This window comes from Neomonachus schauinslandi, chromosome 6 (assembly GCF_002201575.2).
Source record: "Neomonachus schauinslandi chromosome 6, ASM220157v2, whole genome shotgun sequence".
In the NCBI taxonomy this organism is placed as follows: domain Eukaryota; kingdom Metazoa; phylum Chordata; class Mammalia; order Carnivora; family Phocidae; genus Neomonachus; species Neomonachus schauinslandi.
Genome location: NC_058408.1, coordinates 27,019,946 through 27,080,893, shown reverse-complemented (window position 1 = coordinate 27,080,893; position 60,948 = coordinate 27,019,946). Strand labels below are relative to the sequence as shown.

The 60,948-nt window shown below is 44.2% G+C and overlaps 3 protein-coding genes across 3 annotated transcripts; all 3 read right to left on the bottom strand.

Annotated features, from left to right (window-relative positions):
- Positions 1 to 2,366: 2,366 nt before the first annotated feature.
- Positions 2,367 to 18,357, bottom strand: ADIPOR1 (adiponectin receptor 1). Its single transcript, XM_044916337.1, has 8 exons — positions 18,196 to 18,357; positions 11,231 to 11,465; positions 9,616 to 9,732; positions 8,374 to 8,545; positions 7,065 to 7,251; positions 5,191 to 5,378; positions 3,578 to 3,771; positions 2,367 to 3,249 (listed from the first exon to the last, which is right to left on the bottom strand). Exons 2-8 carry the CDS (start codon positions 11,369 to 11,371, stop codon positions 3,121 to 3,123), a joined length of 1,128 nt encoding a protein of 375 aa, XP_044772272.1. The 5' UTR covers positions 11,372 to 11,465; positions 18,196 to 18,357; the 3' UTR covers positions 2,367 to 3,120.
- Positions 18,358 to 21,604: 3,247 nt separating this feature from the next.
- On the bottom strand, positions 21,605 to 26,893 carry LOC110577299 (NADH-cytochrome b5 reductase 1). The gene is made up of 9 exons (XM_021686578.1): positions 26,850 to 26,893; positions 26,390 to 26,539; positions 26,213 to 26,285; positions 25,643 to 25,749; positions 25,280 to 25,409; positions 24,507 to 24,590; positions 23,510 to 23,595; positions 22,736 to 22,835; positions 21,605 to 22,391 (listed from the first exon to the last, which is right to left on the bottom strand). The coding sequence occupies exons 1-9, from the start codon at positions 26,862 to 26,864 to the stop codon at positions 22,219 to 22,221; spliced, it is 918 nt and encodes a 305-aa protein (XP_021542253.1). The 5' UTR covers positions 26,865 to 26,893; the 3' UTR covers positions 21,605 to 22,218.
- Positions 26,894 to 42,349: 15,456 nt separating this feature from the next.
- On the bottom strand, positions 42,350 to 45,516 carry LOC110577290 (alpha-1,3-mannosyl-glycoprotein 4-beta-N-acetylglucosaminyltransferase-like protein MGAT4E). The gene is made up of 3 exons (XM_044916053.1): positions 45,409 to 45,516; positions 44,277 to 44,433; positions 42,350 to 43,491 (listed from the first exon to the last, which is right to left on the bottom strand). Exons 1-3 carry the CDS (start codon positions 45,514 to 45,516, stop codon positions 42,350 to 42,352), a joined length of 1,407 nt encoding a protein of 468 aa, XP_044771988.1.
- Between the last annotated feature and the right edge of the window lie 15,432 nt (positions 45,517 to 60,948).

Here is a 60,948-nt window from a genome sequence, read left to right as displayed (position 1 = left end):
TATGGTATAAGGAACACCCAGATACTCACTGCCTAGTTAAAAAGAATGTAAGCTTTACTTTTGAAACGTTCTATGGGTCCCTATTCTAATCCTCTTCTTCCTCCTTCGGAGGTAACCGTTTTTCTGAGTTAGTATTTCTTTTAAGATTTTATTTATTTATTTGACACAGAGAGAGAAAGCACAAGTAAGCAGAGAGGCAGGCAGAGAGAGGGAGAAGCAGGCTCTCCACTGAGCAGGGAGCCGGACGTGGGGCTCGATCCCAGGACCCTGGGATCATGACCTGAGCCGAAGGCAGCCGCTTAACCGACTGAGCCACCCAGGTGCCCCCTGAGTTAGTATTTCTTTTTTAAAGGTTTTACCATGTCTGTATCCCTAAACTATCATTAGTTTTGCAAATTAGTAGCTTTACATAAATGCAGTCATACCAGTTTTACTCTGAGTTGCTTCCCTCCTTCCCCCAATCTTTTTTTCCTTCCCTAATTTTGAGATTCAGCCATGTTGCTTGTCACTGTAATTAATTTTCACTGCTAAATAATGTTTCATTATATGAGTAAACCAAGACTTAATTTTCCATTCAACAGTTTTGGACATTTGGCTTGCAGTATGTTGCTACCATACACAGCTGCAGTCTTTTGGTATAAGCTAAGTTTCTCAAGGGTAGTGCTTTTCAAAGTGTGAGTTGTGACCCATTTAGACTTATGAACAATTTAGTGGGTCAGAAGGAGCATTTTTATTTTTTTTAATTTATTTTTTATTTTTTTAAAGATTTTATTTATTTATTTGACAGAGAAAGACACAGCGAGAGAGGGAACACAAACGGGGAGTGGGAGAGGGAGAAGCAGACTCCCTGCCGAGCAGGGAGCCCGATGCGGGACTCGATCCAGGGACTCCAGGATCATGACCTGAGCCGAAGGCAGTCGCTTAACCAACTGAGCCACCCAGGCGCCCGGAGCATTTTTATTTTTATTTATTTATTAAAGACTTTATTTACTTGAGAGAGCATGAGCAGGGGGAGGGGCAGAGGGACAAGCAGACTCCCTGCTGAGCACGGAGTCCGACTTGGGGCTCAATCCCAGCACCCCGAGATCATGACTGGAGCTGGAAGTCAGACGCTTAACCAACTGAGCCACCCAGGCGCCCCAGGAGCATTTTTAAAAAATGAAGTGATCCAGGGCACCTGGGTGGCTCAGTCGTTAAGTGTCTGCCTTAGGCTCAGGTCATGGTCCCAGGGTCCTGGGATCAACTCCCATGTCAGGCTCCCTGCTCAGTGGGGAGCCTGCTTCTCCCTCCGCCACTCCCCCTGCTTGTGTTCCCTCACTGTGTCTCTGTCAAATAAAATCTTAAAAAAAAAGGTGGGGGGCGCCTGGGTGGCTCATTTGGTTAAGCGACTGCCTTAGGCTCAGGTCATGATCCTGGAGTCCCGGGATCGAGTCCCGCATCGGGCTCCCTGCTCAGTGGGGAGTCTGCTTCTCCCTCTGACCCTCCCCCCCTCTTGTACTCTCTCTGATTCTCTCAAATAAATAAAATCTTAAAAAAAAAAAAAATCTCCAGGATAGACATCAGATACATTTCATATTGTAGAGCGTTGTTTCATAAAATGTTTGAATATTGTGTGTAATGCTCTATGCACGTCCACACGAAGTCGTCCTACCAATGTGCACTCTCACCGCGGCATCTGGTCCGTTCCACATCTATACCAACACCCAATACAACCTTTAATTTGTGCCAACCTGGTAGGACTGAAATGGTTTATCACTTTGGTTTTAATTTACATTTCCGTGATTACTACTTGAGGTTGAGAAACTTTTGCTGTGTGTTGGTCTAATTGGGTTCTTTTTTAAAAGAATTCTCCCAATTGTACAAACTTGAACTTTGAAGTGAACCCAACTTTGTAACTCAAGAAGATTGCTGTCTAACTGCCTACAGTTAGTGATTACTGCAGACCATGTGCTATCTAATGAACACAACACGTCAGGTTGAGCACAATTCGCAAAGGCCCAGAAAAGCATGGAATAATCTCTTGATGAGACAACCTTAAGCAAGGCAGCTTTAAAAGAACTAAACTCTAAAGTAATATGTAGTAGAGCTTTGATCACAGGGATATATTCCCAACACCTTCGAGAATCTTCTATTTAACACTACTATGGCAAACCAAACTCTCTAGTCCAATGTCTGTGTGATAAGTAGAGAAAAATAAAGCTGTATCGAGGAGCAGATGCTAGGAATTCAATTAGGCTCATTCACTGGCCTGCATATGCTAGCCTGTCAATGACTGTGATTCAAATTTGTATCTCAGCAGAATCTAAAACTATGTTACTGGTTTTAATCCTTTGGAGTTGTGTACAAATAGTTGAGACCACACGTTAAATCCTTCAATGCCAAGTGTCTTCTGTACTTTCTTTTATTATCATCATAGTCTTTGCATCAAGATACATAGCAATGATAGCAGGTTTCTTTTTAAAGCTTAGTATTAAATATTAAATATCTTTCCCCATTTTAATTTTACATTACTCTGCCAAGAAAAAAAAAAAAAATTAAAAGTCAAGTTACTTGAAGCCTGGACACACTTCCATGATTAGCCGGGCTATGTAAAAGTTGGTGGCTTTGTTCTTCCTGCTGTAAAAGCAGATCCAGGCCCAAGAAAGATGGGACCAGGTTCTAACTGTTTTTGAAAAGTGTGCTACAAAAATGGATGGCCTGTTATAAGCCAGGTTACAAAGTAAGGATGGGGGTAAGGGGAGGGATATTTTCTTCCAGAAACAGAATTTCTGAAGAGTCCCAGTCCATCATTTTTTCCCCAAAATGGTTGGAGGAGGGGTCAAATCTCAACATGAGCTTCGAAGTACTGTCTCTGTGAGGGGACGGTAGTTGCCTTGCCATCGAGGGGGGCTGCTGAGGAGGAGCATGGCTAGACGGGGCCATCCCTGCCCTCCTCAGCTAGGGAAATGGAAAGCTTATTGCCCAATGGATGTGAAAGTGGGCTGAAGCTTGGTTGGTACTGAATTCTCTAAGAGGTTTCTTCTAGAAACAGACAACTCAGACTCTTCCTCTCACGTCAACAAAGAAGTTATTTTTAAAAGCACTTGGGAAGTTCCTCCACCACCGCTCAGGTGGGAAGGCTCACAGAAGGGAGTCATCAGTACAGCCACCCTCTAGGCCGTAACGGAATTCTTGAAGGTTGGAGACCCCGTAGAAGTGGACGAAGGCTGCAGCCACCACCAGGACATGGAAAATCTGATGAGACTGGAACTGTAGGAATGACAGGAGACGGGCCTTTAGGACAGCGGCAAGGAGAGATTAGAAGTAAGTAGCAAGCATTTGCTTCTTCTAGTTTCGCCTTAAGATTTTTTTTACACCATAAAAATGATGTACTTGTTGTAGAAACTTTTTTATCAATCTTGTCAGAGATACACCAAGATGTTAATACCGGTTATCCCCCTGCCATTTCTCCTTATGTACATACAGGTACCCCGAAACACTACATGATCCCTATGTCTCTACAAGGCGTTGTACTTAGACCTTTAACTTTGGCTGGTCACTCACCATCAAAGGCCCCGCTGGGAGAGTCATTTCTTACCCATATGTCAAATTTCCCAGGAAAGAAGCGCTCAGGAATTCGAGCAGCATAAAGGCCAGCTCCGGTGATGTACATCACAGCCATGAGGAAGAACCAGCCCATCTGGCCCACTGTGGTGGCCTTGACAAAGCCCTCAGCGATAGTAAAGTGCATGGTGGGCACAACACCACTCAAGCCAAGTCCCAGGAACACTCCTGAACAAAGCAGACATAAGATCGTCAAGCAAGGAACCAGCTACCACACGGCAGGCACCGCTGTCTTACTCCAGAATTCAGATGTTTATTGTGACAATTAGCTATTTTCTGGTGAAGAGGACATGTTTAGGAAATGAACCACAAGACGGCTAACAGTCAGCAGACATTTCTTCAACATCCAGAATGGGAAGAAGGCTGTGTCAGTGCTGTTACCTTTTAAGGAGCACCAAGAACAAACATCTGACATTCTTTATTATTTGTTAAGAAATGTGAAGCCTTGGCCAAAAGGCTCTGCAAAACCCTCTCACAGCTGACTGGGATACAGAACCTCAACGGCAAGGCTTCAGGTGGGTGGCTTCCAAGTCAGAGAGGAGTTGGGCAGGTTTTCCATTAAGATCATAAAAGACTTAAGTATCAGGACTCTGACCTCCTGAGTAGACAGACATACCCAGATCAGAAGCTGTCAAGGCTGCAGGGACACACAAGGTAAGAGGAAGGGAAGAATGGGTATTTGTCTCAACATCACTACACTACACATAACTGGAGGGCAGGGCCTATCTTCTGCATTTCTTTTTTTTAAAGATTTTATTTATTTGACAGAGAGAGACACAGCAAGAGAGGGAACATAAGCAGGGGGAGTGAGTGGGAGAAGCAGACTCCCCGCTGAACAGGGAGCCCGATGCGGGGCTTGATCCCAGGATCCTGGGATCACGACCTGAGCCGAAGGCAGACGCTTAACGACTGAGCCACCCAGGCGCCCCTGATCTGCATTTTTGTAGATGCCCTTGTTAAAGCACAACGCTTGGCACACGGTTGGTGCTTGACGAATATTTAATTCTTTTAACTGAAGGTTTAAGACACAGCACATAGTAAGTCCAAAGGGCCTGAAAACTAGTGGTAACTAATGTGTTGCTGCAAAAATAAAGCTTAAAAGGAGAGTCCAGATGAGACAACACAAGGATGTTTATGCTTTTGTAGCTGCTACAGTAGTTGTGACCAGTGTTTATGCTCAAGGTGTTTGTTTTTTTATTCACCAAACCAAGCCTTCCATTCCCTTAGGAAAAATAACTCCAGGTGTTTTAATTTGAACCCCTTGGTTTGAGTGCCTAGGACCAGTCACTAAAATGATGGTGCTCTGTATATTTTTTAACTTTCTCAAACCAAATTTAAGAGCAGTCATTTCTATACTTGCAGCAAATTGACCAGCTTGGTAGTTATCTGTCCTGCTAGCACGCCACTGAAATACTATGAAACATTGGGGAGAAGTGAACTTTGAAAATTCATGGTGCTTTCCAAGTTCTAAACACGAATCAAGGTTTGGATGGGGTCCCCCAACTGCAAACCTTAGGGCCCAGGGTTGAGCCTATTAGGCTCAAGGCCCAAATATGTATGAAGTTTACACTATGTCTTCCTACCCACCTGCTCTTGTCTGCCGGTGCTTAGGAGTGGCAAACCGGTCCCACTGTGCCACAATGATGGCAGAAATGCCCAGGACGCAGACGATGGAGAGGTAGATGAGCCGTGGCTGTGGGGAGCAGTAGAAGGAGTAATAGAGCCAGGGGACAAAGCTCCCCATAATCAGTAGAGCAATCCCTGAATAATCCAGTCTAAAAAAGAGCCATAAAAATGAAATGAATCAGTGGGAGAAATGAAGAAATCCTATGGCTTGTTGAACTTGTTCTTTCAGTTCACCTGCTCCCAGCTTTGAACATCTCCACCCAGCCTCCCCTCATTTCCCATACAATTTATCCTACATCCTGGATCAAAAACCCCCTAAGTCAAGCACATCTATTTTGCAGTAGAAGAGTTTCTTTTTTTTTCCCTCTCTTTTATTTAATTTTTTTTATTATTATGTTATGTTAATCACCATACATTACATCATTAGTTTTTGATGTATTGTTCCATGATCCATTATTTGCGTATAACACCCAGTGCTCCATGCAGAACGTGCCCTCTTTAATACCCATCACCAGGCTAACCCATCCTCCCACCCCCCTCCCCTCTAGAACCCTCAGTTTGTTTCTCAGAGTCCATCGTCTCTCATGGTTCATCTTGCAGTGGAAAAGTTTCTTTCTTTTTTTTTTTTTTTTAAGATTTTTTATTTATTTATCTGAGAGAGAGAATGAGAGACAGAGAGCATGAGAGGGAGGAGGGTCAGAGGTAGAAGCAGACTCCCTGCCCAGCAGGGAGCCCGATGCGGGACTCGATCCCGGGACTCCAGGATCATGACCCGAGCCGAAGGCAGTTGCTTAACCAACTGAGCCACCCAGGCGCCCCACAGTGGAAAAGTTTCTTAAGAATCCCGGATCACGGGGCGCCTGGGTGGCTCAGTTGGTTAGGCGACTGCCTTTGGCTCAGGTCATTATCCCGGAGTCCCGGGATCGAGTCCCGCATCGGGCTCCCTGCTGGGCAGGGAGTCTGCTTCTCCCTCTGACCCTCCTCCCTCTCATGCTCTCTGTCTCTCATTCTCTCTCTCGCAAATAAATAAAATCTTAAAAAAAAAAAAAAAGAATCCCGGATCACAGGACTTCATCCCTTCCCTTAGTTGTGGGCAGCCAAATCTCCCCCTAGTGGAAACTTCAGCTTAGGAGTTCTGTCACTATCCAGCTAATTCCCAGCTTCCCATTCATGAAGGGCTCTGAATGTTCTTCAGTTCTGGTAACTTGAGTTCCCAAAACAAAACCCCTGAATTGGGAGTATTCTTAAGAGGTACTGTTCTGATTTAGTTGACTTTTTTAATGATAAAAATGTATTCCTGGTACTATGGGAAAAACAAAATAACCCGCGCCGCCACTACCACCCAAACCAACAACAACAATAAGCAAATAAACAGAACTCCAGGCACAGAGTTGGGGAATCTGAAAAGCATTAGATGATGGACATCTGGGGCCTCCAGCAGTGCATGGGCAGCGAAGATAAGCTTAACTAGACGGGTGGGTAGGAGCATTAGCAGAACGAAGCAGGCATACTTTACCACGCCCTGCTGTGGCTCCGGCCAACAGGAAGGTCAGATAGTACTGGGTACTTGCAGCCCACCAGTACCCCAAATTTCGCACAGGTTAGTACCATACAGGTAAAATCCATCTGTTGAGGAGGCTGCAGTGCATTTTCTCATGAAGGATTTAAGAGAAGAACTTCACCGCCCTATTATACCCACAAAATAGAAAGCCCTTCCTCTAGGACATCAGGGAAACTTTAGGAATTATTGGAGTTTCCAGTACCCAGTCAGCCCTCAAATCACAAGATGTGACAGTAGTGTGCGGTCTTTCCGTACTGATGTTCTTTCAACTCACTTGGAAAAAGTCCGAGAGACTTTCTCTGAATGACAATAGACGGTGTGAAAGAGCCAGGAGAAGCTGAGGCAGAGCACTGCACCCAAAAAGAACATCCCAAAAACCACCTTCTCCTGTAGAGGGGCCATGAAGTACATATTTGGTCTGAGCATGGTCAAGATTCCCAAAAAGAGAAACAGCACAAAACCTATAGGAGGGAAAAGAAAACAAAAAGCCTAAGGAAAAGGACAGTACATGCACTTTGATAGTTGATGGTGTTAAATCAGCACTAAAAAACGGGGTTCAGCTGTGGGAACTGCAGTCTAAAATTTCAGGAGAAAATGGCACCAGTCATAGAAACTCAGACTAAAAGAGCACTTTTTGAAATGCTGGCATTTTGTTTGGACAGTGGGAATTCATGAAATAGAAGCAACTGCCTCCACTGAGGACAGTTCTGCCAGGGTTCCAGTTTCTTCTCCTGGTTCTTTTTTTATTCTTATGTTAATCCCCATACATTACATCATTAGTTTTAGATGTAGTGTTCATGATTCATTGTTTGTGCATAACACCCAGTGCTCCATGCAGAATGTGCCCTCCTCAATACCCACCACCAGGCTAACCCATCCTCCCACCCCCCTCCCCTCTAGAACCCTCAGTTTGTTTTTCAGAGTCCATCGTCTCTCATGGTTCGTCTACCCCTCCGATTTCCCCCGCTTCATTCTTCCCCTCCTGCTACCTTCTTCTTCTTCTTTTTTTTTTTTCTTAACATATATTGCATTATTTGTTTCAGAGGTACAGATCTGAGATTCAACAGTATTGCACAATTCACAGCGCTTACCAGAGCACATACCCTCCCCAGTGTCTATCACCCAGTCACCCCATCCCTCCCACCCCACCCCCCACTCCAGCAACCCTCAGTTTGTTTCCTGCGATTAAGAATTCCTCATATCAGTGAGATCATATGATACATGTCTTTCTCTGTTTGACTTATTTCGCTCAACATAATACCCTCCAGTTCCATCCACATCGTTGCAAATGGCAAGATCTCATTCCTTTTGATGGCTGCATAATATTCCATTGTATATATATACCACATCTTCTTTATCCATTCATCTGTCGATGGACATCTTGGCTCTTTCCAGTTTGGCTATTGTTCTTCTCCTGGTTCTAGGCCTTCCTCCTCTAGTCTCAAAGATCAGTGATCAAGGGTCAATCAATCAGTCAGAACAACTTTGTTCTTTTCCTTCCCATGGACAAAGGCTATATAATCCCTCCCTTGGCATTTAAGAAGACAAAAACACTGGATTTCTTCCCCACCCAAATCACTCACCAAGCAGATGGGTCCAGATGTTGCCAGTTTCTGTATGGATGCGGAAAATGCTCTTGAAGCAAGCCCGGAAGGAGGGCATAGGTGGTCTATGGCCATGTAGCAAGTAGTCATTGTCCTTCAGCCAGTCAGGGAGTACGTCATATGGGATGACCCTCCAGCGTCCCTCCCAGACCTGGAATATATACACTGTAAGAAGGGCCCTAAAGAATGCTAGTTTCCCCAAGGACAAGGATTGAAGGACAGCCAGTCTAGGAGAATGTCAACCAGGCTTCGGTGGTAGGTAATAGGGAACCAGCCTGGACCTACAGATGTCCAAGGCACAGTATGAACGAGGCCATCACAGTACTGTATATCTTGACCAATTTTTGCTAATGCCTTTGTTCTTGCGTCATGTTAGTTTATCTGGATATGCTTTAGATAAATGTATCTCAATCTTGAAAAAAAAAATGGCAGGACCTTCTTTAAGCTACTTGAAATTTCACAATTAAGTAAAAATAGTGAATGAAAACAAAGAAACAGAAACTATATATAATGGTTTTGAAAACATACATTTTATCGTTCCTTTGCCCCTCTAATCCAGGAGATTCTGGTTGACCCCTGCTCAGTCCTTTCCCCCTGGTAGATTCCAAGTCCTTCCTAGGTTGGGACTATGTCTTTTTAGAGCAGGGGTTCTTAACCCAGGACACACGGACAATGGATAGAATCCAGGGAGGGATGGAAATCTGGATGGGAAAAAAATGATCTTTCATTTTTGCTCACCTCTACCTGAAATCTAACACTTCCCTCAATTATAAATGTGAGCACCAAAGCACAGTAGTGCTGGAATGTGCCACTGTCACCCATAGAAATCCAAGATATTTTCATACACTAGTTTTGCAGATATCAAAATATTGTTACGCTTCACCGCTTAGAAATGATAAATTTTAATAAAATACATTATCACTTGTCATTAACGCATATCCAGTGTGTTCATAAAAGGAGCCCACATTAAAATTTCGGAACTTTAAAAATTAAAAAATTCTAACGACTGCCAAAGGGATCCATAGCAAAAAAAGCTAAGAACTTCTGTTTTAGAATATATTGTGAGTACTGCCTAACACGGTAGGTAGTAAAAATGTAGCTAGCCTTCCCCTTGATTTACTTCATCTTGAGCAAAAACAAACCCACAGGCAGGAGCAAAAGTTCTTCAATCCAATGCGTGTTTGCTGCCCTTCATCCAGGACAGAAGCTACTGGGCTGTACCTTGTACACAAACTCCTCCATCTTTTCCATGGCATGGTGGGCCTGCAGGGGAAGTGTCAGTACCCGCACCTCCTCCTCCTCTTCCTGGGGCACTGGGCATGCTTGCTCTTCTTCAGCCTACAGGGACAAAAAATACACAAAAACCAATCCTAAGAGCCATCTCATACACTGTGCTAGTCCAGATCAGAAAGATCCAAAGAAACCTGAACTCAACACTTCCTGCCTGACCTCTCTCCTACCCATAGGACCTTGTGGCTTTTTCTCCAAAGGCATGATAGTTAATGAGTTCGTAACACTGTAGCTCAAGCTTGATTAATACTTTGCAAATGCTGGAGTGAGAGCTCAATTCAGCACACAGGAGGCAGACTGGTGGGGGCTGACGCGAAAGGGATACAGGACTGCCACACCAGTTCTAAATGTTCTCTAAGTTTGGATGGCCCCTCCTTACCTATCGGACAGTGGTTCTCAACTGTCCCCAATTTCCCAAATATCTCTCTGTTCTAGACCACTAAATCCTCAAAACAATGGAAGAGACAGAGTCTCAGAGATTCCCTTAACAATTTAAATCTGTTCATGGTTCCCTGTTCACTGACTCTGGGGATTATATCATGACTGAAACTTTGTATTCCTTGCAGCTCCCAAGAGTCTCAGGGCCTCCAAACTGGTTCTGTAGAAAGCAGCAGCTTTCTACAGGACAGGACAGAGTCCTGACCCCCAAGGAGCTTTGACACAAAGTGTGCACACGGGAGAGCACTTCCCTATCAAGGAGAGAGACTTTTCTCTCAGTCCCAAGGCTCTAAACCATGGAGATGGATAGCTGGGTGGTTCAGCTCCTCTTTCGCTCTCCTGTTGATGGTCCCTGGGAAACGAATGGTTCCTCTTAAATTGTGTGGTACAGATTCCTGCTTGCCTACCCCCATGTCCATTCTCTCTCTCTCTTCCTCAGTAACAAAGCCCTTGGTTTTATTCAGGGTGGGAATGTTACTGTAATTTTACTCAGGCCCAATGAAGAGATGACACTGCCTACATTCCACTGCAGCCGAATATAACTATGTAACTAAATTCTGGCCTATGGGATGTAAATGGAAGTGTTGCGAGATACTTCCAGGAAGGGTGGGCCCTTCTCCTCTTTCCCCTTCCTCATTTTCTGGTGGCTGGTAAGGGGGTGTGATGGAGGATCAAGACAGAGGCCTGACAGTCGTGGAGCCCTGTTATCAGCCTGGGATGGGTTACTTCTAGAATTCTTCTACATGAGACACACTGTCTTCTGTCTTGTCAAAACTATAGGGATTTTTGTTTGTTATAGGGAGCCAAACCTAATCCTAACTGATGCTTCCTTCATTCACAGGCATTTACTAATTACTTACTGGACTTCAGGCCTTGTGTTAAGTCCTGGGGTTATAAAGATGAGTGAACTTGCAAAAGCTTACAGTGGAAAAAGGATACAAATAAATAAAGATACATATAATACAGTATGATAAGGACTGGATGGAGATATTCCCAGGGTGTTATGGTCCCTCCTTTGGGGAGAGGTGAGATCTTAAAAAAATGGACACTGACACAGGCCTAATGAGAGGTTCTGATTAAGGCAGTGACTCCTGGGAAGACAACTTACTTTGGTTGGGTTGGCAGTTACCCGTTTGCCCTTCTCTTCTAGCAGGGGTCCCAGTTCAGCCAGCTCCACCGTGTCCGTTTCCCTGTTACTGGCAGGAGCCCCATTGCCCTGTGCCACCACAGATCCTTTGTGAGAAGACATCTGGCTGGTACCTCAATACCCTGCAGCTTCAGCTTGGGGAAAGGTTGGGGTCTCTCAGCCCCAGGGGGCAGAGATCTCCCTGTGATGGTAAACACTAAAAGCAAACACAAACATGAAGGGTATTGACAAGTGATTCCTCTTACAGTTTCATTTCCATGAGTCAACACTGAATAAGACACAGCTAATCAACTCACACCCTACCTCCAATTCTAAAGGCTAGGTAATTGCTAAATTAAAATCTATTCCTTGTTCTCCCTCTTTAATGTTAGTCTTGACTCAGAACTTCACTAATCTTACAGATAAGGTTGAAAATATAACATCTGGTTGCTTGTCTTCAAAGGATCTGTGGTAATCATACCAAATTGTCACCACAGAAAACCAGCTACTCACCCTCAACCCCCTCCCACAGGTGTGGAGCCCATTTAGTGAGAAGAGTCTAGCCTACCATTCTCAAAGCTATTCTGCCCCAGAAAGGCTTGGCTCTGAGAATGGGGAGCAAAAATAGGAGGCCAACCCCTGGCTGTAATTACAGTTGACCCTTTAACAAGACAGGTTTGCACTGCAAGGGTTCACCTATATGCAGATTTTCTGCAAGACATATATGTACAGTACTGTAAATATATTTTCTCTTCCTTATGATTTTCTTAGTAACGGTTTCTTTTTTCTAGCTTACTTTATTGCAAGAATATAGTATGTAATGCATGTAACATACAAAATAATGTGTTAATCAACTGTTTATGTTATTGGTAAGACTTCTGGTCAACAGTAGGCTATTAGTATTTAACTTCTGGTTAGTCCGAAGTTACACGTGGATTTTCAACTGTGCGGGAGTCAGTGCCCCTAACCTCCATGTTGTTCAAGGGTCAACTATATTTCAAGACCACCCAATCTTTAAATAAATTAAATGCCAACTGAACTCAGATGGGCTTTTTCTACAAATGATCTGACAAGTGTGCCTCATATGCAGAAGGAACTTGGTTGTGAGCTAGATGGTTAATTTCTCTGCAATGTCTACTAATTCTACTGTAGGATTATAGCCTGGGTTCGACACTTGGGTAACAAGCTTTCATCATAATCTCTCCTTAAAGCAAGCAATAACTTACCTGGGAGCAGGAAGTTGAAGACAAGGAGGCAGCCCCAGCCTTGCCCTTTGCCAAACACATACCAAACAACCAGCTCAGTAAGAGCTTGTCCCAACCACCATAGCTCATAATCTAAGCCCCACTCAAATTAGTTTTTCAGAAACTAGAGACAGGTACACAAATCCTTAAGGAAAACCTGAGAAACCTAGAACTCAGTTTTCTAGGAAAAACTTCTAATACTTGAGGTTTTCCTGAGTTGGACTTCAGGCAGTGGTCTTCCAATCAAGCCTCAGGGAGATGAAAATGATATTGAAAAGAGAGAAAAGTGTCCAAAGATGCTCACCATCTTGTATATTACTAGCCCCCCGCCCCAACAAAGGAGTTTATTACTCATAGCAACAGTAACGACCAGAATACTAGCATTTTTATGCACTGGCTCTGTGAACCCAATGACCACAGGGCAATGCAAAGAGTGGTCAAGCAGCACCTGCACAGGGAGTGGGCTGCATTACCAGAGAAGAAATTTAAGCTTAGGGAACCCAAACCTTTAATAATAGGCAGTAACCATGACTGCTCATGAGAGAGACACTCTATCTCCCACCGCTGTTCACTACACAAACATCTTTGATTTCTTTTCCAGTTCTCTTTTTATCCAAGACTAATTACAGTTCCTTCTCAGGGATTATAATTGGATATAAGTAGTCGGATGAGGGCAGTCCTTAAATTTCAAAAGTCATGCTATGTTCAACTCACCAGCACAGCTGAAAGCAATAGGCAAATCTAGTTCAAGAGAGCAAACAGTAACTCACTGCACAGCAGATCTTTATATGGTGTCAACACATAGATAGTTCTTCTTCCTTCAAATGTGCAAGATTCTGACAAGACAGGTGCCAGCCCACAGCCAAAGCCAACAATTGAGCCTAAGGAGAACAGGAAACTGGAGGCCCCTGAAAACCTCAGGAAATAGACAATCCCCTTAAGAAACACTGGGAAATCTTTTTCAATGGGTTGACCACAAAACATTATTTCCTTAGAGTTAAGTACTCCTGAATAAACAGCTTTACTAAGAAATACTCTATACTAAAGAAAAGAAAAATAAAAAGCTTTGGGCACTTTGGACAAGTCTGAATAGGGAGCATACACTTAGCTCAGAACACTGCTGCCGGGGCAAAAACAACAACAACAACAAAAAAAAACCCCCAAAACTCAGGTTCTGTGATATGTACCCTTGATTCTGGTCAGAACCCATATTTCAAAATGAATGAAGGGAGCAGCATTCTAGTCCGCAAGCATATGACTTATTAGCTTCTTGTCACTAGCCAAGGGTTTATGCACTTTTTCTTGTGCTTGTGGGGCTTTCTCCTTTTCCCCAGAGTAAGCCAATATATTCACGGAATATTTAACAAATATATTTAGCACTAGCACCCGAAGGCATTCTAAGGTACTGTGCAAAACACACAGCTGAACAAGTGTCTTCAAAGGAGCCTATCATCAGATGGCATGAGGTCACTTGTGATATGTACAAAGTCAGTGATGTAATTTCACGTTTCAGGAGGGCAGCGGAGGGAGAGAACAATAACCGAGAATGGCCACATACTAAATTCAGTTATTTCGAATGCTGTGTAACTATTTTACTAGACGCAGTGAGAATAATATAGATAAACTTTAAGTTGGACAGTTAGGGTCAGAGATCAAATGCAGTATCCAGCTTGGTATTCTTCCTAATTTCCTCATTTGAACTGCAAAGTTTTTATGCCCTCCAGTCTAGTGCTCTTCTAGGATGATCTCTGTCTCTTGGCCAACATGTCTTTCCCCTTTCAGTCCAAATCACTCTGTTAATTCTTCTGATGCCCTCCAGCTCCTCTTATCACTAGCTCCTACACCTCCCCTCAGCATTGTCTTCTAGGCCCAGAGTCACTAAACCTAACAGACATCCCAGTTAACTCACAAACCAGCCATCAGCTACAACTCATCATACAAGATATGGCATCATGCATCATGTCAAGTACATACAATGGAGGTCAATGGAGATCATGTCATCATAGTGAGCAAAGTCCATTGTCCAGTTTGGTCTTCTAAACTGTAGCAACACAGAGACAGGAAAGGGAGAGATAGGGATCGGAGGTCTGGCAAGAGAGAAGAGCAAATAATACTAGGACCTGGAAATATAACTTCTTATAGGGTGACCATTCACAAACAACTGGGAATTATTACAAGCAAGTGGTTTTGTCTTTATTATATAAAACCAGCATAAACCCCTATGGTATTAAGACCGATTCTGGGAGCACTCAGAAGAGCCAAATATACTTCAACTTTCCGCCTGCTTTCTATATCCTTAGTATTAAAGAGGAAACACATTTCCCCTCAAACTCACCACACCCAATATGACAAATCAGAACTGGGCCAAACTCCACTGAGTGCATTTTTGATGGGATTTCTTCAATTCAAGCTAATAAAAATCTTTACCACTAAGCTTTCCAACTGGATAAACCTATGATATTAGAGAATAACGCTGTGGAGGCAGGGAGGTGTTTGTGCTCCTATAAATAAGATAATCCTGTGCCACACTTGGGAAAGAACTGATTCTTAATCACCGGCCAGTTAGCCAGAGAGTTTACTTCCCTCACAGTTTCTGGAGACATTTATTTTGAGAACCAGTTCCCAAGTTTTCCAAGCACACTCCTTCCCTGGAGTCAAAGGTATAAAGCTTCTTCTGTGAATTTTTAATCTGGAGTTTCTGGACCCTTAGAGATTCTGTGGGTAGGCATGGGTAGGCTCTATGTCTGCCTGACTCTGATTCCAAAGCACGGTTAGGTTGGCAGTAAAGTCAAAGAACACAGACATCTTCTCCTCTACCTATGCTCTGTTCGGGCGTGCAGTTTCACAGCCCTGCTGGGGAAAAGTGAGTCAAGGCAAAGACCTACGTTTGAAAATTACCAAACTGCAGCAGTGAGGTCTAAGCTTTCTCACTTGATGCTGGGTGTCACCGACTTAGTGTCTAAAGCGGAGAATCACACTCTAACTTCCCTTGTAGCTCTTCTCCAGCTATCCCAACAGAAGACTTTTTGATCCCACAGACTGATAAGCTTTCCAAATGCCATGACCAAAATAAATAAATAAATAAATAAAAATAATAAATTAAAAAAAATACACAGGCTGATGAAGGAGGTTCATGCCAGTCCCTGTTTTTAATATTTGGCTTTCAGATATATGGTCAATACACTTATACAGGAGAGCAGTCATTTTACACTGCGTACATGGGAAGCCCCAATCTAGGTGCATACCTAAAAGCCAATCAGTTGGAACTGGTGTGCCTACAGGGCACTTTCCAGGATTGTTTCCACTGAAGATAGTTATAAACTTTATGAACATTAATCACGCCCCCAACATTTCGGAGAAGGAAAGGGGAATTAACTTTGAGCATAGTGAGAGGAACAAAGTTTGGTGGGCGATATTAGAGACGAATGGAGGTTAAGGACAAATGGTAATGACTTTGATAAGTACCAGTACCAGAAAAAACAACAGCAACACCATAATTAATAAAGCTTCTGGGTTTAAACGTGACTGTTTAGTTCACCAGTGCAATCACACGTAGATAGGACAGGATAATACAGCAAGAGTTTTTTTTTTTTTTTCTTTTTTAAGATTTTATTTATTTATTTGAGAGAGAGTGCACGGAGCGGGGGCGAGGGGGGACGGGCAGAGGGAGAAGCAGACTCCCTGCTGAGCCGGCAGCCTGACACCCCCCGGGGCTCTATCCCAGGACCTTGAGATCATGACCTGAGCCAAAGGCAGCCGCTTAACCAACCGAGCCACCCAGGCGCCCCTACAGCAAGAGTGCTAAAGAGTTCAGTTTGGCTTTATATTATAGGGGTCAACGGAAATTTCCTAGGGAAATAGAGAACAAACTTAACTGGCCTAGAGAGAAACACAATTTCTATTCTATTATCCATCTGACAATACCTATTGATTGTGCCTACACAGATAAAGCAAAGGAGAATTAGAGGAGGCAATAACTTTTTCTACTAACATCACTACAAGGCTGAATGCCATTAAGTGCTGGAGGAATTCAGAAGAAAAGCTCAATTTTAGTTGGAATGACTAGGAAAGGTTTTGTGGAAGACCTTAAGGAAGTATCTTGATACACAGAATGGAAGTAGTGGCCATTCCAGAAGTGTACCTGGTATGACCAAGGCATGCTTGAAAGAACACAGTTCTCAGGGCAGTGAATAATCCACTTTTCCATAAGATAAAATGAGGCCAGACTTTAAGAAACTGAAGATAGCCTAAAAGCCTACTTAAGGTGGTATCCTTCATCCATTAGCACTGGTGAGCCTAGTGATTCTTTCCTACTTGCAGGCAAAGTGGTCATTTATTTTTTTTAAATCCCTTGGGAATCATGTAATTTCTTGGCCATTGAGAACAGAAGGCTCTCACATTCTATTCTGCAATTAGGTATGGTTTTGTGGAGGTCTACCGGAAGATGGACCCTCACAGGTAACACACCACAGTTTTTCAGATTGATTCCCCAAGTACCAACAACCACTGTATGGGAACACAGAAGTTACTCCGTAATAAATTTAGTGGCTGCAAGCTGGAAACTGCTAGCCTGACATTGCAATCTATTTAGCACCGCCCAGTCTAAATTCCTGGTACTGTAGATACTATAAAATATCAGCAACAGCCGTTGCCCTGTAACAGGTGACCTAACCCCATCAAGAGAGAAAGGCAGTGAACAACCCCACTACGACTTTACTTCAGAAAAGAACTTGATATTATGATGTTAACTTAATTAATATCAGCAGCCTATATATTCCCTGCTGTGTTTTCTAGCCTGTCTTCTAAATACTTGGGGGAAACAGTATGGTTAACCTAGTAAAGTAGTATGTAGGCCTCTTATTGCTCCTGACACCTGAAATTGTGGAAACTGAAATTCGCCTCGTCAGTTTCCCCGTAGCCTGAGAAGCACTAGAAACTGAGGGAAAGCATATGTTTTATTTTCTTAAAAGCCAAAGACTTGAAGATCAAAAATCTCACACATAAGATGGCATACATCAATGTGAGATTTCTAAGGGAATAAAATTCCATATTCCTCCCAAACAATTTCGATTTTGCTCACGTTCCAGCTTTTAGGGTTACCTTAAATAAAGGTAAATTGTCCACTAATCTCCCTTTCTCCCCCCAGTCGAGGTGGGCACACTGTCGCGGTTTGATCTGCCAAAGACTCGTCGTCGAGGACCCCCTGGGGCTGCCCCGTCACCAAAGGCTGAGAGAGGCGCTTCTGCGACCCAGGCCCGCACCCCCCACTCCCCACTTGCCTCGCGCAGCGGCCTGGGGACCCGGCTTAGCTCTGGCCTGGCGCGTCCCGATACGATCCCCGGGCCGGGATCCCGACGTCTCAACTCCCCGGCGGGGCTGGGAAGACTCAGCACTCACCAAAGCGGTTGGCAGCCCGGGGGTAAAAACCGAGGGCGAGCAGCCCACCCGCCCTTAAATTGTTGTGGAGGCCGCCTCGGAGGCGGCGCGCAGTGGGAGGGGCCGGAAATGTTTACAACCCCGACCGCGGAGCAGCCCCGAGGCGCTGCCGGCTCCGGCTGGGGGTCTTGAGACCCTCGCTGTGTCTGGGCGGGTCAGCCCCACGGGCTGTCCCCGCCTCAGGCCTGGGCCGAGGCTCCCGGGGGTCCTAGCGCTGCGGCCGATCCCCGCCCACCCGCTCGCCGCGGGAGCCCGGGGGGAACTTACGGCCGGCGGGCGGGCTCTGCTGGGGGCCGCGGTCCCCCGCGCTACATCCCGCGGCGCTGGAGGCGGCCTGTGGCCGAGCGGCCCCGGTTCTTCAGCGCCCTCCCCGCGCCGGAAGGGGCGCGCGACCACACGGCGTCACCTCCGCGGCCGCGTCACCTCCTCTCGGGCTCTCCCTCCCCCTACTGCCAGGCATTCCTCCCGCAGTCCCAATCACAGGCCGGGTCCCCTCGGCCACGCCTCCCGAGCGCGGGGTACCGCCCCTTCTGGCCCGATCCCGCCCCCTCTGGCCCGGTCCCGCCCCCTCCGCGGCAGGCACCACCCTCGAGGCCCGGTTTCTCGCGGCAGGCCCCGCCCCCTGGCTCGGCTCCAATGGTAAACTCCGCCTCTCCAGACTTGGGGAGGACCACACCCCCAAAGTCACTAACTGGTGCGCGTGATGGAGAAGGAATTTCTGGGAATTAGACCGAACCCAGCGAAGGAATGTCGAATTCCCTACCATGCACCTTGTCCTCTAAATTGGGAAACTCTCTCCACTTTATATGTTACCAACGCCAGTGGTTTTATCTCCGAAACACTTAATTTCTTCTTCAATCTCATGGTCCCTTTCTCCCCTCCACGAATGTTTCTTTCTTTTTTTTTAAGGTTTTATTTATTTATTTGACAGAGGGAGAGAGAGAGATAGAGAGAGCACAATCAGGGGGAGTGGCAGGCAGAGGGAGAAGCAGGTTTCTCCTGGGAGCAAGGAGCCCTATGGAGCGAGGTTCCATCCCAGGACACTGGGATCAATGACCCCAGCTGAAGGCAGACGATTAACCACTTGAGTCACCCAGGAGCCCCTCTACGAATGTTTCTTCAAGTGCCTACCATGTGCAAGGCACTGGGCTAGACTTTAGTTTTGACTCCTGTTATTTCTCTTCAGAAACAGCGGGATTGTTTCTAACTAGTCTTGCTTGAGAGAACTCTCTGCTCCAGCTTCCTGCTCCCACACTGCAGCCAGAATGGTGGCCCTGGAGTGCATGTCAGGGAGACTATTGGGCGGTGCAGCCCTCCGCTGAATCACAGAACACAGAAACTTCGAGGAACTGACAATTTTCTCAGTTCTCCCAAGGATAGTACAGAGCTAGTGCTATTCTAGATGCTGAGAGAGAAGGCAATTTGTTATAATCTTACATGGACGCCTCAGGGCAATGGGATTAATTCTTTTGGTGCTGGTTAAAAGCATGGGCTCAGGAGTCACATAGAACCAAGTTTCCCACCCTGGCCAGCCTATGATCTTGAGCACGTTACTGGTCAAGAGAATGATCTCATCTGAAAAATGGGAATAAAATAGTGTTATTTCAGGGGCGCCTGGCTGGCTCAGTTGTGGAGCACTCGACTCTTGATCTCTGGTTTGTGAGTTCGAGCCCATGTTGGGTATAGAGATTACTTTAAAAAAAATAAAATCTTGGAAAAAAACCGTGCTATTTCACTGAATCTTTGTCAGGATTAAATGAGATAATTTATGCAGGCTCTTAGTGTGATGCCCGGAAAATGGTGAATGCTTCATCAAAGTTAGCTATTATGAATTGCCCACTGTACAAAACCCTCAGAAATTTCACTGTCCATAGGATTGAGTTTTAAGTTTCTTTACCGAGACATTACAAAGGCCTTTATCAGCTGGTTCTCACCTACTCTCCGGACTCATCTTGCTCTACTTTCCCTCTGGCATTTGGGCCTCACTGAACTTCTCCTAGTTCTCCAAATATGGACATCTCTTTTATTCCTCCAGGCTTTTGCAAATGCGGATTCTTCTGCAGGATTGCCCTTCCTCCCATTCTCCACTGAAAGATCCAAGCAATTGACAAGGCCCAGTTCTGAGTTTGGCTTTGGACTGAGACTGCTAGGTTCACATTCTGGCTCTGCCAGCCACTGACCAACTGTATGACCTTTGGTAAAATCTTAATCATAGACTCACAGGATTATCATAAGGATTAAATTATACAGATGAGTATTTAGCACAGCACCTATTACACGGCTAACTCAAAAATGTTATTCTCTTTCTCCTACTCTGAATCTTTTCCAAACTCTTCCCATCTGTACCTTGTATCTCTACTATACTATTAATCACACTGTACACTGTGTTGTAATTGTTTATTATTTGTCTATCTTACTCTAGACCAAGTTCTTTGGGGGGGGAGGTTTAAGACCAGTATTGGTCAGAATCGTATCCTTGGGAACTAGCAGTGCTTGGCAGGTGGCAGGTCCTTAATAAATGTTTGTTATGTTGAGTGAATGAGGCAGAAACCCATGTAAGACAAGGAACAGTGAGCTCTTGCGTGGGAAATTCTCTTTGTTGGGCTGCTTCACTATTTGAGCCTAACAATCCAATGCAAGATCTTTCTTTTTTTTTTTTTAAAGATTTTATTTATTTGACAGAGACAGATACAGTGAGAGAGGGAACACAAGCAGTGGGAGTGAGAGAGGGAGAAGCAGGCTTCCTGCGGAGCAGGGAGCCCGATGCGGGGCTCGATCCCAGGACCCTGGGATCATGACCTGAGCTGAAGGCAGACGCTTAACGACTGAGCCACCCAGGCGCCCCAAGATCTTTCTTTTTGGAGGTGAGGTGGCCAAGTGTGTCTCACAGAGCACAGTGGCATACACATACTAGCTGATCAAGAAATGTTTGATGGAATACTAGTAACAGTATTTATTGATGACTCTGCTGTACGGAGGGGTGAATTTTGCAGGCCCCACAAGCCTTTCTTTTGGGGCCCCAGGGAAAGCAACACATAGTTCCATGCAGGGAAGCAATGTTGACCTTCCTCCTAAGATTGATTCACTGTTCTGTCCCAATGGGACTAGCAAAGAAGATCTGAGGAAGCTGCCCTAGTCCAACCCTGGGAGAAGGGTGTGAATTATCATAGCAGAGGTGAAGGGCAGTCAGGATAGATGGGCCTGGGGGAGGCCAACTCTCTCTAGGCACCAACAAGTCTGGCTGGGGCTGGTGGTGATATCAGGTTACTATTTAAAGGAGAAAGTTTCTCTTCCAAACAGAAAGACAATACTTTAGTTGGTTTGCCAGGTACCCTGAAGTAGAAGCATGGTGAAGGAAGGGCCAAGAGAAGGCAGGGAAAGAGTGGCCAAACCAAGGGACCACTGTGATCATACCTGGGTTCAAAAAGCATCCCCTCCAACTTGTGTTCTCCCCCACCCTTAAAAGCCTCCGGGGAGAAGTTGAGCTTCTGGCTCTGCTGAGGCAGCTGTTAAGTGATCCCTGAGTTTGGTGGCAGGTCGTATTTCAGCACATGGCCCTAGCGCTCAAAGGTTCTCTGGAAGGCCTGGGAGAAATTCTGTGTTGGGAAATGCTTCCTCCCAGGATTCCCAGGTGCGAAAAGCCTTAGAAACAAACACAACAACCCCTTAGGTATAACACAGGGGCCTGAGCCCCGTTTATTTGCACAGCCAGAGGTTTCTGCCACAAGCAGCTGTCTTAGATTGTGGGTGGCCATCTCCTTCCAACCGGGGCTGGGGCAGGGAGAGACAGATTCCCTTCTCTGAGGTCTAAAGAAATCCTTTTCTCCTTTCCGGCAATCTCTACGAGACATCTGTAAGGCCGCTCAACTTGCGCTCACACGTGCAGAATCTGCTTGAGGTAAGCACCAAATATTAAGTAAAACCCATGACACAGGTTGTTCCTTTCATCACAGACACCCAGTGTGATGCTATCAAGGAACTAGCTAGTGTTGGGACCAATGTACATGCTTCCTTCTTTCTGACCCGTGGAAGAAAGTGCTCCACGGGCCTGACCTGGACCTTCTATCACATGGAGATCTGGGGGGCCCCTTCCAGGAACTACTCAGCCCTGGCCCTCTTCCATGGCTACAAGGATGCTGTTCCTGCAGGTATCATCCAGATTTCGGCTCCAGAGTAAGACACGAAGGCTGATACTGTCAGGAAAGGAATCTAGGGCTTATAGCGTTTGAGTACTGACTGAGGACAATTGCAGGGAACAGGACCAGGAAACAGGACCAAGGAGCAGGATGCTCAGTAGGTGAATCGCATCTTTTGTGAGTAGCCCAGTTTGTCCAGGTTGGGATGGCAGGCCAGCTGCACCATCGGGGGTGGTCCACAGAGCAGCAGCAGTGCGTCGTCCCCTGGGGCGGGCAGGTGCTCCCGGATCATGTCGGCTGTCACAAAGCCCTTGCTGTAGGCCCAACCTGAAGTACAGAGGAGAGGAGAGACCAGACACTCCAGACTCATGCTGGCAAGGGGTCGGGTACCATAAGGTGGGGAGGGGTGAGTCCTGGGTAAAGCCTCTTGAGAAGGGATCAAGTTGTAACAGTAGCTGGGTGGGTATCCTCAGCCTGCTCCAGGTTCACAGCCAGCCCTCCCCGCCCAATGAAAACAGGAACCCGAAGGAAGGGGCCCAGGAGAGGCACTGAGTCTGTGCACTCACACTTTTGAGTTTGGCTGTGCTGGAGGGTTGGTTTCACTGAGATCAGAACCCCCCCCACCGGGGAGAAGGCCCTGATTTGCGGATGTCCAGAAATGGGGCAGGTACCTTCTGGGGGGTGATCCAGAGTGAACCAAAGTTTAAAGCGATTGGGATATCGGGCCTGCAGCTCCTCCAGGTCCTCCCGCAAGATTATGTCCTTTTCAGTCTGAAAGCGGAAGCAAAGTCTTTAGGAACCTCCTCAGGCACGCGTAAAAGAAGTTCTCTGCGGGCGCCTGGGTGGCTCAGTCGGTTAAGCGACTGCCTTCGGCTCAGGTCATGATCCTGGAGTCCCGGGATCGAGTCCCGCATCGGGCTCCCTGCTCGGCAGGGAGTCTGTTTCTCCCTCTGACCCTCCCCCCTCTCGTGCTCTCTCTTTCTCATTCTCTCTCTCAAATAAATAAATAAAATCTTTAAAAAAAAAAAAAAAAAGAAGTTCTCTGCTATAATGACTTTCCAACCAGGATGGAAATAGAAAGCTAAAGTTCTAGCAAAGAAGCAAGACATTTAGAGAGATAGCATGAGGGGAAGGAGAGGGGAGTAGCCCTTATTTACACAGTATGAGGGAATAAAGATGGAATATTTAACAAAGGAAATCCAAGGAGCAGCTTTCTACACTTAGAACTAGGTTCCTTACATGTTTTCTTTTCATTTTCCCTTAGGGGGCCAGGGAAGGATTTGGCTCAATGCTCCGTCCTCCTTGTGGCAGGAGAGGTCCTCTCCCTTGCAGGGGGGGACCTTGGGCAGAGGCCACAACGGGCACTGGACTTGCCATGCCTGCTGGGGCCACACCTCTCAGCCTCCACAACTTTGAAGACCGAGGCCTGACAAAAGTAAACCAACCTGGTTGGCAAAAAGCAGGGAGCACTGGGTTGGATCTTCAGGGTCTTTCAGGATGGCCCGGATCAGCTGTAGCATCGGGGTGATTCCTGCAAACAGACAGCTCACAATGAGATAGGATGGCCGCAGCCCCTCCCCTGTCCTCGCGCCTTAGCTGATCAACCTGTCATCTTCATTCTACACCTTTACCACTCCGCTCCACCTTCCTTTAGTACCCTAATCCTCTGTCCTCCTGTGTGGCCTGCAGCACTGACATTCCGGGACAGAGATGCCCTTGATCCCACACTCCACTTTGTATCTGGCAGGCGAATTGTGGTCATGCTCACTATTCACATAAGATCATACTGTTGAAATCCTTCTAAGGAACCAATCTCAGACTCTTCCTCTGAAAGTCTATTGGAGGCTAGGACTCAAATGTCACAGATGAGTACCTAGTGATTCAATGATGAAGGTTCAGGAACACTGGACTTGTGGGTTGAGAGCATGTGCTTTGGAACTGGACAGAGCTAGATACTAATCCTGTCTCTGGCCATTACTATTTAACCCTGTGGAGACCATTCAACCTCTCTGAACCTCCACTGTTTTCATCTGTAAAAGGGGAAGACTAATACCTACTTCATAGATATGCATGCATATAAAGTGACTAGCATCGTGTCTAATACAGAAACATCCAATATTTGTTCATTTTCTTCCTTCTCGACTCCCCTATTTCTAGCTGCTTCTCTATTCTCACCTAAAGATTATTAGATTCATTCAACTGGAGGTCTTGGGAGAGCCCACATGATTGATTTCTCTCATTCTATTAGTTAAAAAAAAATTTTTTTTTTCTTTCTACCTGATTATGATTTGTTTTTCAGATACTAGAGAGTTCTAGGCATTGCCAGGAATCCACTGATTAACAGCTTGGCTATGATTACCAAACCTTCTGAGAGTCACTTGGGTGTTTTCATGGCAACAATCAACAATGGTGGGAGAGGATGGCCCCTCAAGTGATATACACCTGTTCCGCCGGCAATCATCCCCAGTTTCTTTGCCACTTGGGGTTCTGGTGGAGATTTTTTGTTGGGCTGAATGCTAAAATTCCCTGAAAAGTCAAGTGAAGAGAGGGGTGGAAGAAAAAAGTCAACACCAGGAAATAAGAAAACAAATACAGAACTGAAAATGTGTCCCAGGCCAGTTTGGCAGCTGCTATGCAATCGGATCCCAGAGCTTGGGTGGAGGTTTGAGTTGAGCAGCCCTGACAATAATACACTTGAGGGACAATGGGGCCAGGACTATCTGTCCCATATTATTAAGTACCAGTCAGTTTAGGGTTACATAGTGAGTCATTAGCTGCCTCTGGCAGAGGGTCGCTCCCTGGTGAGGGCAACAGGCATGGAGCCAGGTGTGAATCTGTTTTCCCAAGTGGCACAGAGCAGCTCTGGAGGCTTGCTAATGCACGCAGCTGTTCCCATGGGCAGGGATGAAAGAAAGCTATCTCTGGCTATTTGAACCGCTCAGCCAGAGAAGCGAATCTCGGAGGGAGGGAAACAGAGACATGGGTTTGCTTTAGGCATGTCCACAGCAGTCATGGCTGGTGAATTCTAGTGGAGAACTGACCCCTGCGGCAAATGGAGCTGAGAAATATGCCTCTCTATCATATCAGTGCTATGTTTAAAGGAAGGGCAGCTCTGGGCCTTCTCCATGTGCACACATACAGGCATGTGCATGGCCACACTGGGCCAAGATGACTATGGGCACTGAAGAAGGCTTAGGGAGGAGAGAGGCCATTACCTTTCCCGGTGTAAGTGAGCAACCCGCTGGGCCCTCGAAACTCCACCACATCCCCAACCTTCAGGCTATTCAGGTACTGAGACATCTTCCCTCCCTCAGGAAATTTGGGGTGCACACCCTTCAGGTAGACCTGGTAGAACAGAACATACTTCATTTGGAATGTCACTAACTTCTGAGCCGCCTGCTGAATGGTCCTTCCTGAAGCTGGGGCAGGAATTACGCATGTGCCATCAGCCCCATTCCAAGTTCTTTCTTCATATGCCCAAAGGACACGTGTCTCCTGCTATCAAACAATTCTTGGAAGTTTACAATCCCAGAAAGAGAAGGATAAGGAGCTCCTGGGGCACCTTCCTACCCCCTTACCTTGATGACAAGATCCACGTAGCCTTGGTCCTCATCACTGGTGACAGGAGTGTATGGCCTGATGACCAGGCTGCCATCGATCCGGGCAGAGAGGTAGACATGTTTGCCTGGGGACCACGTGGAAAGCTACATAAGGGCTGCTTGTGGACAAGCGGCATTCCTGTTACCTTTCGAAATACTCAAGGAATTTTGAGAGAACAAGGATGTCTTGCTTCCTAGCATGGTTCCAGTGAGCTACCAGGCAGGGAGGACCCCTTTGCGCCACCAGTTGTATCCTTCATAAGCCCCCCATTGGAGAAACTCATCAATTACTACCAGGACCTTAGCAGTGGCAGGTGATCTGAGGGTCTGCCAATGAGAACAAAATTAGTGTTTGCTTGCGGGGAGGTGTAAGCAAATCCTGCAGGGAGGAGGAAGAACCGGTGAGTGTGAAGGATGTCTGGGGGCACAGAAGCCACACCCTGGAGTGGTCCGGGGGTCAGTGGTACCTCATGGATCCAGAGTTGGGTAGGGAGGGGAATCACCCTGTCAGGATACCCGGGAAAGGAGCCCACTGCACACTTTCCTTACCCACAGGCAGCCCCAGAATGTGGTGGGCGGTGGGCAGGGCAAAGCGGAACCTCTTGGTGTTGTGGCTCACAGTCTGGAGGATGGATGACACACACGTTTCACCAGGCAAGTCTGGTGCTGCAAAGTCCCTTGGGTGGATGGTCCCCCCTCTACCCAGGTCCTTCCTCCACAACTTACCGTCTTGTCTAGCAGTCGCAGCAGGTACTTCTCATTGGGGTCCAGGAGAGTGACCTTTGGGCGGCGTGACCTCCGAATCAAGTAGGAGCCCAGAGCCAGGCCGAGCAGAGTCAGCAGCCCCACCCCCAGGGAGGCCAGAAGGACTGGGCTCTGTGGGTAGAGGAGGCAGCGTGACCATCACGCTGGGGAAGAGCCCGGGGAGGGGGTGGTGACTGTCCCGTACGACCAGCCGCCCCAGGGATGGCGACCCCGAGCTCCAGCGCGAGAGCCTGTCAGGGCCAGAAGGGTAACCTGAGCAGGGTCCCGAGCCCCACTGTGCGGTACCGGGACCCCGGCATCCAGGGCGGGTGCAGCGCCCTACGGGGCGCGGTCGGCGGCGAGAGCCTCTGATCCGGAGCGGAGTGTCCAGAACCAGATGGGACGTAGTCCCCTGGTGCAGGGCACAGAGTAAGGGTCTCACCGGCTGGAAGCCCATGACCGCGCACCTCTTCCTCCGCCGCCAGGCCGGCGGACAGATCCCACAATGCGTCGCGGGGAGGGCAGGAGGCGGGGCCTGGTGAGGGCGGGGCTGGTGGGCGGAGCGGCTCTGCGCCCCACCCCTTTGTCCCAGACTTGGTGGCCAGGGGGCTCAGGAGCCCCTGGATTAATCCAAGATATTTTAAGGCCGCAGCTCCCCTCCTCCACCCCCTCCCTAGCCTTCCATCCCTGCTACTTCGCTCTGCTCACCCCGAACAAGTTGGGAGTCCCGTCAAATGTAGAACCACACCAAGGTGGGTGGGGACTGGGAATCTGAGTCTGCGAATGCTAAACAGAAAGCTGTCTGGCATTGAGCAGAGACGCGCCCACAGTTGAGCAGGAAAGGCTGAAATTACCTTAGTTTTCCGACAGAATGAATTGCAACAGAATTGAACAGTCTGGCGGAGGCTCCTTCAGGAATGAGCAGTGTGGCATGGCAACTTCATTGCCTGGTCCCACATGAAGGTTTTGCTTATAAGCGCCAGGCCATCGGGGCCGCTCAGTAGCTTCCTTTGGGTCCAAATCCAGCTTCTTGTCCTCATCTGAGTTCTCCTATCCTCAGGGTCAAAGACCTGGGCTTTGGAGGCCGACTGTACTAAATAAGAATCTCGCCTCTAGCACGGACTGGCTCTGTGACCTTACTTAACTTCTCTGTGACTCTTCATCTATAAGTGGGTATATACTGTCATCTGTCTAGTCCACAGGTTTGTTGTGAGGCTTAAATGAGATATGTAATGTGCCTAGTGTACTACCTGTTAGAGCAAAATACTTGACAGATGATCTCAGCTACTATAATGGCTCGGAAGATAGCACTGATAGGGTTTTAGATCTGAGCTCTAACAGGTAAAATGGGACAAGCAAATGAGCAAAATGGGACAAGGGGAGTCAGAAATAGACGCTGAGAGCCACCGAGCTACACATTTGCCAAAATGGCCATTCTTTCTTATATGCAGTTTCCCAACCAGACTGACATTTGCCCTTGGTTTCTTCTGAGGTTTCTTGCCTTGGCTGGTAGATACACATCTTCTTGAATTTTCACATGGTCTTATCTCTGCGTGTTTGTTTTCTAATCTCCTCTCCTTATAAGGCCACTAGTCATATTGGATTAGGGCCCACCCTACTGACCTCTTTAAAGACTCTATCTCCAAATACAGTCACATGCTGAGGCTAGAGGCTAGGACTTCAGTGTATGAATTTTGAGGGGGCAGGTGACACAATTCAGGCCATAATAGAAGGGTGCTATTTTACATGCCATTGCTTCTTCTTTTTTGGGGGGATATACAAATATTTATTTTATTTATTTATTTATTTTATTATGTTAATCACCATACATTACATCACTAGTTTTTGACATGCCATTGCTTCTTAAAATTTTGATTTCTAATTGTACATTATTAGATAGAAGTAGATCGATTTCTATGTGTTGACCTTGTATTCTGTGATCTTGCTAAACTCATTCATTAGTTCTAAGGGTTTGGTTTTGTTTTGTTTTTGGTAGATTTCTGGGAATTTTCTATACAGACAATCATGTCATCTGTGAATAGAGGTAGTTTTGTTTCTTCCTTTCCGGCCTATATGCCTTTTCTTTTCCTTGCCTTATTGCACAGACTAGTACTTTCAGTACTAGTACTGCCTTGTTCCTGATCTTAGGGAGAAAGCATTCAGTCTTTCACCATTACGTGTGATGTTAGCTGTGTGTTTGTTTTGTAGCTGCCCTTTATCAGGTTGAGGAAGCTCCCTTCTATTTCTAGTTTTCTAAGAGTTTTTATCTTGTGTGGATGCTGAACTTTGCCAAATGTTTATTCTATCAATTGATATGATCATCTTTGCATTATAATATAGTGGATTACGTTGGGGTTTTTTGTTGTTAATATTGTTAATATCGAGCCAGTGTTACCTTCCTGGGATAAGCCCCACTTGGTTCTGGTGTATCGTTCTTTTTATATACTATTGTATTTGATTAATATCTTTTTTTAAAGATTTTATTTATTTATTTGAGAGAGAGAGAGTGAAAGACAGAGAGCAGGAGAGGGAGGAGGGTCAGAGGGAGAAGCAGACTCCCTGCTGAGCAGGGAGCCCGATGCGGGACTCGATCCCCGGACTCCAGGATCATGACCTGAGCCGAAGGCAGCCGCTTAGCCAACTGAGCCACCCAGGCGCCCGTATTTGATTAATATTTTGTTGATAATTTTTACAACCATATTCATGAGAGACATTGCTCTGTAGTTTCCTACTTCCTGTACTGTCTCTGTCTGGTTTACGTTTTTAAAATGTGTTGTTTGAATCCAAATAAGGTCCACATACTGAGATTTGTTTATGTTTCTTAGGTATTTTTAAAGGTATAGAGTTCCCCTCCATCTCTCGCCTTTTTTTTCCCTTACAAATTTATTTACTGAAAAAACTAGGCTATACTAACCACTGTAATAAGTTGCTTGTAGAAGGTATTTGAGGCCCAGTGTCCAAAAAACACAGCAATCTCTAAGTCTATAGATATTCCTGGGTGAATCATAGTAATTCCCAGGGGGTCCTACCGATTAGCAGGAAGGTGGGTAGTTGTTATCAGGGAGCTCTGTTTCTCCTTCTCAGATAGGGAGCTCTGTCTGGGTGGAAACCTATAGCGCAGGATAGTAGGGTGCATCTCTTGCTTTTAGAGTGTAGATCAAAGAAGTGAATATGAGCATTTAGTGTGGGGGTTGAGGTCAGGCGGTAGGAGAATGGATTTCAACAGAGGTGCTAACAAAAGGCAGGAGCAGCTGGATTATGAAACCAGGGGGAATCCAAGAAAAAGAAAGTTGACAAATGGGAAAAACCATCACAGAACACACTTGCTGAGTGCCAATCATGTCTCAGGCACTATTTTAGGCATTGGGGGATATAGAGTTGTACAAGACACAGACCCTCTTTAGAGGAATTAATAATCTGGGGGCTCCAATCTTTAAAAAAGAAACAAAACCAAAACCTCATTCTTGGCTCCCCATTGTTCTTATAAAAAAAATCAGGCATAGCCTCCAGACTCCCTAAAAGAAGAGCCCCTCTCTAGTTCTTCCTCACATGGTGACAGACTCCATCTGCTTTCTCCCCTTTAGCCACACCCTCTTTCATTTTATTTTATTTTTTTTTAAAGATTTTATTAATTTGAGAGAGAGAGACAGAGATAGTGAGAGAGAGCACGAGTGGGGAGGAGAGGGAGAAGCAGGCTCCTTGCTGAGTAGAGAGCCTTATGCGGCGCTCGATCCCAGGACCCTGGGATCATGACCTGAGCTGAAGGCAGATGCTTAACCAACTGGGCCACCCAGGCACCTCTTTCATTTTCTTGAACAATCATGTTACTAGGATCTTCATAGTCTTTGCAAGTACCATTCCTTTTGCCTAGAACACTTATCCCCCATCCTTCCACCCACCCTTCAACTAGGTTTTTCAAGCTTATTCAGAGATTGTGGTAGGTGCAATTCTAAGATGGCCCCCAAGATTCCTACCCCCTGTTGGACATGACCTGTATACTCTTCTGCCTTTGAGTGTGGGTGAGACTTTTGACTATGATGGGACAGTCACTCAATTGATTAGGTTACTTTATATATGACTTATCTTGGTAGACCCCAGAGAGTTCGCCTTCCGGATTTGAAGGAGAAAACTGCCACGTTGAGAGAGGGCCATGGAGCTGGTACCCGAGGGCTGCCTTGAGATGCTAAGAGCAAGCCCCCAGGTGACAGCCAGCAAGAAAACTAGGACTTCAATCTTATAGTCGTGACGGACTCGATTCTGCCAACAATCTGAATGAGCTTGGAAGAAGATTCCGAGCCTCAGGTGAGATTGTAGCTCTGGCCGACAGCTTGTTTTCATCCTGACCATAGGACCCAGCTAACCTGTGCTTGGACTCTTGACCCACAGAAACTGTGTGATTCTAACTTTGTGTTATTTTTAGCTACTGTTTGTGGTGATTTATCATGCAGCAATAGAAAACTAATATAGAGCTGAACTAAAGCATCTATTCTTTATTTTTAAAAAAGGTTTTATTTATTCATTTATTTGAGAGAGAGAGCACGAGTGGGGTGAGGGGCAGAGGGAGAAGCAGGCTCCTCACTGAGCAGGGAGCCCGATGTGGGACTCGATCCCAGGACCCTGAGATCATGACCTGAGCCAAAGGCAGACGCTTAACTGACTGAGCCACCCAAGTGCCCCTAAAGCATCTATTCTTTAGAGGAAATTTTTTTCAGCCACTCCTATCCCCAATAACCCAGTCTCTTTAGACATCCTAACTCTGTACTACTTTTTCTTAGCACTTACCACAATGGTTATGTCTGATCCATTTTGTAGTCAGTTATTTTCTGTTTCCTGCCTAAATTTTCAGCTCCATGGGGTAGGGACCGACATATTTCCAGTACTTCACGAAGTGCTTTCATACATTAGGGGTTCATTAAATATTTTAGGGGTTATACACTGTTCTGGGATTACAGACAGCACAAGAAAGGAAAACTTTTGTTCAATCTCTATGAATGTAAGTGTAAAATTAATAAAATATTAGCAAATTATATCCAACAATTATTAATTAATTTATTTGAGAGAGAGAGTGAGAGAGAGAGTGAGTAGGGGGAGTGGCAGAGGGAGAGAATCTCAAGCAGACTCAGTGCCGAGCGTGGAGCCCCATGTGGGGAACCGATGTGGGGCTCACTCCCACAACCCTGAGATCATGACCTGAGCTAAAACCAAGAGTCGATGCTCAACTGACTGAGCCTGAGGCACCCAGGCGACCCTATCCAATGATTATAATTTTTTTTTAATTTTAAAGATTTATTCATTTATTTGAGAGAGAGAGAGCACAAGTGGGAGGGGCAGAGGGAGAGGAAGAGAGAATCTCAAGCAGACTCCATGCTGAGCACAGAACCTGATCTCACGACCCTGAGATCATGACCAGTGCCGAAACCAAGAGGCAGACACTTAACTGACTGGGCCACCCAGGTACCCCTCCAACAATTATTATTGTTATTTTTTAAAGATTTATTTGTTTATTTGAGAGAGAAACAGAGAGAGCACAAGCTGGGGGAGGGGCAGAGGGAGAGGGACAAGTAGACTCCCCACTGAGCAGGGAGCCCAACATGGGGCCTGATCCCAGGACCCTGAGATCATGACCCAAGCAGAAGTCAGACCCTTAACCAACTGAACCACCCAGGTGCCCCAACAATTATTTAAAAAAAACCAAACCAATAAACCATAATCATGTTGGATTTATCTCAGGAATGTAAAGATAGGAAATCTCTATGTAAAATTCTCAGCATTAACAGATTCATGGAGAATGATCACATGATCATCTCATTAGTTGCTGAAAAACATTTAATAAAATTCAACCCCATAATTCTTAGGATGCTAGGAATAGATGAGAACTTTTCCTTAACTTGATAAAGATTATACATCAATATTGTGCTGCAAATATCATATTTTAGATACATTTCCATTAATCAGGAACAAAGCTAGAATATCTGCAACCAATGCCATTATTTAATATGGTATTGGAAATCCTAGCCCAGGCATTGGCAACCTTTTTCTGTTTGGGTTGAATAATAAATATTTTAGGACATATAGCTCGTGTTGCAATTATTCTACTGTGCTGTTGTAGCATGAAAGCAGTCACAGGTAATACATGAATGAATGAAAGTGACTGTGTTCCATTAAAACTTTATTTACAAAAACAGGTAGTAGGAAATATTTGACATGCAGGCCATAGTTTGCCAATCTCTATTTCAGCCAATACAACAAGATAAGAAAAATAAGTGAGGAATAAGAACTGAATGTGACAAGATGGTCATTATTGGCAGATAGTGTGCATCTGCATAGAGAATTCAAGAGAATCAATGAGCTCACTGTTATTAATACCAAGAAAATTCAAGATGATTTCTGGATACAAGATTAAACTAAAATATTGAAAATTCCAGGGACGCCTGGGTGGCTCAGTAGGTTAATCACTGGACTCCTGATTTTGGCTCAGGTCATGATCTCATAGGTCATGAGATTGAGCCCCGCATGGGGCTCCGTGCTCAACGGGGAGTCTGCTTGTCTCCTTCTCCCTCTGCCCCTCCCCCTGCTCATGCTGTCTCTCTCACATAAATAAATAAATCTTTCAAAAGTCCATTATATTATAATTGACAACTATAAAGTATAAATATTATAGTAATAGTTTAATATATTAATATCAACCGAAAATATAAACTATGTAGGAATAAATATAATGAAGGAGGTGCAAGGCCCTGATGAGAAAATTACCAAATTCCCTTAAAAGACATAAAAAGTTATTTCCTATTTCGGTGGAAGGCAGCTCCATCTTTCTAGTGATTTGGTCAAAAACTTTGTGGAGTTATTCTTACTGTTTTCTCAAACCCTACAACCAATCATTCAGGAGATTCTCTTGGATCGATTTTCAAAATGTATTTAAAAATCTGACCACTTCTCACTACCTCCACGGCTACCACTCTGGTCTAAACCACCTTCTCTCACTTGGATGCCTGTGGAAGCATCCCAATTAACCCTGTTTCCATCCTTGTTTCTCTATAATCGCTACACAGCAGCCAGCGTAATCCTTTCCTAACTTCAGGCAGATCATGTCACTCCTTTACTCAAACCTCAGCGGCGATCTCTCTGCCTCACACTTATTTATTCTGCTCATTGCCTCTCCCACTTCAGTATATGCCGCCACAAGGGTAACCATCTTGGTCTGCTTACTGATGCATCCTGAGTACCTACAACAGTGCAAATAATAAAAGAGATAACCCCTAGCTCCAAGGAAAAATTATACATGGAAGAAAATACCATCACAGATTGCTACTGTGAAATCAAACGATCAAGCAATCCCTAAGCACAGTGTAGCTGCTAGGTTGTCTTGCCACACTTCCACAAATGCAGTTGCTAAGGGAACAAAGAAACTGATTACCCATGACACAGCAGGTAGCCCGGACTCCATGATGCAGTATTTCCCTTTGCTCCGCTCCCCAAGTTCTTCCTGGGAAGAACAGCGGATCTGTGTCGCAGCTCAGAAATGCTGCGACTGGGGAAACTCTCAGTCTTATAAGGGGACTGCTAGCAAACCCATCCTTCGCCCCTCAGGGAGTCATTATCTTTATTATCCTGGTTTAGGAAACATCTTCTCTGAGGAGGGAAAGGAGACCTTATTATTCTGCCGTGTCTCTGGAATACTGTGTCTCTAAATCTCTCCAGAGAGAGTTCCTGTCTTTTAAAACAAACCTGCCCTCTGCTGTGGCAGACAACACTGGTTCTAGCTTCTAAGGCTGTTTGCTGTATCAACATCCTTGAAAAGAGAGCCCAAGATATATAGAAATGCTTTGGAGGACTCCCTGCCAATGACTTGTTCAGCAGTGAATACTTCACATAAGCATCAGAATGTGATTCCTGGAGAAAAATATATTGGAAGAATGGAAGGATAGGTGTCTATTTGTGGAGTAGCATAAAAGGGTTATGCTTAACAGCTTAACTGTCATGGCACGGAATTGTATATAAAGCTAATCAAACAATGGTAATGTATTATTTGGAAACATGGATGCAAAAAACACTGGAAGAAACAATTAAAGGGGCTGAAAGTAGTTATGTCAGGTCACACTCGCTTTCCCTCCGATGTCTGTCTGCTCTTTCTCGCTCACCTTTGCTGGTTCCCCTTCATCTACTCGGCCTCTTAATATTGAAATGATCCAGGACTCAGTCCTTGAAAACCTCATGGTTTTATATGCTGACAAATTTCAAAATTTGCAACCAGGAGGTCATTAGAAATCTTGACAAGGCAGTTTTGGTTGAGTGGTAGGGCAAAATCCCGAGTGGAGAGGGTTTGAGAAATTCATAGATTTTTAAAGTATGGATATAGTCCCTTTGAGGATTCAGATCATCTTTCTAGTACAAATCCCAAGTAAAACCTCATATTTGACAAAACACCACAATTCAAATGTAAAGAATCATGAAGTTAAAAGAAATCCTAGTAGAAATTCCTTAAAATGTCACACTCATAAATTCTGTTCTTTATAGACATTTTTCTAGATACATTTTATGCATGCTATGACTTACTAGCTGAGCTAGTGGTTTTGCCTTTTGTGGCTACAGTAATTTTTTGATCTGTCTGCTATGTGATAATTCCATTTCCTCCTTGCATAATTTTGACACATTGTGCTTTTGAAAAATTGTTTAAAAGCAGTGTCATCCTGGGGTGCCTGGGTGGCGCAGTTGGTTAAGCGTCTAACTCTTGGTTTCAGCTCAGGTCGTGATCTCAGGGTCGTGGTCTCAAGTGAGATGGAGCCCTGCGTTGGGCTCCACGCTCAGTGAGGAGTCTGCTTCAGATTCTCTCTCCCTCTCCCTCTGTCCCTCCCTCTTGTTCTCTCTCTCTTTCTAAAATAAAAAAATAGGTCTTTTTAAAAAATACATAAAAGTGGTGTTGTCCTGTCAGGTATGCTGCTGCTGATTCACTGGAAGGCTCGTTTCTCAGCATGGGCACTGTCGACATTTTGGGTGGGATCATTCTTTGCTGTCCGGGCTGTTTGATCTCTTGCAGTTTGTTTAGCAGCACCCCTGGCCTCTTTGTACTAGATGCCAGGAGCATCCCCCAGTTGTGACAACCATAAATATCTCCAGACATTGCCAAAGTTCCCCTGGTCAGGGAGGGGGGCAAAAATCACTCCTGATTGAGAACCACTGTTAAAGAGAGAGTCAGGGAACCATGGAATGCAGGGAGTCTGGGAAGAAGGTACTTCTACAGTGAGAGTAGAATGGAACTGAAGAAGCAAAACCAAACACTTAGTTTGTTACCTCATTTTATCTTTGCCTTAGTTCTGGTCTTTGTCACTCTTTGTTATTTAAAACAGTCCCCAGTCCTCCGGGAACGCTATGTCTGTGTTTCCGTATCTGCTCTGCTTATGGTGTATCTTTCTTGGGAAGGCCTTCCATGGGCGCAGAAAGAGCTCTGGAAATGACTGAGATCATTTCTTTCTTTTTTCCCCCCCCAGTTGTTTCGGTACCCTTTGTTTTCCTGCCCACTACCTCCTCTTTGTGAGTGGTACTGTGCCTAGATCATTCTTTACTAAGGACAACTGTATGAAACAAGTCCGAGTTCTTCATGCCCCTTTGAGCACGGTAGGTCATCAAAGATTAAAGGCAGAAATGGTATTTCGGGGAGTGAGTACTGTATAGGATGGCTGTTTGCCAATACAATGTTACTTGCAAAAACAGTTGATGGGCTGTATTTGGTTCAAGGGCCTCAGTTTACCCACTCTTGCTCTACATCCTTTCCAACACATGGTACCGTCAGTCTTTTACATTTTAGCCATTTAAAGTTTTACTTGCAGTTCCTAGAGGAGAAATGACACGATCTCCTCTTGAAACACTTCCTCTTTTGTGAAGTTCCCTGTTGCAGTTTTTTGCCCATTGGCTTGTCTGTCTTTTTCTTAGTGATTTGCAGCAATTTTTATAGATTTCTGGATAGACATTCTTTGTCTGTTACATGTATTGCAATACTCTTCTCCCACTCTGTAGTTTGCCTTTCACTCTCTTCAATTTCCTTGGTATGGTATATTTGCTCCTATACTGAATATTGCCTTCCCTATACATTCATTGTTTTTTGTTTCTACTGTTTTACTAAATTCTTATGATGGATGCTAAACTTGTTGATTTTTAGTACTGCTTATTTTCTAATTTACTAGTCTTACTTATTTTCATTTAAGGCGATAAATTTCTTCCAAGAACAGAATTAACTGCATGACCTAAGTTTTCATATTAGTAATTCCATTATGACTCAGTTCTAAATATTTTCTAATTTCTATGTGATTTTTCTTTAGCTTTTGAGTTATTTAGAAATATGTGTATTTCCTAAAATGTGCATTTAAAATTATTTCTGTCATTAATTTAGAAACCAGAGAGATTAGATCCTAATTGTGTTGTTGTCAGTGAACTCTGTGTCACTTCGATTCTTGGAAATTTGTTGAGATGCTACATGGTCAATTTTCATAACTGTTCCATGTATACCCTTTTAAAAAGTATAAAGGATGCAATATTCTATATATGCACATTGAATCAAGCTTGTTGATTATATTCAAACCTTATTACTTAAAATTTTTGGATCTATCAGTTACTAAGATAGGAGTTAAAATCTCCCACAATGATGGTGAATTTATCCATTTCTCCTTGGGGATTTTGTCAATAATAACTGTCTCTCCGAGGTAAAGTCTTTAGTTATTTACATTGTTCTACCCCCCTGGTGAGCTGCATCTTTTTTTTAAATCTCTACACCATTTATATTCCAATTTTGTCAGTTGTGTTCTCTTTTTTAATTGCTTAAAGTATATATATATTTTTAAATTTAAATTCAATAATTAACATATAACGTTTTATTTGTTTCAGGGGTACAGGTCTGTGATTCATCAGTCTCATATAATACCCAGTGCTCATTACAACACATACCCTCCCCAAAGTCCATCACCCAGTTACCCCATCCCCCACTCCCCTCCCTTCCAGCAACCCTCAGTTTGTTTCCTGTGATTAAGAGTCTCTTATGGTTTGTCTCCTTCTCTGGTTTCATCTTGTTTCATTTTTCCCTCTCTTCTCCTATGATCCTCTGCCTTGTTTCTTAAATTCCACAAATCAGTAAGATATATAATTGTCTTTCTCTGACTGACTTATTTCGCTTAACAAAATACCCTCTAGTTCCATCTACATTGTTGCAAATGGCAAGATTACATTTTTTGATGGTTGTGTAATATTACATTGTATATATATACCACATCTTCTTTATCCATTCATCTGTGATGGACATCTGGTAAGCTGCATTTTTTTTTAAAGATTTTATTTATTTTTCAACAGAGAGGGAGACAGAGAGAGAGGGAACACAAGCAGGGGGAGTGGGAGAGGGAGAAGCAGGCTTCCTGCGGAGCAGTGAACCCGATGTGGGACTTGATCCCAAGATCCTGGGATCACGACCTGAGCTGAAGGCAGATGCTTTTTTTTTTTTTTAAAGATTTTATTTATTTATTTGAGAGAGAGAGAATGAGAGAGAGCACATGAGAAGGGGAAGGGTCAGAGGGAGAAGCGAGCTCCCCGCTGAGCAGGGAGCCCGAAGCGGGACTTGATTCCGGACTCCAGGATCGTGACCTGAGCCGAAGGCAGTCGCCCAATCAGCTGAGCCACCCAGGCACCCTGAAGGCAGATGCTTAACGACTGAGCCACCCAGGCGCCCATGGTAAGCTGCATTTTTTTATCAAGCTATCCCTGAGATATGTCTTGATCTTCTTTTCCTCTGGTAATGCCTTTTTTTTTTTTTTTTTGCCTTAAAGTCTTGTTCAATGTAATTTAATTTTTGATTGTATTAGCCAGTAATATCTTCTTCCTTGCTGTCATTTCCAACTTTTATGTGTTATTAAGTTTCAGTCCTTATAAATAGAAAAAGCTGTATTTTTTTCCAACCAAATAAGAAAATCTTTTTTAGCTAATGCATTTAATTCATTTTCATTTATCAGATAATATTTATATTTATGAATTTATTTACACTATTATCAGGTACCTTCTGTTTTTCTTTCTTCTCCTTCTATTCTTGCCTTCTGGGAGAATTGGTTGAGTTTTTTTTTTTTTTTCCTCATTACATTTCCTTTTCTCTCTGGTTTTGGCATGAAATACTATTTCTAGCCTTTAGAGCTATTTTTATTTTTATTTTTTTAAATTTTATTTATTTATTCATGAGAGACAGAGAGAGAGAGAGAGAGAGGCAGAGGGAGAAGCAGGCTCCCAAGGAGCAGAGAACCTGATGCGGGACTCGATCCCAGGACCCTGGGATCATGACCTGAGCCGAAGGCAGACGCTTAACCATCTGAGCCACCCAGGCGCCCTCTAGCCTTTAGAGTTATTCTAAAAATTTAACATGAATGTTTTTACTTAATATTTAAAGTTAGTATATTTACTCTTGCATTGAACTAGAACCTTAGAATACTATAATTCTAATTAACACTCCCCTCTCTACAAATGTGTGTGCACATACATACAATAGCTATATAAGATAAAATTCATTCTCTAACTTCTCTTTATTTTGAACCCAGATTGGAATCATGATTGTCATTTACAGTCTTCTAAATCTCTTAAATCTTCTCTCATATTTTCCCCCATCTTTTTATCCTGTGCGGCATTATGGATAATATCTTTAATTCTATCTTTTAGTTCACTAATTTTCTATTTGATTGACTTTAATCAGATTTTCAACTTATCCACTGGGTTTTAAATTTCAATTCTTACTTTTTCCTATCTTCAGAAGTTCTATATTTCAGAAGTACCTGGCTGGTTCAGTCAGTAGAGCATGTGACTCTTGATCTCTGGGTTGTGAGTTTGAGTCCCAGTAGAGTGTAGAGATTACTTAAATAAATAAAAATTTTTTTGAAAGTTCTCTATTTCAAATATTCTCAGCCCTTTTTCTAGTTATTTATTCTTTACTCACATTTTCAATCTTAACTTCCATTTTTAAAAATATATTAAAAGTTATTTTTTTCTGGGTCTGATATTTTCAATATTTTAAGTCTTTTCAGCTCTGATTATGGTTTTTTTTTTTTTTCCTGGTTCTCATTATGGTACCATATTTCCTTATGTGTTTTGTGAGTTTTTACTGTGAGCTTAAGTTTTGTAGAACTTTGTGAAGATTCTCTAAGTCCTAAATTCCTCCAAAAGATTTAAATTTGCCTTTTCCCAGAATCTTGAGAGGCATTACCAACTTGAACTGTGACTAATTTAAAATATAATCTTGGCTGGAGATTTTTGGGAGCACTTGGTAATGTTAATTTGGATCACAGCAAATCCATAATGGACAACTTGTGTTTAGGAATATCAGGGAAAAAAATTTTCCCGTCTAATAGTGCAGACTGAGACAGGTAATTTTATTTCTGTTCCCTTCTGTGGTGTTGTCTCTTTCCAGCTCTCTATGATGAGCATGCAGCCACTTGGTATTGCATATTTACACGGTGGCCTCCCATTATCCATGAAATCTTAGGTATCCCTGACCTTTTCTTTAGTCTCATGCACCCCCCACAGCTATCAAAATGGAGCGCATAGGAAACAGACTGAGGGTTGTTGGAGGGGAGAGGGGTGAAGGGATGGGGCAACTGAGTGATGGACATTATGGAGAGCACCGGATGTAATGAGCACTGGGTGTTATATAAGACTGATGAATCACTGAACTCTACCTCTGAAACTAATAGTACACTGTATGTTAGTTAATTGTATTTAAATAAAAAATAAATTAAAACAATAGAGCTCAGTGTTACTGATATTTGGTTAATTCCCTCAGAGCAAAAGCCAGCTTAAGTCCTTATTTACCTATCTGGATTCTTATTTTTGTTTAACTTTTTGGTCTCTGAGTATTTCTTAGATTCTTTTCATTTTTTTTTTAAAGATTTTATTTATTTATTCATGAGAGAGAGAGAGAGAGAGAGAAGCAGGCTCCCAAGGAGCAGGGAGCCCGATGCGGGACTCGATCCCAGGACCCTAGGATCATGACCTGAGCCGAAGGCAGACGCTTAACCATCTGAGCCACCCAGGCGCCCAGATTCTTTTCATTTCTTTGATACACTTAAAAACAGTTTTTAAGTAGCTTGTGTAGTTTATTTTATTTTATTTTTTTATTTTTTTAAAAGATTTTATTTATTTATTTGACAGAGAGAGAGATAGCAAGAGCAGGAACACAAGCAGGGGGAGTGGGAGAGCAAGAAGCAAGCTTCCTGCCGAGCAGGGAGCCAGATGTGGGACTCGATCCCAGGGCCCTGGGATCATAACCTGAGCTGAAGGCAGACGCTTAACGACTGAGCCATCCAGGCACCCAGTAGTTTGTGTAGTTTATTTAGTTGTTTTAATCAGGAGAGTTTTTATAGTGTTCATAGACAAATTGCCAGTAATAGATTCTTCTGTAGTTTCTTTTTGTAATGATGCTGAGTAAAATACATGGAATTTTTTTGCATGAATGAATAATTTTGTTTATATTATATTGAAGCTGGGGTTTTTTCATTTAATGGTGTGTCTTGAAGATCTTTTCAAGTTATACATAGAAGTTTTTTTTTTTTTACAATAGCAATTTAGGTAATTTGAACCTTCTTATGCAAGACAACTAGAAAAGCTGAACAAAATATAAACAGCGACTGATTGAAAGCGATAGCAAAGTAACAAGATAAAGAATTATTAGGTCAATGCGAAAAAAGTTTTCTGCCAGCTGACTAAACCTCTATTGGAAATTTTTAATGGAAATCTCACCCAAAGATTTTACTTTCATTTTATTGGTCAACCAAATTGCAAGGAACATGGGAATTTTGTTCTTTTTTAGGTGTGTACATGGTTTCCCATGATGTAATTGTTCTTAATGAAATGGGAGAATAGGGGCGTCTTGGTGACTCAGTTAAGTGTCTGACTCTTGGTTTCGGCTCAGGTCATGATCTCAGGATTGTGGGATCGAGCCCCACGTCAGGCTCCACGCTCAGTGGGGAGTCTGCTTGGGATTCTTTCTCTCTCTGCCCCTCTGCCTCTCCCCTCACTCGTGTTCTCTCTCCCTCAAATAAATAAATAAAATCTTAAAAAAAAGAAATGGAAGAATAAATATTCTAGTGAGAGGCAACTGGTTAGACTCAAATATTTTTTTCCTTTTAAATTCAGGAAACATTTCGGGACACCTGGGTGGCTCAGTCGGTTAAGTATCTGCCTTAGTCTCAGGTCATGATCCCGGGGTCCTGGGATCAAGCCCTGCATCAGGCTCCCTGCTCAGCAGGAAGCCTGCTTCTCCCTCTCCCACCCCCCTGCTTGTGTTCCCTCTCTCACTGTGAATAAATAAAATCTTTAAAAAAAAAAAATCTGTGAGCATCTTGGACTTCCCAGCCTCCAAAACTGTGAGAAATAAATTCTTGTTTATAAGCCACCCAATCTATGGAATTCTGTTACAGCAGCCCAAACAGACCAGGACAGGTGTATAGATCTGATCTAACGTCAGTTCCACCATGATCATAGTTCCACCACTATAAAGACTGCTATAACTCTAGATAGGGCAATAACTCCTTCATGGAAAGATCTTGTGATGTTATACTTGTTTGTTGATAAGAACCCAGGCAGTTCATGGTGACTCCTTCCCTCTTTCTGGCCCTTGGAATCCAGAGGACATTGTCTTGTCTCTGCCCCTCATCAGACTGTGTTATCTATCTTGAGTAACCTAGAAAAATCAGAATTAGGATGACCACACATCTCAGCTTATCTGGGGCAGTCTTGCTTTCCACCTGTTGTTCTAGTGTCATTTTTAATAGTGCTTCCTTTCATTCTCAAAGTGTCCCAGTTTGGATAATAAATTACACAGTCACCCTACTCAGAATGAGCAGGCTTTGATCGATTTTAGCTTTATTTCTGGTCAGCCATGTGGATTCCATTCTCAAGCCCCACCCTTCCAGTGTTCCCATTGTGCTAACTCTCCTCTTCCTCATTCTGAGTCCAGACTCTGATCTGCCTGATCAGGAGCCAAGACTTTTGAGATGCTAGCACAATCAATCGTATACAACTCAACTCCTCCACAGAATCTTCTTCATAAAATACCCTCTGGTCCAAATGTCCTTCCACCAGTGGACCTAGTAGGGTATAGCGGGTGCAGCCTCTGGAATCCTCCAAGGGATCATAGCCAAGTTCCACTTGTCCCTGCTGTAGCCAGTACAGCCCTTGTTTGTCAGAACCTGTCAGCACCTCTATCCGGATGACTTTTTGTGGCTTCTCCAAAATCACTGTCAGGTAGTTGCCTTCTATAGGATTGAGGACAGAGTAGCACTCCTTGTTCAGAATATAAGCGTACTGTGGAATAATATTCAGTTCTGCCATCATGTCAGTGAGGACGTTGGCAACAGGGTTGTCTGGTTCATCAAAGACCTCTTCCTTCTCCACAAGAAAGCAGGTGTCCTCAAACAGAGAATAATTGCCCATGTGGTAGAAGACCGAGGGACTGAAACGAATTGGAACATTTTGGGCCAAGAGTAGACGGAATTCAGAGAGAAACAAATGAATGGGAATGTTCTCATGGAAAAGGAGAAAGAAAGAGGTCAGGCGAGAGAGGTCACTGTTGTGGAAAACTTTCCCAGAGAGGCTCAGGCTGGAGAACTCTAGGATCACCCAAGGTAGTTCTTTCCAGGCTGATAATACCCAATAGATGGTAGAAATAAATTTGGGGGTGCAGTGAACATAATCTTCTATCATCAGAAAGTATTCAGAAAGGTTGAGAGCAAAGTTCATGAGGAGGGCATAATTGACTTTCTGCCTGGAATAATGTGCTTCACAGGGTGAGGTGTGACTAACGTTATTCAGATCTCCTGGGAGAGGAGAGTCACTGAGACTACCATGGATCACGAGCAGCTTCTGGGCCTCAATGTGTGGTTTGAAGAGGCTTGAAATATTGGCAACTGTTTGGCTGAGCCATTCGGGATCAGGATCTGACAGGTGGACCAACACTACGATACAATTCAGCTCAGGTTCTGAAGAAGCTTGGAAAAGGGACTGCAAGGTGTCCAAGAGGTAGCTCCCATGAGGGTGCTGCTCTGAGGAAATCCCCACCGTCAGCAGCTCTAGGGGTAGAGGGAGATAAGGGAGCCTTTACCACTTACAGATGGGGAAGAATTCCCAGGTCTCTCCTCTCAGGTCTTCCCCTTAATGCCATACCTGTGATAAATTCACATTTCCTTTCCTTGGAAGAGTGTGGTCCAGATATGACGTTAATCTCTGGTTAGAAGTTGTGAAGTGGTTTTATTTTATCACACCTTTAAACGGCTATTGGCGGAAACTTTATGAAGAACAAGTCTCCCTCTGATGGGGGAGGCTGCCATGTACTAAAGGTAAATTTCTTGGCTTGGCCAGTTAACCAGGCCTGGACCTCAGAGTTATCTCAGCTACTGTGGATCAACCAGACCTGGATTAGAGGATCTCCAGGGACCTACATAAACTCAAGGCTTCTGGAAGTCTAGTGTATAGCTAGTCAACATCCAGCCACCCTTTTCTTCCTCTACCCAGTGCTTTTTACCATAGCTCTCCTCGCCTCTCCTCCTCTCCCATTCTGTCTTCCCCCCAAGCCTGCGGGGTGGGGGACATGAATGAGCTTCACTATGGGATGGCTCCTTAACAGGTCACTGTGGACTTCTCATCTTGTTAGTCATTCAAGGGGGTGGCCAGTGGGAAGAAAGTACACTCAGGATTATAACCTGTACCAAATTTCATAGCTTGGCCCTCCCTCAGAGTATCCTGCTTTCCTCCCCAGATGCCAGCTCATGTTCCCTTTTTACCCATCCTCCTTTTTCTTGTTGGAATACCTTGTCTGACCTCCTCCCAGTCTGACCACTCCCTCCCCTATACTCACTCTTTTCCTGGGGAGGGGATCCAGCCAGGAATTTGTAGTTGGCCCGTTGGAGTAAAGGGGAGGGTTTCTGCATGTCCTTGAAGGTCGCCAGATGGTTCTTACGTTCAGAGCTGATTTGCTTCTGATTGAACTGCCACAGTATTTTCTTCTTTTCCTCCTGCTGAGGATATGATGAACATCAGCCTGGAGACAAGTAAGGGGCAGATCCCCCCTTTAAGACAGGCGGGGCATGCCCCAGGATCTAGTCACCAGAGAGCCCAAGTGTCAGGACTTAGTTGACTGCTGTCCCCACCTCATCATGAGAACACACAGGACTTTCCAGAAGAGGTGGTGGTCCCTGGAATCAGGTAGAAAGTAGGAATACCTGTAGGAAGTTCCTAGGCTTCTGTAGAGTAGACCTTGCTTGCCCCACCATGTCTCACATCTAATTTCTCTTACCATTATCAGGCTGGCCAAGGTCATCTAACTCAGCTTAGACTGTGCTGGATTCTGTGGCAGGTACTGAAGACCAGTGCCTGGTCCTGTCCTTATGGAAGACACCCACAGTGCCTCAATTCTAAACACCTTTCTTTTATTCCACTCGGACTATATGCATGTTTCTCAACCACTTCCCCACATCCACCTATGCTTTGCTGTAGCTGGTCTGAGGCATTAAGGAAAAATATAGACTCTCAAAACCTGAGCATGCCCTGCATTGGATTTGGTTTTCTTTACTTGCAGATGTTGTGCACGTGGGAGACGTTATTTTAGGGCTCTGTGTCTCAGTGCCTTTGTATGAGAAATGGGATGACTAACCTCTCTCATGCCAGGCTCTGGTGAGGGAAGTGGCCAGCACCCAGGCAGTCCTCATCACATGCAGGTCCTGCCAGTCAGCATAGTTTTCTAGAAGTGTCTGTGCATTACTCTCTCTACACTTAAACTGCCCTCTCTTCCTCCTTGCCTTTATTCAAATATTATACATCTTTCAAGGCTGGTTCAATATTAACCTTTTCTCTGACACTCTCCTGATTCTTCAAGTGCCCTCTTCTTAGAACTTCTGCGGTGATAACTGGAGTGTTCGCATGACTGGAAAAAAATCCCCCCCCCACCGAAGTATTGACAAACAGTCCAAATCTCTGTCTCTGGTACTTACCAATGATAAGTTATATGTAAGATGCTCTTCATTATTCTTTTGGAGGAAGAAGTTCAGGAAGATTAAGGACACAGCAACTATGATATATTTCCATAGGCAATGATGCATGGTGCTGGAGCCTGGAGCAGCTCTGCAAAGAAATGCGAGCAGGATACAGATCCTGAGTGCCTCCAGCTCAGAAAAGCATAGTGATGGCCTCCTCTTGCCTGGAAGTCTCCCACTTCTTTCCCCTCTTCCCTCCTCCTGGACACCATTGCCAAATCATGTCAGTCGTCTTTTCCCCACCCACTTCAACCCTCCTTCCTACTTGTAGCCATCTAAGGAGAGACAAAGGCCAAAGAGTTTGATTCTTTTCCACTTCTACCTTCTTCACCTCCTGTCTGGGTTTCCAGGTGAAATTGGAGTAGCTTCTTTTGTTTATCCACTCTTGGAGTAGAGACCCAACCAGAGAGGATATGTTGCCAAGAAGAGGAAATCAAGTGTTAGACATTAATCATATTCTTCCCTAAACTCCAAATTCAAGTCAAAGTCCCTCCTTGGATGTTATTGACCCATAAATTGGGTCTTGTCTGTTAGTTCCCCATTTACTTTTGTGTCTGATCCTTCTTCCCAGGATTATGTTAGACAGATTATGATGTTTTGAATCAAGTCAGAGAGACCAAGGGAAGCTCTTGTTAGTATATCTCTCCCCATCCTGAACTGGTAAGTAGGATGGAAACCTAAAAGTGACAAGAGATTCCTAATCACGTGAAAGTCATTACCATGTTTGGAGTGCTACATCCATGGAGTCTTTTTGTCTAACAGAAGATGTGGCTTGAGGGTTTATCGGAGAGCTGGAATTTCTCTGAAATCAAGGAGAAAATAATACTTTTATGCATGCAAGATGGGGTCCCAGAGTGGCTCCTCTGAGGTAGCAGAAACTAGTCACCCCTCCCAGGAGACCCTGCTTGACAACCATTGTCCAGCCTGAATGGGGGGCTGGTTACCACTCCAGCCTCACATCAAGCACCTGTTTCTAGATAAGATGGAGCTAAAGTTTTAAAGCCGGCTTTCCAGTCTTTTATCTCAAACCCAGAGGTGTGGAAATTAACTGTTGGTTTGAATGTAACTAACGAAAGTGGATATTGAATGTTCCCTTCCCCTATTAGAGGGTTGCCACAGATGGTTCCTGGAGGACTTACCTCTCCCCTTCTGCCCCCTCCCCACCCAGGCTCTGTGATGCTGTGCTACCTGGGGGATATGGCAGTCACTACAGATTGGCCCTACATCTACAGTTCTTCCGTGGGCCTCCCACTTCCCAGAACTGCCCAGCGGGCTTCTGAAATTTCCTTTTCTTCTCTTTATCTGCTCTGTCTCATTACCAAGATCACATTTCCAGTTCTTCCTTGCTCCTCTCACCCCTCCCCCCCCATGCTTGACTTGGCATTAGGCAAAATGCAGATTTGGCCTTTTACTAAGTAAAGAATAGAACCAAATGACATCATCTCTTATCAGTTCAGCTTTTTAGATATGAAAAACTGAACCTGGGGCGACGGGGTGGCTCAGTCAGTGAAGGATCTGACTTCAGCTCAGGTCATGATCCTGGGGTCTTGTGATCGAGTCCCGCATCGGGCTCCACGCTCGGTGCAGAGTCTGCTTGTCCCTCTCCCTCTCCCTCTGCCCCTGCCCTGGCTTGTGCTCTGTTTCTCTCTCAAATAAATAAATAAAATCTTAAAAAAAAAAAGGAAAAGAAAAGAAAACAGAACCTGTATTTAGAATAAGATTTTACTTACAATAATGTTTTATTTCCTTTCAGGTTTATTGAGATATAGTTAACATACAGAACTATTTACATAGGTTTAATGTGCACAGCACAGTGCCTTTACTTACCCACATTGCAAAATGATTATGGCCATAAGGTTTAGTTAACATCCATCATCCCATATAGACACATACACATACATACACACATCTTTGTGATGAGTACTTTTAGTATTTAGTCTCTTAGCTACTTTCAGATGTACCATACGGCAGAGTTAGCTATAGTCATCATGTTGTACGTTATATCCTCGGTGCCTATTTATTTTATAACTGGAAGTTTGGACGTTTTGACCACCTTCCTCCACTTCCTTCTCCCCTTAACCCCCCACTTCTGGTAGCCACAAATCTGATCTCTTTTTCTGTGAATTTGTTTGGTTTTTTTTAGGTCCCACATATAAAAGAGATCATATAGAATTTGCCTTTCTCTGTCTCACTTACTTCATTTAGAATAATGCCCTCCGTGTCCATCCATGGTGTCACTCTTTTTTTTTTTTTTTAAAGATTTTATTTATTTATTTGAGAGAGAGAGAATGAGAGACAGAGAGCAGGAGAGGGAGGAGGGTCAGAGGGAGAAGCAGACTCGGCTCCCCGCCGAGCAGGGAGCCCGATGCGGGACTCGATCCCAGGACTCCAGGATCATGACCTGAGCCGAAGGCAGTCGCTTAACCAACTGAGCCACCCAGGCGCCCCAGGATTTCCCTCTTTTTGATGGCTAAAGAGTACTACACACAATTTTCTTTAACCATAGTAGTGCTGTTTTGAGAAGTCCATGTATTTAAAAAATACAGTCTTCCACCACAGCATAACTACCTTGAACTAAAACCCTTTTTCCTTCTCCTCTCTTCCCCTCTTTGAATCCTCTTCTTCCAATTTTTCTCCCCCTCTCCTTTCTCCTCTAGGAACCAAAAAACAAACAAGCAAACAAATAAACAAAAAATTATTATTTTTTTAATTTTTAAAAAAGATTTTGCTTATTTATTTGACAGCGAGAGAGGGAACACAAGCAGGAGGAGTAGGAGAAGGAGAAGCAGGCTTCCTACAGAGCCGGGAGCCTGATGCGGGCTCGATCCCAGGATCCTGGGGTCACGACCTGAGCCGAAGGCAGACGCTTAATGACTGAGCCACCCAGGTGCCCCAAACAAAAAATTATTATATTGACGTTGAGATGATTAGAGAAAATCTAGGACAATTTTTTTGCATTAAAATTATGTATAATTTTGATGTTCAATTTATTATTTTTTTTTCTTTTATGGTCAGTGACTTTTTTTGGTCTGTTTAAGAAATATCACACTCTACAAGTTTGCAGAGATAGTCTCTTATGTTTCCTTCTAGAAGCTTTGTAGTATTAATTTTCCCCCCAGCTTTATTGAGGTATATGGTAATTGACAAAAATTATATACATTTGAGGTGTATGACTTGATATTTTGATATATGTTTACATTGTGAAATAATCACCACAAGCAAGCTCAATAACATATCTGTCACCTCACATAGTTACCATTTTCTTTCTTTTCTTTTTCTTTCCTTCCTTCCTTCCTTCCTCCTCCTTTCTTTTGATGAAAGCCCTTAATATCTACCCTCTTAGCAAATTTCATGTATACAATACAGTATTGTTAACTATCCTCACATTGCTGTACATGAGATCCCCAGAGCTTATTAATCTTGCATAACTGGAACTTTGTACTCTTTGACTAAGATCTCCCCATTTCCCCCTTCCCCAGCCCTGCCAGCCACCATTCTACTGTCTGCTTCTAGTAGGTATATACTGGTATCGTACACTAGATAGATCATACACTATATACACTAGGTATTGTGTTTTTCTTTTGTAAACTAAAATTTAATTTTTATATGGTAAAAGCACCTTTTTTTTAGCATAGAGTTCTATAAGTTTTGACATGCATATACTGTCATGTAGTTGCCACCATATTCAAGATCGAGAACACTATCGTCACCTCCTGAAATGTCCTCATACTCTCTTGTAGTCAATCCTTTCCCTCACTCACAGCCTCTGGTAGCTATTCACCTGTTTTCTGTCTCCATAGTTTTGCTTTTTCCAGAATTTCATACCAATGGAATCTTGTAGTATGTAGCCTTCTGAGTCTGGTTCTTCTCAGCATGCTGCATTTGAGACTCATCCATATTTTTGTGTATATTAGTAGCTCATTCCTTTATTCTGCTGAGTGGTAGTCTACTTTATGGATGGCCCACAGCTTCTTTATTCATTCATAATTTGATGGATATTTGGGTTGTGTCCAGGTTTTGGCAATTACAAATAAAACCTAAAACTAAAAATGTTCCCTATCAGGTTTCTGTGTAACATAAATTTTCATTTCTTTCAGATAAATACCCAGGAGAGCAATTGCTGAATCATACAATCAGTGCATGTCTACTTTATAAGAAACTGCTAAACTTTTTTCTAAAGCAGTGGGTCATTTTGACCCCCCCCCCCCCCCCGCCCAGCAATATATGAGGAGAGTTCCAGTTGCTCCCAATCAATACTTGGATTGTCAGGTTATTTTTAAGACATTTTATCCCTTTGAATAGGTATATGGTAGTATCTCATTGTGTTTTCAATTTACATTTTCCTAATGGTTAATAAAGTTGATCATTTTCCCCCTTAAAATAAGTTTTTAAAGCTATATACTTTATTCTAAGGGCTGCTTTAATTGCATCCCATAAATTTAGAGGTTGTGTATTCATTATTATTCAGTTCAAAATAGTTTCTAATTTCATTTGCAATTTCTTTCTTGACCCATGAGCTATGTAGAAATGTTGCTTAATATTCCAAATCTTTGGAGATTTTCTAGATATGTAATTGTTCCTGGTTTCTACTTTTATTCCTTTTTGGTTCGAGAGCATATTTTGTATGATTATAATCCTTGAAACCAGGGTAGTCCTCTAATACACAGCCATTGTTATGCTGTGGCAAAATATTTGGCAAAATCTTCTCGCCTGGCCTTGCTTTTGGTTTCCCACCTTACCCCTATCCTGACTTTTTGGCTTTACCTTTCAGTCTCTGATCAGATAACTCTTTGAAACTGAAGCAGATCTGGCTTCTCTGGCTTGCCTTGTCAGTCCTTTCTTTGGCACCATTTTGTCATCTCCTGGCTTCCTCCATTTCTGGCTGGGCGCATTACCATCTTGCCTAGATAAGCCCTGGCCTGGGACCTGGTCCCGATTGGCCTTCTTGGCCCAGGCACCCTGGACAGGAAATAGCCAATTTTTCTTGTAAACCTACAATGCTCAAGGGATTGTGATGGGATTAAGGAAGCGCTGGTGGCTAAATTTTGTTTCACCTAGTCAATCTGGGTGAAGATGCTCAGAGCAGAAAGGGTAGTGGCCCTCGGAGGCCAATTGCCAACAATGAGATAGGAGTAGTATATTTCCCTGCACTCGCAGACGTAGCCAGCCTTGTTCTCTTTCTACTGATGTTTTTCATACAATTCCATGAGTCTATAGCCAACCTCTCACTTCCATGATGCAGCCCTGACCAGACTTCAAGACCTACACCTGTATGTTTTGTGGGTATGCTGAAAAGGTGAAATTTTCCCTGATCCCCTTAACAGGGATTTGAAAAGATGGATTATCCCAGATAATCAGCCACCCAGTGAGTAGCCTAGGAAGAACGTGGCAGCATTCCTGGCTGCCCTTCATGAAACTCCACCTGAAGATACCTGAATTGCTTCACTGCTACTAGCCTTCATCATAAAAGGAGCGGTGCTGGTTTTTTAAAAACGTAATTTCAAGAAAAGCTTCCAGGGACAATGTTATAGGGGCTGGACTGGTTTACTGAACCAGAGAGCGCAGCAGAACTGCCATATGCTTTGTCAGGTTTTGAACACTGCTGGCCATATGTTCTCACTTGCTTTGCCCAGCCCAGGGCAGGCATCTGTGTAGAATGGAGAACGGCAAGCAGGGTCATGCCTGGATCACCTTGGGATGAATAACACAGCTCAGGGGTTGACCAGTTCAGGACCTGACTGGCAGCCAACGAGCTTCAGAAGGTGCTCAAAGAGGAGGCTCAGAGCCAGCTTGTAGGTCCATTATGGGCACTAGAACCCCAGCTGCTTTTATTTCTGAAAGTGGGGCTCACCAACCTACCTCCTCCTTTGTGCCTTTCTGAGGCAAGCAAGGCCCAGAAATAGAATAAAGGTGCAGTAACAGATGTCCTCTTTTCCTTAGGAGTCATTTTGTCTCTGAGGAACAATTGGGTCATATCCAGTTCACTAGGCCTGTACTATACCCAGGGATGGTCCTATTTGAGGACTTTCTAGATTGACAAACTCAAATGTTCTTCAGAGGGAAAGGGAAGAGTATCCAGGGGATGCTCTTTTTTTTTTTTTAATTTTTTTTTTTTTAAGATTTTATTTATTTATTTGACAGACACAGCGAGAGAGGGAACACAAGCAGGGTGAGGGGCAGAGGGAGAAGCAGGCTTCCCGCCGAGCAGGGAGCCCGATGCGGGGCTCCATCCCAGGACCCTGGGATCATGACCTGAGCTGCAGGCAGTCGCTTAACCGACTGAGCCACCCAGGCGCCCCGATTCAGGGGATGCTCTTAATCATGTTTTAGACATAGACTTCTTTGGATCTCCTCAGAAAAATGCATAAAACATACCCAGCCACTCACACACTCCTCAATACCTACTTATACAAAGACCACAACTCCTCCAACCACCCATATATATACCAATTCACACCCCCACACCTCCACACATATATCCACTCCCACATGGCCACACATCAACCTTCCACAGACCAACCCCACACACCTACATAATACATCCTCTTATACACACAATACAGTCTTCTCACTAACACACTTACCCACTACCTACCCACCCACCTGTATATTCCATACATACCCATAAGCAGCCATACAGATACCTCCTTACAAAAACCACATACACATCTCACACACTCAGGTTAGCTCCAGGTTAAGAACTCATCATTGTAGGGTGTCTTTTCACAAAAGTCCCCTACTCATGGACTTCTGTATCTGACAGCCTAGAATTTAGGATCCTGAGGAATCTCTTGGAATAAATCATCCATGCTTTGGAGCAGTGTGGGTGGGGGCCCCTCCTCTCTGCTGTCCTTACTCTCTGTGCTTATCTCTAACTAGCATTTCCCGTTATATGAGGATGTGATATTCTAGTATGTATTAATCTCGCCACTAGTCTGTAAACATCTTGAGGCCAGGGACTGTATCATCAGTCTTTGAATTCCCAGTGCTTAGCATAATGCTTAGCTCATAGAGGGCACTCAATTAATTTTGAGAGAAGGGGTGACTCACTTTCAGACTGCCTGAATGAAAATAATTCACCTACTCAACAAATACATGTTGAGTTTCTATTGGTTGCCAGGTGCTGCACTAGTCTTGTAGGAGATGAAAGGAACAGCAAGACTGCCCAGTGACTTTTGGAGATATAGTCGAATGTGGGAGACAGGCAGACAGAAAGTTTTAATACCTGTAGGGTATTTATTTGTTCAATTCTTACGACATGGAAGGCACTCAATATAATTTCTTGATTGAACGAAGTGCTATAGTAGAGTTCAGCATAATATATTATGAAAAATAGCAGAAAGATGTTAACTCTGTCTCTGGGTGATCAGGAAAGACTTCCCAGAGGAGATTACATTTGAGCTAGAATTTGAGAGCTGATTGGGAATTTTCCAGGTGAATCTAAGGGAAAGGGCATATTAGACGATCTGAATTTTGGCTGCAGGAGGTAGAAGGATATGAGTCTGAGAAGTTTGATCCAGATTGTGAGACTCTTATGAGTAATACAGGGCTGATGTTCAACCCAGTTACTAACCAATTAGTAAACACCTGCCCTTGGGTGTGGTCCAGTGTCCCAGGAGGCATCTCTTTCCCTTCCCTACTTCTCCCCAGACCTTCCATGACCTAGCAACAAGAGTTAAGAATTAGCACTTCAGGGGACTTCTAGGACCCTGTCCTAGTGCTGGGGCCAGTGCCCGTTTTTTTTTTTTTCCTTAAAGATTTTATTCATTTATTTGTCAGAGAGAGAGAGAGAGCACAAGCAGGGGGAGTGGCAGGCAGAGGGAGAAGCAGACTCCCCACTGAGCAGGGAGCCCGATGTGGGACTCGATCCCTGGGATCATGACCTGAGCTGAAGGCAGACACTTAACCGACTGAGCCACCCAGGTGTCCCAACCAGTGCCTGTTTTAATTGAGGTGTTCTTGTTCCATCTAATTTTTAAATTTTCAGTACCACCTCTGATACAATGCAAAGAAAAAGACTCGAGAGAAAGTTAGTATTTACTGAGCAATTTTTGTGGCAGACATGGTAGTGATGGAATGGGAAGTCACTTGCTAATGTGTTCTTATCGAGTCCTCATAAATGCCATTGAATGTATATATTAGTATCCCTACATATGAGGAAGTGAGGCTAAGTCAAGAGAAGAAATATTTATTAAGAGTCTGCTATTGATAGATGCTGCCTTGCTCCTGCCTTTGGCCATGGATCTTGGTATTTGCATTTCTGGACTCTAACTCTTGGGAGACTTTGCTCAGCTGTCTTAGGATATCCCAACTTAATTTTGATCACAAGTAACCAACTGTATTTTCCGATCAGCACACAACAAATTTCTTTTAAAATGGACAGAAGGTCAATAAAAGACAGCCTGATGTAGAGATTCATACAAGATGGGTGGGGACAATACAGTAAGAGAAAAACAAAAAAGAAATAGTTACTGAAAAAAAGACTAGAGAGAGAGAGAGCAGGGAGAAGGGCAGAGGAAGAGGGAGAGAGAGAGAATCTTAAGCAAGCTCCACACCCAGGACAGAGTCTGTTGCAGGGCTTGATCTCACGACCCTGAGATCATGACCTGAGCCAAAGTCAAGAGTCCAACACTTAACTGACTGAGCCACCCAGGTGCCCCTGGGATGATCCCCTTTTGTATCAGAAATGCACCCCACTTATGAGCTGAAATTCTAAAGCCCAGTGCTTCCACATCTGTGTGGTTGTACAGATTGTGTTTTGCACGAGGGCAGTGGTAGGGAACTAAAATCCACCACTATAAACCCTGGTTTGGGTATTCCAACTGGGACCCAGCCACCTTAGGAGGAGTGCCTTTTTCTAATTTATGCAAAAGAGCAGTATAGACTGGGTTGAATCCACTCAATCCCACCCAAAGGTGGGATTACATGTGTGTGGTTTACTGGGATTTATAGCCTTCAAGAATGCAATGGAAGTTTGACATGGGGGGAGGGAGGGAAGATTGGGTAGAAGGCAGCCTGTACATCAGTGCAGTTTCAAGAAACCTCAGACAGGCTGATGGGGAATCCCCAAGCCAAAGCTGCCCAGTGGAAGAATCCTGATCCTGTTGGAACTGGCCTGTTTTGGTAACCCTGATGTGCTCAGTCACTGGTGAGGAACAGTCTGTGGGAAGTATGCTTAGTCTTTCAGTGAATTATGCTCCTCACAGCAGGAGAGTGGAGCAGCACATTTTCGTGGCTGCTGTAGTCAACCCCTTGCACCACACAGATCTACTTCTCCGTTCAGGTTGGGGAGCAGCTCCTGCCTAGTTCCCATTGGTCTCTCTTCCTGAGGGGAAACCTCAAGAGTGAGCTATAGCACTCATTGCTGTAGTTGCATCAGGGCCACGGCTCATGCTGCTCTTCATTCTCCTCTCCCACCTATTCGAAATTGCTCTCACCCCCAGCTATTATTTTGGCAGGTCTTGGTGGCTTCCCTTCCCTGGTGGTACCCAAACCTACATTTCTAAGAGGTCTGAGTTCCTGTAAGTCACAAACCTTCTTGTACTAGGGTTGCTGCAAATGTCCATTCACAGTTACAGTGGGGCGAGGGAGTACCCGCAGGTGCCCAAGTGGGTCACCTGGATTCCATATGTATTGTTTTCTCTGTTCTGTGTAAAAGTAACCCTACCTCCTCTTGCTGATCAAGGACAGTTACTCTTCACACAATGGTGACTACTTGTCTTCTGGTCTCTGGACACAAAGGGTCCAAAGTGCTCTGATGGCAGCTATTACATGTAGTTCAATAGGCCCTTGCTGTGTCCTTTGGCAAGGGTGCAACCTCTTTGGGAATCAGCACTTTCAGCCCTGGAGAGTCCAGAGTTGCAGATATGGGAAGCACAAAATCCCTTGGTGGGTCATGGGGAGTGATGGTAAGTGGGGCCCTCTCCTGCTTTCACCTTTAGGTTCCCAGACCCCTATATTCTTTCTTCTGGGGAATCATTTAGATCCTCTGATTTCATGTATATACTGCATCCTGAAGGATGCCATCCCATACTTCCAGAGTATCTCTGAGCTAGTACTTCCTTCAGCTGTACCTTTAGAAAGGTACTCCAGTGCTCTATGAGGTCAGCTGCTTCTGGATGGTGTGCCATATGATGTGACCAGTGGACCCCAAGGTCAGTGGGCCCACTTCCGTACCTCCTTTGTTGTGAAATGGGTCCCCAGATTAGATGCTATGTTGTGTGCAATTCCATGGCTGATGATCAGGCATTTCATAAGCTCCTAGACAGTGGTCCTGTCTGAGCCTCTGTGGGCAGGAAAGGACAACCCATACCCAAAGTAGATCCCTATTCCTATGAGGATAAACTGCTGGCTCTTCCAAGATGGAGCTTGCCACCAAGTATCTGGCTGGTCTTCTCAGGGAATAGGACCATAATGGGGACTTACATTGGTCTCTGTTGTTGACAGGTTAGGTATTCAATGGTAGCAATAGCTAGGTCAGTCTTGGTAACTGGGAGTGTAGGCTCTTGAGCCCTTATGTAGTCTTCATATCTGCCCCCATGGCCACTCTTTTTTTTTTTTTTTTTTTAGATTTTATTTATCTGACACAGAGAGAAACAGTGAGAAAGGGACCACAAGCAGGGGGAGGGGTAGAGGGAGAAGCAGGCGCCTCACTGAGCAAGAAAAAAAAGAATTTTTATTTTTTTAAAGATTTTATTTATTTATTCATGAGAGACAGAGAGAGAGAGAGAGAGAGAGAGAGAGGCAGAGGGAGAAGCAGGCTCCCAAGGAGCAGAGAGCCCGATGCGGGACTCGATCCCAGGACCCTGGGACCATGACCTGAGCCGAAGGCAGACGCTTAACAACTGAGCCACCCAGGTGCCCATGGCCACTCTATTCATGTGGCCATTGTGCCACTTCCATGTTGCCTAATGTTACCTGGCTGAATCATTTGTCTACTTGGTTGTTCAGAGTCTCTTCCATGGGGATGCTTTCTGGTGGTTATTAATATGTGATACAAAAATTTTCACACTTTGTGCCCATGCCCATATGTCCTTCCACATTCCTCTATCCCAGTCCTTTGTATCTGCAGGCTTCTAGTCCTTTCCCTTCTAGGCCCCTTATAAGACAGTTAGACCTTTGGTCACTGTCCAGAAATCATGAATGACCAGACACCTGTTTAGAGCTCTGCTCATTGGGAAGATTTTCCTGTACTGTCTTTCAAACTCACCCCTAAATGTGTCCATAATGCAACCACCATCTGTTTTCAGCTTATACCCACATGTAGAGCACACCTATATGTAAATCAAGCTTGGGCCTTTTCCTGTCCTTCAGCTAGTAATATAGAACCCTCTGTATGGCTATAGGTATGAGCTGGGGGAGGGTATGGTGTAATTATTTTGGATGGTATGACTTATCTACCAAGGCAGCTTATTTCTGCCTTCTGGCCCCACTTGATCCCAGATATACCATTTTCATCTTTTGATGGACAGCTGCTAGGCCCGTCTGACTTTATGACTTGGTGGGTATAACTGAATTCAGCTCATAATGGGAAGTTATGGACACATGGTCACCAGGTGCTCCATGCTCAAGCATTTTGTATCTATCAGGATTCATTACATGCCAAGAGCTGTTCTTCAAAAGGTATATAATTTTCTGTTGCAAATGGCTTGACCTTGCTCCAGAGTCCTAGGGGACTGCATTGTGATTCTCCCATGGGGGCTTTTCATAAACTTTACACTGCATCTTTTCCCATCAGCATAACCTCTGATACCATCAGGTCTGCTGGATTGTATGATCTCAGTGGCAAAACTTCTTGTCTTGCAACCTGGACCTGCTGCAAAGCTCTTTCTTGCTCCAAGACACATTCAAAGCTGGCAGGTTTCAGTATCACCCAGTAAATGAGCTAGAGTAGCATTCCTAGATTTGGAAACTGTTGCTTGCAGAACCCAAAGAGGCCTACCAGACCTTTAGTTTGGAGGGAATATTCTGGTACTCCCTTGGCCACTGGACTCCAAAATACTTCACTCAAGTGGCAAATTCCTGAATTTTACCCTCTTACCAAGACCTCCAGCATGTAGCCACTTACTTGTCTTGTCTAATCAGTATGATGTTCTGTGGGACATCTAGGCAGTCCAAATCTCTTTGGACTATATTATGACAGAGGGCACGAGAGTTTACATTGTTCTTTTTTTTTTTTTTTTAAGATTTTATTTATTTGACACAGAGAGAGAGAGAACAAGCAGGGGGAGTGGCAGGCAGAGGGAGAGGGAGAAGCAGACTCCTTGCTGAGCAGAGGGCCCAGTGTGGGGCTTGATCCCAGGACCCTGGGATCATGACCTGAACCCAAGGCAGATGCTTAACCAACTGAGCCACCCAGGCACCCCCGAGTTTACATAGTTGCGGGGCAAAAAATGTGAATGAATATTGTCAACTCATGTGAGTGTGAAGTCTTTCTGATTTTTTTTTCTAATCAGAATAGAAAAGAATGCATTTTTTAAGTCAATGGCTGCATAATATGTGCTCAAGGGCATATTAATCCGCATTAACCATACAGCATATCTGACACACAGTTGCAGTCAGGGCTGCTAAATGGATGAGCTTGTGGTAGTCCACGGTCATCTTTTAGGAGCCAGCTGGTTTCTGCAGGGGCTAGACTAGTGAATTAAATAGATATTATTGGGACCTCCACAATTTATACTTGAGGTCTCTACTAGTGACATTAATCTCTGCCATCCTTCCCTTTCCCACTTGGCATAGAATAATTTTTGATTTACTATCTTGGCCAGGGGTAGGGGCAGTTTCAGAGGTTTCCACTTGGCCTTCTCCTCTATGATAGCTCTTACCCCATAGACCAAGGATCCAATGTGGAGTTACTCCACCTGCCAAATACATCAGTTCCAATTATACACTTAGGGACTGGAAGGATGACCATTGAGTGGGTCTGTAGACATAGTGGTTCCACTATAAGCATGACTTTGGCAAGGACACCATTTATAATGTGGCCCCCTTAAGTTCCCACTCTAACAGGAGGCCGTGATTATGCTTTGATTCTGGATATCAATATCAACCCAGAACTTGTGTGCGATAGTTGTGAAAATGTCTGGATATTCCCCTTCCCCAGTGGTGCAATTATCCAAGCAAATGGCTATAGGTCCCTTCGGTAAAAGAAATTGGGGAATCGTTACAGGATATATTGTTACAGGGTCTTCCTTCTAGGAATTTGGCCACTTCTTATGTCAATGTATATGGGCCTGAAAATTGGCTTGAGTCCAGGAACTAAGCAAGAGACTGTCCTCAACCTCCTGTTCCTCCATTTTTGCCTTTTCTTGCTTGTAGATCTTAAGAAGCAGTCTTCTCATCTGCCTATTTTGTCCATAGCGATGACATGTTCTATTTACCTATTTTAACCTCTATTTCCACAACTTGCTGAAGGTCACGAGTAACCAGTCCCAAATCCTCACCTTACTATCCACTTCCACAGAGTACTCTCAGTACCCCTTGTATTAGTTCACACCTGCCAAGAAGCTGACATGAAAATGGGATTAGACATCCAAGAGATCTATTAGTGGAGGGAGAAGGAGAAGGCTTCAGAGTGTAGTGAAGGTCTGACAACTGTGGAAGGTGACGGAGAAAGAAGAAATTGCTAAGAAGAGTCTAGGACTGCAGCATGGTTCCAAGAAAGCTTCCAAGCTGTGATGGAGAGTCCTTGAGCCAATGTCACCTGTTGGAGGAGTCCCCCATCTTACCAGAATGGGCCTTACTAATACCCCTGCTATAGTCACTTACTGGCTGGGAGCATTCTGTGGGAAGTATGGCCTTGACACCAACACTGTGGGGCATCCAGAGAACAGCAGTGGAGCGGTCAGTTAGTCATGCTGCTTGTAGCCGATTTCAACAATCCATTTTTATGCCTACCATATACACTTGCCCCATTTCCCTGCATTGATGTTCCCAAAGCTTCTACCTCATCCTTGTTTGGCTCCCCCCGCATCCCTCTCCTTGTTTCCGTCCCATTATTCTGTTTCCAAATCCCCCAACTCTTTCTACCCATTTTTATTACAACTCATTTGGACATGCTACTTGGTTTTTTATTTCATTTCTTCCCAAATATCCCTCTTTTTTTTTTAAAAAGATTTTATTTATTTATTTGAGACAGAATGAGAGAGAGAGAGCACATGAGGGGGGGGAGGGTCAGAGGGAGAAACAGACCCCCTGCCGAGCAGGGAGCCCGATGCGGGACTCGATCCAGGGACTCCAGGATCATGACCTGAGCCGAAAGCAGTCGCTTAACCAACTGAGCCACCCAGGCGCCCCCAGATATCCCTCTTAAAGTGGTCTTTTCTTTTTCCTTTATCCCCACCTTCATGGATTATAGTGAAAGCTAGTGAAAACCAGACACTGCACATTATTTGGGTTCAGGGCTCAGAGCTCAGATTTTTCCTGGAATAGAGATCTCATACCAAAACTGAACTGAAAAAATGTTGGTAAAATATCCAGTTTTTCCTATCAGAAACATCCCAGTTACCTTATAGTCCCAGAGATAAGACTATGCTGGAGACAGGAGCAACCAAAAATCAGAAAATTACTTTTTAATAATTTTGATGCTATTTAAAAAGAAATACCCTGACATATTAGGTGATCATGTAGGAGGAAACTCTGCCTAATATAAAGGTTACCCAATAAATATTTATCAAATGAATGACTGCCTCATAATGGGATAATGAGACCACAGAGAAAATAGTCATGTTCCTCTCCTGACCAACCAATTTTTTTGGTCACGTAGGAAGTTCAGCCTTTAATGACTCTATTTTTTGGCTGTTGGAAAGATCCTCTGTCTTCTCTCATGCACTGCTAGGGTCTCCGGATATGAGCATCAGTCAGTCCTATCCGCATGTTCCTGTTGTTTCTAGAAGTCTAGTGTTCTTGCCCCAAGGGAAGAATTTTGGATGGTAGATCCTTTTGCATAGAAAACCAGGGAAGGGTTAAAAATCCTGCCTCTTCCACTAGTGGCTCTCTGGGACCAAGAGGATGTTACCTTCACTCTGCCTTTCAGCATGCTGTGTCTTTTGTATTAAGAATCCTGAAAGGACCCAAGAGTGAGATGTCCTTAACCAATTTCAAGACTTTAATTTTTTTTAACCTCTATAGAGTCTAACCTCCAACCTGATCCCTCCCAGAACTCCCAATGGCTTCTTCAATATTATTATTATTTTAATTTTTAAAAAAGATTTTTATTTATTTGTTTGAGAGAGAGATAGTGACAGAGATAGCGAGAGAGAGAGAGTATCAGCAGGGAGGAGAGGGAGAAGCAGGCTCCCCACTGAGCAGGGAGCCTGATGCGGGACTCGATCCCAGGACCCTGGGATCATGACCTGAGCCAAAGGCAGACCCTTAACCAACTGAGCCACCCAGGTGCCCGGCTTCTTAAATATTATTTAACTTCATTTAATCCACAGGTTGATGTGCCTGACTATTATTCCAGAGGGTGGAGTGGCCGTCACAAGCAATCTCACACAT

What these genes read in the sequence shown, in the direction of transcription:
- ADIPOR1 (XM_044916337.1), bottom strand. Translation starts at nt 11,371, where the DNA reads ATGTCTTCTCACAAAGGATCTGTGGTGGCACAGGGCAATGGGGCTCCT. An exon ending in TAACTGCCAACCCAACCAAA is followed by an intron (nt 9,733 to 11,230) that starts GTAAGTTGTCTT and finishes TTGTCCCTGTAG; the next exon opens with GCTGAAGAAGAGCAAGCATG. An exon ending in GCACCGGCAGACAAGAGCAG is followed by an intron (nt 3,772 to 5,190) that starts GTGGGTAGGAAG and finishes TGCTTTGTTCAG; the next exon opens with GAGTGTTCCTGGGACTTGGC.
- LOC110577299 (XM_021686578.1), bottom strand. An exon ending in CATTCTGGGGCTGCCTGTGG is followed by an intron (nt 25,750 to 26,212) that starts GTAAGGAAAGTG and finishes CGTGGTCCCCAG; the next exon opens with GCAAACATGTCTACCTCTCT. An exon ending in TCTGGATCACCCCCCAGAAG is followed by an intron (nt 22,392 to 22,735) that starts GTACCTGCCCCA and finishes TCTGTACTTCAG; the next exon opens with GTTGGGCCTACAGCAAGGGC.
- LOC110577290 (XM_044916053.1), bottom strand. Translation starts at nt 45,516, where the DNA reads ATGCATCATTGCCTATGGAAATATATCATAGTTGCTGTGTCCTTAATC. An exon ending in TTACATATAACTTATCATTG is followed by an intron (nt 44,434 to 45,408) that starts GTAAGTACCAGA and finishes TATCCTCAGCAG; the next exon opens with GAGGAAAAGAAGAAAATACT. An exon ending in ATCCCCTCCCCAGGAAAAGA is followed by an intron (nt 43,492 to 44,276) that starts GTGAGTATAGGG and finishes CTCTACCCCTAG; the next exon opens with AGCTGCTGACGGTGGGGATT.